Source organism: Bubalus kerabau, chromosome 10 (genome assembly GCF_029407905.1).
Source record: "Bubalus kerabau isolate K-KA32 ecotype Philippines breed swamp buffalo chromosome 10, PCC_UOA_SB_1v2, whole genome shotgun sequence".
Lineage (NCBI taxonomy): Eukaryota > Metazoa > Chordata > Mammalia > Artiodactyla > Bovidae > Bubalus > Bubalus kerabau.
The window spans coordinates 70,029,600-70,101,688 of NC_073633.1; the positions used below are offsets into that span (position 1 = coordinate 70,029,600).

The 72,089-nt window shown below is 41.2% G+C and overlaps 1 protein-coding gene and 1 long non-coding RNA gene across 3 annotated transcripts; one reads left to right on the plus strand and one right to left on the minus strand.

Moving 5' to 3' along the window:
* The first annotated feature begins 3,488 nt into the window (after nucleotides 1-3,488).
* On the plus strand, nucleotides 3,489-20,882 carry GATM (glycine amidinotransferase). 2 transcript variants are annotated; one of them, XM_055538068.1, is made up of 9 exons: nucleotides 3,489-3,653; nucleotides 5,085-5,303; nucleotides 10,771-10,966; nucleotides 12,235-12,425; nucleotides 13,543-13,680; nucleotides 13,817-13,981; nucleotides 15,190-15,253; nucleotides 15,706-15,822; nucleotides 20,571-20,882. In XM_055538068.1, exons 1-9 carry the CDS (start codon nucleotides 3,585-3,587, stop codon nucleotides 20,576-20,578), a joined length of 1,167 nt encoding a protein of 388 aa, XP_055394043.1. In that variant the 5' UTR covers nucleotides 3,489-3,584; the 3' UTR covers nucleotides 20,579-20,882. The 2 variants fall into 2 exon arrangements, with proteins under 2 accessions (XP_055394043.1, XP_055394042.1); XM_055538067.1 differs by lacking the exon at nucleotides 20,571-20,882 and adding an exon at nucleotides 18,352-19,402.
* On the minus strand, nucleotides 17,107-55,252 carry LOC129621524 (uncharacterized). Its single transcript, XR_008699419.1, has 3 exons — nucleotides 55,122-55,252; nucleotides 51,508-51,647; nucleotides 17,107-17,356 (listed from the first exon to the last, which is right to left on the minus strand). It is a non-coding gene; the product is annotated as an uncharacterized LOC129621524 (long non-coding RNA).
* Nucleotides 55,253-72,089: the final 16,837 nt, after the last annotated feature.

Below are 72,089 nucleotides of genomic sequence, written 5' to 3' on the forward strand. Positions count from 1 at the left end.
TATGAAGGTCAGGAAGCAACAGTTGGAACAACAGACTGATTACAAATAGGAAAAGGAGTACTTCAAGGCTGTGTATTGTCACCCTGCTTATTTAACTTATATGCAGAGTACATCATGAGAAATGCTGGGCTGGATGAAGCACAAGATGGAATCAAGATTGCCAGGAGAAATATCAATAACCTCCGATATCCACCCTTATGGCAGAAAGTGAAGAAGAACTAAAAAGCCTCCTGATGAAAGTGAAAGAGGAGAGTGCAAAAGCTGGCTTAAAACTCAACATTCAGAAAAGTAAGATCATGGCATCTGGTCCCATCACTTCATGGCAAATACATGGGGAAACAGTGGGGACAGTGACAGACTTTATTTTGGGGGGGCTCCAAAATCACTGCAGATGGTGATTGCAGCCATGAAATTAAAAGACGCTTGCTCCTTGGAAGAAAAGTTATGACCAACCTCGACAGCATATTAAAAAGCAGAGACATTACTTTGCCAACAAAGGTCCATTTAGTCAAAGCTATGGTTTTTCCAGTAGTCACGTATGGATGTGAGAGTTGGACTATAAAGAAAGCTGAATGCCAAAGAATTGATGCCTTTGAACTGTGGTGTTGGAGAAGACTCTTGATAGTCTCTTGGACTGTAAGGATATCCAACTAGTCTATCCTAAAGGAAATCATTCCTGAATATTCATTGGAAGGACTGATGCTGAAACTGAAACTCCAATACTTTGGCCATCAGTTCTGATGCGAAGAACTGACTCATTTTTGAAAAGACCCTGATGCTGGGAAAGATTGAAGGTGGAAGGAGAAGGGGACGACAGAGGATGAGACTGTTATACGGCATCACCAACTCAATGGACATGAGTCTGAGTAAACTCTGGGAGTCGCTGATGAATAGGGAAGCTTGGCCTGCTTCAGTCCATGGGGTTGCATGTCCATGGAGTCGGACACTACTGAGCGACTGAACTGATGCATAACCGTTAGCTACGAGACCACCAAGATTCTTGACATGTACTGGTTCAGTTAAAAGTTATTCGTGTCACATCAACCTATTACCAATGAGAGATAAAAAGGCAGAGTTCACAGTCTATGTCATTTCTATGGAAAAAGCAGCAACCAAAGACCAAGGCAATAGGTATTATACCACCATCAATACTGTGGAGAATTGGCTCAGTAGTACACAAACAAACCAGTTTGGAAGACTTGTGCTTCTAACTGATGAGGTCAATTTGAAAATTGCTACAGAAACTTTTTCAAAGCAAAATAATAATAATAAATTAATAAACAGGAAAGAAAGGGTGAGAAAGTGCTTTGTTTTTATAGCAGTACGACTAGTTTGGGGGACGCTATCCATACACCTTGTACAACTTTCTCTGGTTTCCAGGAGATAAGGGGATGTTCTATGACTATAATAAGAGGTTTTTTTTCTTTTTAATGCAAATCTTAAAACACCCTGGCCTTATTATATCCAGACATTCTCAGTTCTTACCTCTACAAAATTAAAATGGTGTCTTTAATGAGGGACATGTGGATGTCCTCAGATCTCAGACAAAAATGGAACTGAGTAATGTCCCTGGCGGCTCAGATGGTAAAGAATCTGCCTGCAATGCAGGAGACCATCCTGGGTCAGGAAGATCCCGAAGAGAAGGGCATGGCAACCCACTCCAGTATTATTGCCTGGAGAACTCCATGGACAGAGGAGCCTGACAGGCTACAGTCTATGGCGTTGCAAAAGAGTCAGACATGACTGAGCAACTCACACACATACAGTGTCACTATCACTTGTATAGACTTCCTGTCCCCTTACATCCCTTTGTTGAGGAGCAACAACACATCTCTGGTCACACTAAGTACACTGAGAGAATTAGACCTTAGACGTGGCAGCATTTGATCGTAGCGAGAAGGCATTTTGTAAACTTTGAGAAATGTTGAGATTTCCAAAAACCTTTACTAGAAAGGTGAAAGAATTTCATCCCAGGTCACAAAGCAAGTGAGTAGCAAACCTAAGACAGGAACCTAGGTTTACTGGCCCCTTTCACCCGATTCGGAGAAGGCAATGGCACCCCACTCCAGTACTCTTGCTTGAAAAACCCCATGGACGGAGGAGCCTGTTAGGCTGCAATCCATGGGGTCGCTAAGAGTCGGATACGACTGAGCGACTTCACTTTCACTTTTCACTTTCATGCATTGGAGAAGGAAATGGCAGCCCACTCCAGTGTTCTTGCCTGGAGAATCCCAGGGACGGGGGAGCCTGGTGGGCTGCCATCTATGGGGTCGCACAGAGTTGGAAACGACTGAAGTGACTTAGCATTCACCCAATTATCACATTCCGAGGCCTCCTTAGTGTTAGAGTTGCTGAAGTATTACCTCGCATTCATATAGCTCTTAGTGCTACATTAAATTCTATGTTACAGTCTCTCCTTTTGGCCCAGTTGTGTGCTGGAGACAATAAATGCAATTGTTCACCCTTTGAGGATAAGAAGATTGCAACTCAAGAAGACACAAAGTAGTCCATAACAGAGTCAAGACCAGAACCCAGTTTTCCCAACTCCCTCTCCCTGGCTGTTTCCACAATGCTATCCTGCTTGTCTTAGAGCCTTCTGTCAGTGAAGTGGAAAACAAGTGTGAGACACCAGAATTTAAAAGACAGCTCATTAAAAATAAACAATTACATTATTTTGTAGGTACAGACATGAAATACTCAAATCTCTGTGTCTCTCCTGTCCTTCTAGCAATTTAAACGTTAAAGCGAGTTCTCCAGTTCTACACAAATCCACAGCAATTAAAACCTCGCACTCTTAGGGTTGCTGCTTTCCTAACAAATGTACCCTTATCAAATTGAAACAAAAATTTAAATACATAAAATCGAAGGGAAAAGGAAAAAACTCTCTGCGGTCCTCCCTTGTTTCTGGCCCACATTTATCTCTGTTCTCCTGAGTTTCTCAAGCCAGGGGCACACGGCCAATGACTATTGGAAAGGCACGTATTCCAAAGAACACCCAACCGGCTAGTGGGTGGACAGCGCAGCACCTCGGGAGAGGATGACTGGAGTTCCAGACCTAGTCCCCTCTAATCTGCATCCCGGTGTTGTTCTAAGAAGCTCCCAAATCTTGAGGTTTCACTACAAAATGGGGGGACTTGGTCAGCCTGTGCACCGAGATGAACTTAAACTTGAGGCTGTACTCATTCTTTGCATATTTAAATCCATAAATGTGAATTTAAAATTATATATATATCAATATCATTACATAACCTCCTCAGAAGTAGCGTCTCCCTCTCCGTCGTTCGGGGGGCCCCGACAAGCCACTGCACAAGTCAGTGGGCGGATCAACACGCTAACAAAAGGTCAGTTCGAAGGTCTCGCCAACTCGCCCCCGCGCCCCCGCGGTCCGCGCAGTTCCTAACTCTGGCGGCCCCGCCACCTGCTCCCGGCAGCCAATGGGGCACACGGGGGGCGGCTGGGGCGGGGCGAGGCTACAAAAGGCCGTGCGACAGGACACCCCGCCGCGGGCGCGCTCTCGGAAGGTTCGGGCGGAGGCGACCGAGTTCCGGACACGGTCGGCGTGAGGACCAGACGGGCGCGGGGCGATGCTGCGGGTGCGGTGTCTGCGCGGCGGGAGCCGCGGTGCCGAAGCGCTGCACTACATCGGGTCTCGGGTGCGTGCGCCGCCGCCTCGTCGGGCGGCCGCGTGCTCTCCCCTTCTCCTTCCCTCGATGTCCCCCGCCAGCTTTGCCCGACCGTGTCCTTTCTGGGTCCCCTCGGAAGCTTCGCTTCAAGAGCCTCCGCCGCCTGCCGGGAGCTCGGCGGTGTCCCTGGGGAAGGGGGCGTGCGTTGGGGCCACACCCGGTGGACACAGCTGCTGTCTGAGCAGGGGGCGCCGCCCTCCCCGACCGGATGGGGGTGGGGTGAAAAGCAACACTTCTGAGTAAAAGGGTGGGCTCGGGGGTGGGGGTGCCCGGGGTAGGCAGAGAGCTGGGCAGGGGTGTAGAGCGGACGGACGGGAGAAGGGGCGGAGTGGGGCTAGGGGACAGAGGGGGAGCGAGCAGGCCCGTTCCAAGTCCTGCGACGCGAGAGGAGTCGGAGCGAGTTCGATCTTTACTCAGATTTCTGGCCGGTCCTGCCCTCTGCTTCCCTGGTATGCAGGCACGCGCCTGCAGACCCTCCCTAGCTCCTGGGGCTGGAATAGTCGCGCTGTTTGGCTTCCCCCTGCAACTGGCTTCAGAACAGCTGTCACTCCCTTTTGTTTTGGTCTCCAACCTGGCTCCCCTCCTGTCTCCTTCCTAAGACTTTTAACAAAGATTTGGGGGCGGAGGGAGGGCGAGGTTTGTCCTGCGTATAAGGGACTCTCCCTCCTCTAGAATTTATAGGCTCTACATTTTCAAAAGGCTTTTCTGAGGTTCTTAGATTTCCTTTCCAGTCGTTTAAATTTGTACCTGGGTTAGTTAATCCATATCTTGGCTAGGGTACTATGGACCATCTGCAAAATGCAGCCCGTGGCACCTGGTCGTTCTCTCATAACTGCAGTGCCAAAGAATGTGAAGTGTATGTCAGTGAGGAGAAAATTTATGGCTTGAAACTGATTATTCTAAAAGATAAAGTCCTTTACACATGTTTCTATATTTTCATTTGAGGAGGTGGGGAAACTGTAATGTTAGTAACCTTTGATCTGGAGGGGGAAGGAGACTCCCTCCCCCAGCTGGACTTGGCAGGGAGGTTGCTTTCCGTGGCTTTCTGGGAAGAAGGGTGACCCATCACCCACAGAATAAGTGCTTAAAGCTTGATTGCAGGAAACTATTCTGAGATATAAATTGGGGTGTATGGTCTTTAGAGACAAAATATTCTGAGGAGTTTTAAAGAGTTATTCCAACTAAAAAAAAATAGGTTTAAAGGTACATGTATAAATAAACAAGAAAGTACAATCTCCTGTAACCCCACTACCCACCTATAGGCTAACATCTCAGTTTACATTCTCTGCAAAGATTTTAAACGCCTGACTGTGTTAGCCTGGGTTTTCATCCCACTTCTGCTTCTCCCTCCCACAAGTACTGTACAGGACCACACAATAATCTCTTCTTTGTTCTTGGAAGCTTGGAAGAACTGTAACGGGATGGGTGCAGCGAACTTTCCAGAGCACCCAGGCAGCTACGGCTTCCTCCCGGAATTCCTGTGCAGCTGATGACAAGGCCACTGATCCTCTGCCCAAGGACTGCCCTGTCTCCTCTTTCAACGAATGGGACCCCTTAGAGGAAGTGATCGTGGGCAGAGCAGAAAATGCCTGTGTTCCACCATTCACTGTGGAGGTGAAGGTAAAGCAAGAGTTTCCCATGTCTGCGTGGGTTCACTGTCTGCCGTCTGGCTTCTGCCCCCACTCCTCTGGAAATGCATTCTCTCTAGCTTACTCAGGACCACCCAAATCCAATGAGTGTTGTTACCTTACTTGGCATCTCTGCAGTATTTGACATCATTTACTCCAGGGATTACTCCCTCCCTTCAGGTTCCATGAGACCTTTTCTGAGGGTGGGGGAGTGGATATTAGTTTTTTCACTGTTTCTCACATCACCTTCTTTTACTGTCTATAACGTTGGGGTTGAACCTAATTTCACTTATAGCTGTTCTCACAGTTTCATTCCACACCTTCACTCTGGTCCAGATCTCTGTCCTAAATTCTGTCCATATAAACACGCTAAATTTCTTACTGGATGTTGCCACCAGACCTCAAATGTGGCATATGTGAGTTCAGCTACCAGCCACTCTGCAAAACTGGGGCCTTCTTCATTCCTTTCTTTCAGCTTTTAGCATTCCTATTTATTCAAGCTAAACATCAAAGAATCATCTTTTAGTTCTCCTTCAGTCACATCCTGCACATCCATTCTCCAAGATCTAACAAGTCTTTTGTCAAAATGAACCTTAGCTCCATCTCTCTGCTACTACCTTAGGTCAGGATCTCATCTGCTGCCTGAACTGTTGCAGTTAACTCCTAACTGTATTGTGTGTGTGTGTTAGTCAGTCAGTCGTGTCCAACTCTTTGTGACCCCATGGATTGTAGCCCACCAGGCTCCTTTGTCCATGTCATTTTCCACAAGAATACTGGAGTGGGTTGCCATTTCCTTCTCCAGGGAATCTTCCCAATCCAGGGACCGAACCCAGGTCTCCCACATTGCAGGCAGATTCTTTACCATCTGAGCCACCAGGGAAGTTAACTCCTAATTGGTCTCCCTTACTTGCTGTACTATCTAAACCACCTCCAGCTTCTGTCAGAGTGATTTTTTAAAACCAGAATTCATTGTTGTTACTCGTCAGCTTCTGTCAGTCCTCCATTCTGCCAGCCTCTCGCCTCTTAATAATTTCCCCCAGTTTTCAGCAGACTTTCTAAGATAACCATATAAACAACCAAACTAGACTATTTACTGTTCCCCAAACAAGCCTCAGGCCTTTGCTTCCACATTGAACTCTCCCACATACCTTCCTGCACTCCTTTTGTCTGCAGTTTAAACCTCCTCCTCTTCCTTCCTAGTTCCATGGTACCTCCCACGAAGCCTTCCAAGATTTCCCTGGCAACAAGTAATATCTTCCCTTTTAAAAACTCATAGTGCTCTTTATTTGTAATATTTTTATGACCAGAGCCTCTGTGGGCTGGTGTTCTAGTTATATACGGCATAACAGTTCCATCCACACTGCAGGCACAGTCTAGGCTTCCATTAATAATAGGTTATGAATGTATCTTCGGTACACTTAAATTCCTCCTGAATGTTAACATATTATTTGTAATGTGGGTTGAGGAATTAAACAGAAATCATCATCATCGGATATGTTGCCTATCTTGTATCAGGGCTTCAGAGTTACTAGAACAAAAAAACTTCCTTTCCACCTGGAGAGAGAGGATATTTATGATGTTTATGTTTAGCAACTGAGATTGTTCCTCTGTATCTTATGGTAACTAACTGACAAGGCAGTTGAATTCAAGTGCCAGGAGAGGGAAGGGAAAAACCGTGACCAAGTGCTGGACAATTAGGAAGTCTTCCTAAAGGAAGAAAATAATTCTTGAGTTAGACCTTGAAGAGAAGGCTTCTGATTGTTCTGAAACTACCTTTGGTTCTGATATGTGAAATTTGATGAACAGATTAATTTATGTACCATCCACATGTTTTAAAAAGGCATGATCTTTTAAAAGTCTTTTCTTAGAAGGACTTCTCATCACCTAACCATTTTAATTGTGTTGGTCGCGCAATTGTGTCCGACTCTTTGCGACCCCATGGACTGTAGCCCGCCAGGCTCCTCTGTCCGTGGAATTCTCCAGGCAAGAATACTGAAGTTGACTGGATGAAATTAAATGTCAAATTCAGGTGTAGTTTATCCTTCTATTTGTCTTTAGAATGATTGACTTTTATATCATGTGATCTTATGGAATCGGACTTCTAAGACATTATTTTGAGTTCTTTGTTATTTGATTTATGACCTTATATTTTGGAATTTCATGGGCTTTTGGAAGGTGTGCTAGGCTAAAGTCAGGAGACCAGGACTGAATTAGTTATCTGATAAAAGCTTATTAGCTAATCTCAATTAATCAGCTGTTTGACCTTGTGATCTTGATTCCACAAATTTCTGGGCCTCACTAAAATGAAGATATTAAATGGTTTGCTATCCATCCAGTGAGATTAAATAAGAAGGTAAAGGGTTAGATGTGAATTATTTTTAAAGGAAAAAACTACAGCTCATTATAGTTGTATGGATGCAGTTTGCCAAGTCCATTGAGGATGTAATGATTGTAAATAGTAGTAGCATTAGCAGTACTGATTTCATTCATTTCTCTGGTTATTTCTGCTTTATGCCACATATGAAACTAGGTATTGAGAGAGAAGAAATTAAATCTAAGACTAGAAGGCAACATCTTACCTTCTAGTTGGAGGAAAATGACAGCTATATAAAGCAGTTTGGGACCAGTAAAATATAAAATAATGTAGTAAACTATAGGTAGTTATAGCATAAGATATGCTGGAAGGTATAAGTGCTAGAGAAATGTTATGGGAATGAGGAACATAGTCATCAGGAAGCACAAGTTTTGAAAGCTATATGGCTTTTTATTCTGCAAAACATAGTGAATACTTTCGATCAAATATGTGTTTTTTGCTTTTGCTTTTTTTTTAATAATGCCCTTGATGAAAGGACTAAATTTTAAAAATATAAAGTCGATCAAGGTTAATGTCATGTAAGTTTGCAAGCTGGATAACTAATAAGTTAATATTGAGATTTCCTAACCTTCCAAAGACAGTGTTTAAAATTTATTTGGCAAATACCTCTGAAGGATTTTAGGCTCTGAATGACTATCCAGTTTCTAGGAATACAGCCACATCTCTGCAACAGATTATTAAAAAATCACATGCTAAGCATTTATTATAGTTTTTTTTTTAATCTTGCAGACACTTGGTAAATGATTGCTAACTCATATATCAGGGTTCTAAAGGAAGTGTAAATAATTTCCAACTATCTCTTGGAAAATGTAGTCTGTCCTGATCATTTAGACTTTGTCCAACCTTTAGCCAGAGTTTGAGCTACACAAGAGAATTCACACTTGTTCAAATAACTTTTTTTCTCCCAGGAAAGTTTACTTTACTTTATCAAGCAAGCTCCATTCTGCACAAATAGTCACATGGGCTACTCTGGAATGTGTCCAGTGAGACAACACGGCCGCGCCTCTGCTGTTACCCAGTGTGAAACTTTCAAAGGCTTCTTGTCCCCTGGTGGACTGTAAGAGATGTGCCTGGCATGAGAAGGAGGAAGCAGTGAATGGATGAGTAGTACCAGGATGTGTCTGAGAGGAAAATAAAGAGCCATTATTATCCTCTCCTCTGCTTGCCACTGCAGGACTTCCTAGGAGTAGAAAACAGTAGAGTGCTCTTAATTTGTAAAGAGTGGATTGATCTTAAAAAGTACTCACATTTTTAATTTTTATAACATTGTTTATGGGCCAGAATTTGAGCTTATTGTTTGCCTATAGATCTTCAAAATGAAAGCAACTAAGTGATCCTTTAGATAGGGCTTGACAAGCTTTTTCTGTACAGGGCTAGATAGTTGTTTCAGGCTTTGTACACATAGGTCTCTGTCACACCACTCTCAACTCTGCCACTGCGGTGCAAACCCACCACAGACAATGTGGAAATGAATGTGTGTGTGTCTGTGCTCCATAAAACTTTATCGACAAAAAACAGGCAGCAGTCTGGGTTTGGCCCATGGGCTCTGCCAGCCCGTTTTTCAGATTTTTAGTCCATCTCCAGTAGGCTCAGTTCCAGCCTAATTGATGTGAACCTAGATGTTGAACTGACAAGAGGCAGGTCTGCTTCCATATGTTTGATATTTATCAGACTGAGATGAAAGTGGAAGTAGAGACATAAAATCTGGAAAAGATATGGTCTTTGACATTAAAGAGCTAGACATCTAGACAGTCTTATCTCATTACCCAATTTCCCCTTCTTTATGGCACTTAACCACTGTCTGAAATTGTCTGATTGGTGATAGAAATCTTATAGGACATGATTAGGACTCATAGTTGTCTGGTTAATCAGTAATACAAAGAAACATTTTAAAAACACCAGCTTACATTTTTTTTAAAACTTAAGACATACAAATGTACATTGATTTGCCAATCTTTTGATGAAGGTCCAAGGCTTTTTCTTAGCATTTGGATCTTCTGATTGGAATTCTGCTTTTTCTGTCTTGATAAATTATATCCATATGTATCCCCTACATTCCCCAACATATTTCTTTAATTTGACTGAGAAGTTGGCACAGGCAAAACAATCTGAATGCAAAAGCCTTCAGAATTTTATACTTTTGAAAACCAACATTTTACAGTTGTTACCTACCCTAATTCAATAGTAATTTTTGGCAATTGATTGAGCGTTTTTAAAACATTCAACTTCTTTCCATTCAGTTGTCTTTTAATATGCATATATAGCCCTTAGACACTTCCTAAATGTTAAGCTTTTTTTTTTTTCCAGCTACTTAAAAACTTGTGAATTTGCTTATCAGATCACTTCTTTTTATGGTGAAAAACCTGAAGCAATAGGAGAGCTTAGATGGATTGGGGAGAGAAGCACTGTGGTGGGGAGAGACATGTTGGCAGGGAAGGACAGGAAACACTAAAAGCAGACTTGTATCGCTGCACAGTTTTGCCAAGTGGTGATTCTGTTGAATGAGAAAATAATCACGAATGGATTTTTAAGAGAAACAAAGCATATTTGAGAGCATGTCCCTAACCTTTAAGGGAGCAGTGTCCTATTTTTCTACAAAGTGTCCTGAAGTGCTGTTTTTTAGACAAAATTCTGGGATGCATGGACAGCCCACGGTTTTATCTTCTATAAGTGTGCTTTTATTCTCTTTATCTATTCTGTTTGTTCTCTTACTTGACTTCATTGCAACTGTCCATTGGGAGCACCGTGTCCTGTTTTGTTTATGTAGCACGTGAACACTGGCCCAGGAGCATTCCAAGCCCCTGTGAGGGCAGACATGCTGTGCGTGGTAAGGCACGCGATCTCAGGCAGAAGGAAGAAAAGCTCTCAAAACATCAAGAGAATTTAGAGATCTTCGTTCAACAAATATTGATTATCTCTCTAGAGAGTCAATCAAGTGTGCTTGTTTCTGGGGATGAACACTAGACCAGATGTAGTCTCAGTCTTAGTTCTTTTAAGTTATACAAATTATTGTTCACAACCTATGAACCTATTTTGAGTTGTATTTTTTTCCTGTTAAGTTTCATTTACTTTCTCCTGGTTCTAGGCCAACACATATGACAAGCACTGGCCTTTTTACCAAAAGTATGGGGGCAGTTATTTTCCCAAAGATCATTTGCAAAAGGCTGTTGCTGAAATTGAAGAAATGTGCAATATTTTAAAAATGGAAGGAGTGATAGTGAGGAGGCCTGACCCCATTGACTGGTCACTGAAGTATAAAACTCCTGATTTTGAGTCTACGGGTAAGTTATGTTGAATATTTAAACTGCTAATGTTAAAAGTTTTTCATTTTTCTCAACATGTAAGGGGAAAGCTGTGATTATTTCTCAGAGATTCCTTTGTTTTAATAATCTTTCGAAACTTTAAAGATTATTTAGGGACAGTTTAATTCTTTTTGGTAAAATTGAGATGTACACATTCTCAACTCCATTGTAAATCTAGAGTCTCCTTAAAAGAAGCAGAAGTTTTTTCTAAACCTCCTGAGCATTTCCTTTCATAAGAACAGTGGATTCCATTTTAATTTTCCTCAAGAACAGAAATTAAAAGGGGAACAGAACATGGTGGGAATACATTCACTACAAATTAGGGATCCCCACACACCCCTAGTTTACTGCTTACCACTGCATGTACATCAGCAGCAGGAGACCAATCCTAGAAGTGCCTTGAATGCAAGAAAAAAAAAAATCGTGAGCAAAGAACATGAAAAACATGTGAATGAGTTTAAAATTAAAATGTAAAAATTTGTTTAAAGTGAGGGGGACAGAAACATTCCCATCTTATTTTTAACTGACATTCTTGCAAGATTGTTCTTGTCTGTAAGTTCAGTGTTCTAATTTACAGTTGTAAAAGTGATCCTTGGCCCAGTTTTCATCTTGCAGTACTGATATTCCCTGAAAAACACTGTTGGTGCTGCTACTGCTAAGTCGCTTCAGTCGTGTCCGACTCTGTGCGACCCCATAGACAGCAGCCCACCAGGCTCCCCCATCCCTGGGATTCTCCAGGCAAGAACACTAGAGTGGGTTGCCATTTCCTTCTCCAATGCAGGAAAGTGAAAAATGAAAGTGAAGTCTTTCAGTTGTGTCGGACTCTTAGCGACCTCGTGGACTGCAGCCTACCAGGCTCCTCTGTCCATGGAATTTTCCAGGCAAGAGTACTGGAGTGGGGTGCCATTGCCTTCTCTGAAAAACACTGTTAGGAGTTAACAAAAGGTGAAAACTTGGTGGTTTGATATCTCTTCAAACAAGAGGTGCTTTTTTTTTTTTTCCTTTTTTTCTCCCATTCTTCTTTTTTTAGCTTCATCATCCCCATACAGAATTCATGTTAACATTATCTAGCATGTATCATTTAATATTCTTTCATGTGCATGTAATTACGTATATTATACACATATAAGTTTTCTGTAATTTTTATTTATTTATTTTTTACCAAAGAAAAGGATCATATTATATAGACTCTTCTGTCTTGGAAATCAGCATCACTGAGGTTGCTCTGGAATTTTCTGGCTTAACAGGTTTATATGGTGCGATGCCTCGAGACATCCTGATAGTTGTGGGAAATGAGATTATCGAGGCTCCCATGGCCTGGCGCGCTCGCTTCTTTGAGTACCGTGCATACAGAACAATTATCAAAGACTACTTCCGCCGTGGGGCCAAGTGGACAACGGCTCCTAAGCCCACAATGGCTGATGAGCTTTATGACCAAGTAAGTCCTCAATTGTAGGAAAGCTTATTAGTAACTTTTCTAAATAATCCACAGAGACTGAGAGATTCTCTGTTACCTTGTATTTATTATGTATTTCAGAAACTGAGATCACCTACTTTTCAATAAATGATTGTCTTATGATGAAAATAAGAGTAAATGATATTGTGATAATAGCTAGCACTTACTGTTGTTTACCATGTGCCAGATCTTGAGCTAAGCACTTTATTTACCTCTTCAGTCCTGTTTATCTTTCACAACCCTATGAGGGAATATATTCATTCCATTACAGGGAAGAATACTTGCCTAAAGACACGTACCTATTTATTGGTGGAGACAGAAGAGTCACTAGGCTGAACTTCATCCTCTTCTAGAAAAAGAATTTGGTCTGTAGGCCATATTTACAGTAAAAGGAAGCATATATGTCCTTTATTAGATCACTTACTATTTGATCACTTATGCAAAGAATCAAAAAGTCAAAATTTCTTTAAACCTTCTATGAGTTTAAAGACAGAAGTAAGTGGGACTTGCCTTGTGGTCCAGTGGTTAAGACTCCATGCTTCCAATTCAGGGGGTGCAGGTTCATTCCCTAGTCAGAGAACTAAGATCCCACATGCTGCATGGAGTAGCCAAAAAAGTAAAAAAAAAAAAAAAAGAAGAAGTAAGTAATGAATGTGTTACCCAATATACACACCCAATCAGATTTAGTTGGGGATGCATGGCACTTCATTTTATGATAAGAGTTAGGCTCAGGGCCAAATTCCTTTTCTAAAAGAACAGAATGGCTTCATCCTGTTGATTTTCAATACTGTGGATAGCTTCATAAGTCAACGTATGGGTTATGGAATATTTTCATCTGTATTCCTCTGTATCACTTGCTTCCAAGTATTGAATATCAGAAACTTGTCTCGACTAGTTTTTAAATTTCTTTCTTGTTGGTTTTGTTTATTTTGGTTTGCTTAGCATAGGCCTACATCTTCCCAGGCATGTTTTAGTCTAGAACAGGGTAGTAATATTGGGGGAAATGGTGACATTGAACTGATTCCTTAATGATAAAGGCCCTATGAATCATTTCCTCATGAACCAATGCATTGTGTGTGTCCACTCTTGTTCCAATTAGGATTATCCCATCCATTCTGTAGAAGACAGACACAAATTGGCTGCTCAGGGAAAGTTTGTGACAACTGAGTTTGAGCCATGCTTTGATGCTGCTGATTTCATTCGAGCTGGAAGAGATATCTTCGTACAAAGAAGCCAGGTTGACAAAAGCTGCCTTGGAAATTTCTCGCTTTACTATTATATTTTAAATTTCCAAATTAAAATATTTTCACCATGTTTTTACTTATCTAAACACAGAACCAAGTTTTTACAGGCTTATGTCTCTCTGTTTTCAGGTTACAAACTACATGGGCATTGAATGGATGCGTAAGCATCTTGCTCCAGACTACAGAGTGCACACTGTTTCCTTTAAAGACCCCAATCCAATGCACATTGACGCCACCTTCAATATCATTGGGCCTGGTCTTGTGCTTTCCAACCCTGACCGACCATGTCACCAGGTAGGGGAGTTCTTAGGACTCTGGAAAACGAATAGAGTCTGGCAACTGAAGGAATTGCCACTTTTATTTTAAGCACTTCCATGATTCCTAATGGTTCTAAATGACAGAGTCAGCAATGCTCAATATTATTATGATCAAACACTGGATTGCTTATGTTACATTTACTACAGAATGTCCAACACAGAAATATACATTTGTAATTGTGATAATTAGACTTTAACTTTGGCTGCTTGCTGCTGTCGGAGCCTCAGTTTTGGCATTTGTGTGTGTTTTATTGAACAGAGTAGTATTAACTCATAACTTGCAGGTGAGGTTCCTCAGCAGCTGAATTGCAAACAGGATGATCTCTGCATGTCTGGGGTCATACCACTGGGTAGTGGGTGTCTTCTTCCCTCTACAGTGGGGACCCTTTCAGCCCCCCACCTCCACCCTGCAGGGAGAAATGGAGCCGCTGCTCCTGCAGCCTCCTACCTCTGCCCACTACCCTCTACTTCCAGTTGGGCGGTGAGTGATTTTGTGCTATTTCTGGGTTGCAGTACACCATTGTGAAATTAACTATTTTACCATATCACTGTTCATTTCCATTCCATGTGTTTAGACCCAATGACAACAATTACCTATTCATTTCATTTTATATAAATTATATACAGTAAATATTTTAAGACATAATTTATTGACATACTAAGTGGGTACGTGATCCTAGGCATGGTTGGGTTGTAATAGGTCACTAAGGACAGTTAGGGTTCTTTGGGAGTATACTCCTAACATCTGTTTTTATACCATGATCACAGATGCAAGGTGACAGACTGTGAAGTGGATGGACTATGGGTTTGACATAGTCATATTCTGTGTTCTTATAAATAGGAAATATTTTCATTTTAATGAGAATTTCTCAAAGAAAGTGTCTTTGGTTTTTTCAAATCTCTGAAACCTGTGAAAAGCACAAAAATATTTTTTAAAGCTTTTAACTTTTCTCTTACTTTTTTAACTTTAATCTGGCAATCTGAGGATTTTGTGTACATTTTAACTAAGATTCAGAAAAAATCATCCAAATGTTTTGAAATTTTAATTTTTTAATTTTGACATATGAGAAGACAGAGTCTCAAAAAGAACTGTTAATCATAAGGACTACTGAGGGTCAAGAATAAGAATAGTATCTATTAAAGATTTAAATCTCTGGGCTTGGGGGGTTTTTTTTGGTCTTGCAGATTGATCTTTTCAAGAAAGCAGGATGGACCATAGTTACTCCTCCAACACCAATCATCCCAGATGGTATGTTTACTTTTGTGTACTCATAGCCTACAATGATTACTTCAGTGGCCAAGCATCTTCCACCTATAGACAGCAGCCCACATATTAGCAATTTAGAATGTTTTCCCAGTAAGGAATAAATTGGTGCTTGGGGCTACAGGTACTAGAACAAAGCTAGATTTGTGTTCACAGCCTCTCCTTCCATAGAAAATGAAATTGAAAATACAGGAAAAATCAGTATAAAGCAACATCACAGAAAGCAAGAAACGACTTTTTAAAGACAACATTTGAAATCCAAATGTGTGTTGATTCTTAACTTTTACAGACAGCCTTAGAATTAAAATAAAACTTCACAGGGAAACTGAAATACTGGAAGAATTGAGCTGTCACTTGAATATTCTTCACTTTCGAACCTTCTTTGCTTTAACCAAGAATGGCAGCAGACATGATTTAACAGTTGTTGCTATTTTTAGATCACCCACTCTGGATGTCCTCCAAATGGCTTTCCATGAATGTCTTAATGCTAGACGAAAAGCGTGTTATGGTGGATGCCAACGAGGTCCCAATTCAGAAGATGTTTGAAAAGCTGGGTATGTACAATAAATGAAACACGTTGCCATGTTTGAAAATATTAAATGATAAGAAGTGACATGATAGGTCTGATGTGTGATTTAGTGAATTAAATTTCTATTCTTTTTAGAAGTACCATATTATTATTTCATAGATGGACATATATTTGTTTCCAACAGTCACAACCTCAGAAGGTTGGAAATGCATCCCGGGCTCCTTAGATACCCCTTGGCAATAATATATCAATCTTCTATGACTTATCTAACCTCCTGGTGCCCAAGGGTGGAGAATTACCCCTTTGCAGATGAGCACATAGATGGTTTGTCTCTTTCCCAAGTAAGAAATTGTTGGACTTTGCTCGTGGCTCAATGGTAAAGAATCCACCTGCCAGTGCAGGAGACATGGGTTCAATCCCTGATCCAGAAAGATCCCACTTGCCACGGAGCAACTAAGCCTGTGCAATACAAGCACTGAGCCTTGCTCTAGAGCCCGGGAGCTGCAACTACCGAGGCCAGCACACTCTAGGGCCCATGCTCTGCAACAGGAGGAAACCCCCCAGTGAGCAGCCTGAGCATCACAACTAGAGAGTAACCCCCATTTGCCACATCCATGGCAGCCAAAAAAATTATTTTAAAAAACAAATTGTTGGGATCCTTTAAAAGTAATTTAATTGTCATTACATATTTTAAAGGACATATAAGGATACAAATACAGAAGTAACTTAGATAAGCAATGTGAACAAACAAATGAAATAAAGAGTGTCAGTAAATCATTTCAGCTTTGAACTAAAAAAGCAGGACTAGTTATTACTTGGGTGGGCATTTGGTTTTCCTGGTATTCAAAATTTAGACCAGTTATTCTATACTGAGAAAGCGTTGAAAGAATTTTCATATGGCTGTTATCAGGGTGCAGAAGTGTGTGTGTTTATCACTCTGTATCATTCTATTTGACATATCACATATTTAACATTAACACATATTTGTTAAATAAAGCCAGGCAGTACACTTGTTGAAATCAAGTCATGTTTTATGTGTTATATTTCAGGTGTGCTACTCAGAAGAGATTGTTTGCCTCTTTGAAACATCTCTCTTTAAAGAAGTATCAGTCAAAAAGGATTAGCTTATTAGTTTTAGATTGAACCCAACCTAATTATTTCAACCCTAATGCTATGCCACTTTTCCCCTCTGGCTTTTAATTGCTTGGGTTACATTTCCTTATCCATTAAGATTTTATAGTTTTGCAACTTAAAATATTATAAAGCACCAAATATTTGATTTATAACTTTAAAAAATTTTATTATTTGTTTGACATGCTGGGTCTTTGTTGCTACACGGGCTTTTAGTTGCAGTGAGCAGGAGCTGTTCTCCAGTTGCAGTGCGCTGGCTTCTCATTGTGGTGGCTTGTCTCGTTGCAGAGCGCAGGCTGTAGGGCGCACGGGCTTCAGTAGTTGCGGCTCCTGGGCTCTAGAGCACCGGTTCAATGGTTGTGGCCCACAGGCTTAGTTGCTTCACGGCAAGTGGGATCTTCCCAGACCAGGGATCAAACCCATATCTCCTGCATTGGCAGGCAGATTCATTACCACCGAGCCATCAGGGAAGCCATATAGTTTTATTTTTAATAAAATCTTTTTTAACATAGGGAACTTTTTAAAGCAAATTGAATTCTCTCCAGTTTAGGGCTCATGCGACTAGCCATCTGACTGATAGGTATGTCTTTCTATCAGGAAACATATGCTTGTGGTTAAAAGCCCACTCCTTAATCCATGTCAAAACCCTATTTTTATTTTTCAAAGTCCTGCTCAGTCTAACTTTCTCAGAGAAGGCTTTCCGGATGACTCATGCTGCCTTTCTGACTATACCAATGGACCCTTTTTAGCAACTCTGTAGCTTAGCTTCCCTCTCAAAATAATGGGTTCCTGGAGAGAGAGGAGAATAGATTTTCTTTTTAAAATCCAGTTATGCCAAACACGAGAGATTCTTCCTAAATGCCATTGGTTGCTTGCACCATGTACATCATCACCATGTTAATACAGATAGTGTCAGATTAAACTAACTGGCTGAAATGCTTTGGCACCTGTATGGCCATACCACACAGATGAGCTCTGTTCCACTATTTCCTTGAGGTGGCCTGGTTGAGCTAATTGTGTCAGATAAATTCTGCTTATATGTGAGTAGGTAAAGTCAACTTTTGAAGGTGACTAAATTTTCCTTTTTTCTTAAATTGACATGGTAAAAATAGAAACAGTCTGACCCAGTAATTAAAGCATAATTCTAAAAGGACTTAACATTTTACTACTTGGATTGTTTTTGACCATTTGTCAGATATGTCTGCTTATGAAACCTGTTGACTTTCTGGTGAAGGTTTTATATTAGCAGTGGAATAGATTAGATGAAATATAATTGGTGAAAATAAAAATCAAAGACTATCCTAGGTTGGGGTAGATTTAAGGGTTAGAACAGCAGGATTCCTATCCATTTTTAGGCTCACTTCTGTAGGAGAATCTTCACACGAGTCCATCTAACTGGCCACGTCTCTCTCTTTCCATGCAGGTATCAGTACCATTAAGGTTAGCATTCGTAATGCCAATTCCCTGGGAGGAGGCTTCCACTGCTGGACCTGCGATGTCCGTCGCCGGGGCACCCTACAGTCCTACTTTGACTGACCAGGCCTGCTGGGGCTTGGGGCTTTGCCTCAGATGAACCTAGGAAGCTTAGGGACAAGGTTCATTCTCCTGCTTTAAAAAGTGCATCAACTGTAGTGCTTTAAACAATCATATTTTTAACAGGGGTCTTAAGCCTGGGTTCTTTTTATTACTTTTCTCTGATAAAAGGAAAATAATTTGTGTTAGGTCTTACTCTCTACTCCTAAATTTTTTACTGTTTGGCTTCAAGCATAAAAATTTGGTGAATGTCTACCAAAACAAAAATTAGTCATTTGAGTAACGTGGCCACTAATACATTTAACCGTCTACCTCCATTTTTAATTTTCTTTTCCATAGGGCAGCTTGAAATGTTGGTCCTAATCTTCACTTTTGTTTTTCCTTTTTGCTAAACTTGTGAATGGTTTGTATCACTTCTTTTTTCTAAATGAAAGACTCAGAATGTATACAGATCTTAAGTAGAACCAGATAATTGTCTTCTTTTTCTAATAAGGAATTCTGTTCATTTTTAATTTTTCATTTTAAAAAGTAACCTAGACTATGCAAACATTTAAGTGAATTTTCCATGAATATTTTTAATCTTCTCATCTCAACATTGGTGATATTTGCTACTAAAAACCTTTTCATACAACTTACCTCATTTCAAGTGATTTATTCTTATCTCTTTTTTTTCTTCTCTGTTCAAAATTTTACAGAAATATTTAGTGCAATAGGATATAACGATAAGTTACAGTTCCTAAATTTTCATGTTCAGTATCTAATGGATACTTTGGTAATCTAAGATTTGTTTACAGATGTGCACATTATTTAAAGCACAGACTTTAAAAGCATTAAAAAAAAAAACTAATGGAGGTAAAACCTACATGTCATGTGAAATAATTTTAATGTTGGATACTGTACATGTATTTTTATTCTAATAAACTTTTGTGTTACAGAATGGATTTTATCAGTCTAATTATTTTAAGCATAACTAAGTTATGGGAATTAGCTCTTGGAACAGAATTCTAATGCATTGGATTAATCAATACATTCATCCCCAGTAGATAAAAATTTAAACCTAACACTTGTATTTAGAAATGTTTAGCAGTCAGATTTCATTTATTGATTAATCCAATCATTCAACAATATCTGAACGTCTTCTGAATATAAGGGACTAGGCCCTGGAAGAGGATAAAGTCTCCATTCTCAAGATGCTCAATATTTTGACCTATGAAAATTCTGTGGAGGTGGGGGCATGGGGAAGTATACTTTGAAAGGGCTTCCATCATGCCCTCGATTCCTGGTGTCTTTTTCCACACACCACAGAAATACCTGCCCATTCTACACTTGGACTGAATCCTGCTTTAGAAACCATACAATCTTATGGATTGGTGCACATTTAGGGTATATAGTCCCAGGTCTAAATACTACTCAGCAATTCTATTAGACACCCCTCCACATTCTCCTCAGTGGCTATTCCAAACTTTCACTTTATTCTCTCATCTGATCACATTGTTTCATCTTTCACAGAGGAAACAGAGGCCGTTGGCTTTTCTGCTGCAAGCCTCTATAGGTTTACCTGCGTTTGCATTCCCTGGTGAAATTCTTTTTTCTCCTTACCTGTACTAACTAAGCTTCTAAAGAGAAAAGTCGTGTCTTCCTCTCATCACTCAGCTTTACCTCTCAGCCCTCTACATAGAGACACTTCTCTCACTGCTGCAGAAAAAGAGGTGAGCCTTCTGACCAGGTCTAATCCACACAACTGTCCTTAGATTAGAACCTTTCTCTCTTTTAGGAACTTGCTACATCAATTATCATCATCTTATAACTCCAGGCTCTCTGCATGTGCTTGCGTGTGTATGTTTTCTTGGTGAATAGTCATGTTCAAAATAATGTTCAAAACAAAAACTATTTCTCTGGCAACTATCAATGTTGTTTGGAGCTCAGCTTTCAGAAAGAATGATCTATTATTCTTTCCACTTTTTCACCTTTTATGTCCTCAATCTCTTGCTATCTGATTTCCACCTAATTACTTCAATGTACTTCTGAGATCCCTGACCTCAGTGTCATTTCCAGGCAACACCATTCAGGCCTTACTGACCATTCCTTTCAATGTCTCTCCTCTTCCAGGTTACTGAGACGCCAATTTCTCCCATCTCTTCTTGTTGACATTTGAGCACCTCACCGGATTGTCTTCTTCCTCTGTTAAGGGTGGATGTTCACAGGGTGCTTGCCTGGGGCCTGTTCCTTTCTCCTGGGTCCTCTAGGTTATCTCACCTGTGCACAGGCCTTCCCCTCCATGTATCCATCAATAACTCCCAGGGGCTACGAGGGAGGGGAGACCCTAGGCCTGGACCTTCTAATCTAGGCCTGGTCCTGAGACCCAGGTACTGTTCCAACTGTCTGCAGACATTATCTGGAGGCACAAAGGTATCGCAGTCTCAACACAATATAACAGACTCAGTTGGCCAAGCCATCCTGGACTCTTCTCTTCCTCATCTTGTCTCTTCCAATGGCCTTTTGCATGGTTATTAAAGAAGACAATTATTTCAACAAAGATCAATGGAATGATTTAATAAAGTCAATTTAAAGTTCTTGAGCACTGCTTCTGCGTGTGCTCTCTTGCCGGAGTTGTGGAGGGGAACAGAAGCAGCCTGGTTTCCACCACACAGTTGCTCTCGGGCCTCTTTCCACCATCCACCACTCCTGCAACCCCGTGGCTTCTCTGGGCTCCGTAGCAGGCAGCAGCCCCACAACGCGCTGCCGTAGATCCCTGGTTTTCAGATCACATGTCGGCAACTGTGGGTTACCATTCTTCCTGGGGAACACCAAGCCTTGTGTGACTCACTGTCTCAGGGAAACAGCTAACTAAATTTAAATAAAAATACCTAATGTCGCCAGGGCAGGTCTAGTTCCTAGTAAAAAGCAAGGTATTCCTTTCAGGAATAGCCTTTTAAAAATAAAGTTCATGGATCTGACCACTATAGTGTGTTAACTGGTAACTACATAGGTATGCATGCATGCTTAGTTGCATCCAACTCTTGGTGACCCCATGGCCTGTAGCCTGTCAGGCTCCTCTGTCCATGGAATTCTCCAGGCAAGAATACTGGAGTGGGTTGCCATGCCCTCCTCCAGAGGATCTTCCCAACCCTGGGATCGAACCCAAGTCTCCTACATGGCAGGCTGATTCTTTACTGCTGATCCACTGGGGAAGTCCTCTGATGATACTGTTTTCTCAAAAATTGAGGAGCAAGCTAAAGAGACCTTACTAAGGTCATAAAGGGCTTCCCCAGTGGCTCAGTGGTAAAGAATCCACCTGCCGTTCAAGAGCCACAGGAGACGTGGGTTTGATCCCTGGGTTGGGAAGACCCCCTGGAGGAGGGCATGGCAACCCACTCCAGTATTCCTGCCTGGAAAATCCCATGGACAGAGAAGCCTTGTGAACTACAGTCTGTGGGGTCACAAAAAGTTGGACATGACAGCAACTGAGCATGCATAATATCATCAATATAATGTATTAGATGGAGAAGGCAATGGCACCCCACTCCAGTACTTTTGCCTGGAAAATCCAATGGATGGAGGAGCCTGGTAGGCTGTAGTCCATGGGGTCGCTAAGAGTCGGACACAACTGAGCGACTTCCCTTTCACATTTCACTTTCATGCATTGGAGAAGGAAATGGCAACCCACTCCAGTGTTCTTGCCTGGAGAATCCCAGGGATGGGGGAACCTGGTGGGCTTCCATCAATGGGGTCGCACAGTCGGACACGACTGAAGCGACTTAGCAGCAATGTATTAGAATGTTGTCCAGTTGTATTAGATCAGGGGTCCACCTGACCAGACTTTGGCAATACATGTGAGAGTTCAAGTATCCTTGAGGTAGTACAGTAAGTGCATATTATGGACAATAAAACATGAATGCAAGTTGTTGTTGCCCCCAATGCCTGGCGACTGATAATGGGAACAACACATATTCTGTGGGATTCTGTGGTGAACTGACTCACATTGGCCTCTGCTTCCTGTACCATGCTGTCTGGATTAGCCATCACTCCTCCATCAGCTGTCCTGACTCCCCAGAAATTTAGGGCAGCTGTCATCCACTGTCCTCTCTTTTTCCCTTCTCTTAGCCCTTTTGGGTTTTTACCTTGTTATTACATTACTATCATTTTAGGGCAGTTTCAGGGGAAAGTGAAGAAAAGTATTTGTTTAGTCCACTTTAGTACCTAATCATGTGCAGCCTTTAGACAGCTAATTCTAAATAGCATGATGAAGAAATTGAGGGAATTTCACCAAATCACACTATCTGGTTGCACACCAGGAATTAAAGTGGAAGTGAACCAATCCTTGCACTGTCTACAGCTCAGCTTCAAATCATCTGAGTAGCCCAGAAAATCTCTAGCTTGGAATTAGGTTAAAGTGATTACTTGATTGCAGGCACTCCCAGGTACTTGGAAAAAAGCAATCAAAATTCTTCTTTGAGGCAACATAGTATTTATCTAGGCTTCAAATTGTTTCTAAAAATAAAATTTCATATACAAAATACCACACACAACCAAAGACAGACAGATGCATGAGTAGACCCCGTCAGCAAAATATTCAACAGAAACATATCCACAGAGACTCCAGATACCCGATTATCAAACAGGAAATGGTTAAGTACCCCACCACTAGGAAGCTGCATACTCATTAGCAGTCATTCTCCATTTCTCTTCTAAGCCCTAGGCCACTATACTAATCTACTTTCTATCTCTATACTGCTAAGTCACTTCAGTCATGTCCGACTCTGTGTGACCCCATAGACGGCAGCCCACCAGACTCCCCTGTCCCTGGGATTCTCCAGGCAAGAACACTGGAGTGGGTTGCCATTTCTCTATAGGTTTGTTTATTCTACCAATTTAATAAATGGAACCATACGAAATGTGGTCTTTTGTGATGGAAATCTTTCACTTAGCATTAGCAAAATGTTTTCAAGTTTCATCTACTTTGTGGCTCATGTCAGCACTTCATTCTTCTTTATGGCTCAACAAAATTCTGTCAGGCAGTTATTTCCCATTTTATTCATCATTTGGTGAATATGTATGTTATTTCCACTTTGGGGAAATTATGAATAATGCTGCTATGAACATTTGTGTACAAATCTTCCTGTGGACCCAGAGTGAAATTGCTGGGTCATATGGTAACTCCATGTATGACGTACAGGACACACACACACACAAAGTTACATTAAAAAAAACTAGTAAGAATAAAAATAAACTCACTAATACACCAAATCAGTGTATGATTTGTATGATTCATTTGTATAAGGGCTGGTATCACTGTATTATGGTTTTAAAAGATTATGAAAAAGATCTAAAGGGAAAGTGGCTCCCACATGGAGACAGACTAAATTGATTAAGCACAGACTAGAAGGAAAGCTGAGAGAGTTACAAAATCAAAATTACTGAAGTTATGAAATCTTGACCAACTGGTAAACTTCCAATTTATTTAACAATTTCCAAAACACCTCAGTAGGAGTACAGTCTTGATTTTAAATAAGATAGTTTAGGAATCTAATAGAAAAGTAATGTACGAAGCATGAACTCTGTTGGTTTTTTATCAAAAAATAATGAACATATATGAATATTAATATCAGTTATTGAGAACCTACCATAAGCTAGGCATCAGTCTGGGTACAGAATATACTTTATCTCATCTGACCTTCCTAATGAACTTTAAGAAAGGTATTAGTTTCCTTATTAAAAAAGAAAGAGGAAATAAAGGTTAAGTGGTCATGTTCAAACTTCAAATGTTGTTATTTTAACAACAATAACAGCAAAATTTTCTCTTAAATTACATCATCCCCCAGCTACCTCTCATTTCCTTGTCCCCTTTCAGAGGGAAATTTCATGAAAGGATTGCTTATATTTTTCATAGTCACTTTCTTACCATCCACTTATATCTGAAGTTTGCCCCCACATTGTCAGAAACTGCTTTCTCTGGGTTCAACACAGAACTGAGAGTTCCAGTGCCATTTGCTAGGTTTTCTCTTAAAAAACTCTTCCCTTTGCTCATCCTCTAGAGCAGGATTCAGCAAATTATGGCATGCAGGCCAAATCTGGGCTGCCACCTGTTATTAACATCCTGGGAGCTAAAAATGGCTTTGACATTCTTCAGTAGTTGAAAAATATCAAAAGAAGAAGAATATTTCACAACATGTGAAGGACTGCATGAAATTATCACTTCAGTCTCCATAAATAACATTTTATGGAATCCAGACATGCATGTTCCCCTCTGCGTTGTCGTGGTTGCTCGTGTGCTCACAGTGGCAGAGTTGAGTAAGTTGGGACAGAGACTTTCCATGGCGCTATCATCACTGCTTCACAGCGCCACTCAAGAGTGATGACTCACACTGACACAGTTAGAACTTGACAGTGTTTCAAGTGCCTTATGTATCACCCTATCTGTGACATTTCTTTTCTCACTACCAGTGCATACCCATCATGTCAAAACAAGCAGAGTAGATTTCAAATGCCTCCAAGGCACAATGGAACGTGCATTATTTTGATCAAATGAGATGGCAAAGCCTTGTGCTTATTATACAATGACATTATGGCTGTGCTGACATTACCAGTCTAAATATTAGTCACAATATTCCCAACTGATTGGTGAGGAACAATCAGAAAAATTGGAAAATTTTAAAGGGAATATCTCATCACAGAAAAGTTTCTTCACCAAAAAAAAAAAAAAAAAATGGAAAAAAGGCTGCAATGAAAGCAAGTTTCCTACTGGCTCATTTGTTAGCCAAGCAAGGAAAGCCACTTACTCCTGGCAAGTTCACTTTTGGCGCAAAACGTTGCTACAGGAGTTGAAGACATTGGGAGCAACATCAATAATCAATTAAACATAAAGGCAAATGATTTCGAGTGGTTTTCCTTGGCTCTTGATGGGTTACTGTTATGGCTACAGATGTTACCGATACTGTTCAGTTGTTCATTATTGGAGGGGTCAATACAGAGTTTTAAATGACTGAAGAATTGTATGACTATCCTGACTTGCCCTCGCATGAAGTGGCTCAATGATTTAGCAATGATAAAGTTTCTAACACAATTTTTTGAGCCCAGGTTGAGACTGAAAATTTTTGTGAAAGAGAATTGCCCTCACTTACTATCATTGGCACCGAAGAATTGATGCTTTTGAACTGTGGTGTTGGAGAAGACTCTTGAGAGTCCCTTGGACTGCAAGGAGATGCAACCAGTCCATCCTAAAGGAGATCAGTCCTGGATGTTCATTGGAAGGACTGATGTTGAAGCTGAAACTCCAATACTTTGGCCACCTCACGTGAAGAGTTAACTCATTAGAAAAGACCCTAATGCTGGGAAGGATTGGGGGCAGGAGGAGAAGGGGACGACAGAAGATGAGATGGCTAGATGGCATCATCGACTCAATGGACATGGGTTTGGGTGGACTCTGGGAGTTGGTGATGGACAGGGAGGCCTGGCGTGCTGTTATTCATGCGGTCGCAAACAGTCGGACACTACTGAATGACTGAACTGAACTATTATTGAATACAAAGTAGCTTTGGAAATGAGTTTTTGCTGCAGACTTGATTGTGTTTCTTAATAAAGTCAACCTAAAGTTACAAGGTAAAATAGTGCTAGGTGCAAAACTCATAGCATGGTAAAGTGGTTTTGATGATAACCAATTCTGTTTCAATCATAAGTCATATCAAGTTGCTTTATAAACAGACAAATTTTCTGAGCTCAAATTACATTTCCAGCAGTTTTTCAAACCTAAAGGCAAGTACAAAGGAAAATATCCGTATTTCAAATTCACCCAACTGTGTAATTTAGGACTTTCTACCTAATCTTCAATTGAAAGTGATTTATCTGCTACATAATGACTATATTATGAGAATACATCATGAGAAACACTGGGCTGGAAGAAGCACAAGCTGGAATCAAGATTGCTGGCAGAAATATCAATAACCTCAGATATGCAGACGACACCACCCTTATAGCAGAAAGTGAAGAGAAACTAAAAAGCCCCTTGATGAAAGTGAAAGTGGAGAGTGAAAAAGTTGGCTTAAAGCTCAACATTCAGAAAACGAAGATCATGGCATCTCGTCCCATCTCTTCATGGCAAATAGATGGGGAAACAGTGGAAACAGTGTCAGACTTTATTTTTCTGGGCTCCAAAATCACTGCAGATGGTGACTGCAGCCATGAAATTAGAAGACGCTTACTCCTTGGAAGGAAAGTTATGACCAACCTAGATAGCATATTGAAAAGCAGAGACATTACTTTGCCAACAAAGGTCTGTCTAGTCAAGGCTATGGTTTTTCCAGTGGTCATGTATGGATGTGAGAGTTGGACTGTGAAGAAGGCTGAGCACCGAAGAATTGATGCTTTTGAACTGTGGTGTTGGAGAAGACTCTTGAGAGTCCCTTGGCCTGAAAGGAGATCCAACCAGTCCATTCTAAAGGAGATCAGTCCTGGGTGTTCTTTGGAAGGAATGATGCTAAAGCTGAAACTCCAGTACTTTGGCCACCTCATGCGAAGAGTTGACTCATTGGAAAAGACTCTGATGCTGGGAGGGATTGGGGGCAGGAGGAGAAGGGGATGACAGAGGATGAGATGGCTGGATGGCCTCACCAACTCGATGGACGTGAGTTTGAGTGAACTCCGGGAGATGGTGATGGACAGGGAGGCCTGGCATGCTGCAATTCATGGAGTCGCAAAGAGTCGGACATGACTGAGCAACTGAACTGAACTGAATTGAACTAATGACATTCTTAACATCAGCTATCAAGAGAAGAGTCTAATAATACTTTCTTCTAGGAACCCTCCTACACTGCTGATGGAAATGTAAATTGGTACAGTCACTATGGAGAACAGTATGGACATTGCTTAAAAACAGAGCTACCATATGACCCGGCAATCCCACTCCTGGGCATATATCCAGAGAAAAACATGACTTGAAAGGATACATGCACCCCGTATATACCTGCATACATGTTCACTACAGCACTGTTTACAATAGCCAAGATGTGGAAGCAACTTAAATGACCATTGACAGAGAAATGGATAAAGATATGAGATATATATCTATATATGTACACATATATGTATATATGTGTACATATATATGTGATGGAATATTACTCAACTATTAAAAAGAATGAAATAATACCATTTACAGCAACATGGATGGACCTAGAAAGTGTCATACTGAGTGAAGTAAGTCAGAGAGGAAGAAATATCCTATGACATCCCTTATATGTGGAATCTAAAAAGATTCATATCCACATGAACTTATTACAAAACAGAAAGAGACCCACAGACTTAGAAAATGAACTTATGGTTGTCAGGGAGAAGGGATAGTTAGGGAGTTTGGAAGGTCATGTACACACTGCTATATTCAAAATGGATAACCAACAAGGACCTATTGTATAGCACATGGAACTCTGTTCAATATTATGTGCCAGCCTGGATGACAGGAGGGTTTGGAGGAAAATGGATACATGTTAATGTATGGCTGAGTCTCTTCAGTGTTTACCTGAAACTACCACATAGTTAATCAGCTATACCCCAACACAAAATAAAAAGTTTAAAATTTGGGGAAAAAAAAACTTTCTTCTTGGTCATTTATTCATTACTGGAAAAAGTCATAACATTTTCTTCATTTTCTTTCCTTTGTCTTTTTTTTTTTTTTTTCTGATTCCCTTTTCTTATTTATTTATTTTTTAGCTGCACTGGGTCCTCTTTTCTGCATGCTAGCTTTCTCTAGTTTAAGCAAGCCAGGGATACTCTTCGTTGCTGTGTGTGGGCTTCTCATCGTGGTGGCTTCTCCTGGTGCAGAGCACAGGTTCTAGGCGAGCAGACTTCAGTAGTTGTGGCGCATGAGCTCAGTAGTTGTAACTCAACTCCCAGGCTCCAGAGTTCATGCTCAGTAGTTGTGGCACCTGGGTTTAGTTGCCCCTAGGGGTTCAAACCTGTGTCCCTTGCATTGACGGGCGATTTCTCATCCACAGCCACCAGGGAAGTGAAGAGAAGTGAAGTGGCTCAGTCGTGTCCAACTCTTTGCAACCCCATGGACTGTAGCCTACCAAGTTCCTCTGTCCATGGAATTTTCCAGGCAAGAATACTGGAGTGGGTTGCCATTTCCTTCTCTAGGGGATCTTCCCAACCCAGGGATCAAACCCCGGTCTCGTGCATTGCTGGCAGACGCTTTACCATCTGAGCCACCAGGGAAGCCCTCTGATTCTTTTTATGCTGAAATTGATCCCTTTCTCATATTCTCCCAGAAAAAAAAACGTTAAGACATATAAAATGCTTTAATGTGTATGAGACTCACCTTGGAAGGCTTGCTAAAATGCAGATTCTCCTGTGTAGCAACCAGAGATTTTGATTTAGGAGGTGGTCTCAGACCATTTTAAAAGAAGTACCAACATAGAACATGCCACACTTCAATTTGTATTATAGTTTTTATGTACAGACAAACTTTTATCTTCTTGGTAAATTTCTCAAGGTCAGGGACCATTTTTAAAAATTAATTTCTGATTCCTCCTAGCTGCCTCACACTCAGGTACTTTACAGGTGTATAATAGTTACTGAATGAATGAACACTGATTAATGTCATGTCATTTTTATATAAATAATAGCATTGCCAGGAATAAAGTTTCATGAGACAGGATTGGCATGCTTTTTTTTCATAATAACTGCTGATAATTACACTTTGACCAGCACCCACAAAATGAATAAAACTATCAATAACTATTCAAGAGCAGGGACAGAGACCCTCTAAGGGGAGGAAAAAAAAACTGAAAGGGTTCCTTTCTTCACAAACTTCCCCTTCCCTCTGCTCCAGTGCATAAAATTGTGGGGAAAGATAGGAAAAGGGTGATGAGTTCAGTGGCTGGTTCAAAGAATGAGGAATAAAAGAGAGCAAGAGGTGGGAAGGAAAAGAAAATAATTACCTATTGCACTCTCCTCCAAACCAAGAAATTACTCCCCTAATACCTTCTAACGTGGAGAGGGAGCAGCTTGAAGTCTTGCACACATCAGGCCCCTAGAGCATTTTTCACATTTCCTCCTCTAGCCAGTAAATACACACACATCACAAAGGCTTCAGATTCGTTCTACTCTTGAGCAGGGACATACTCGTTCTTGGAGGATTTTAACTGCAGTTCTCAAAGCTCTAGGATAACTATGGTACATTTTCAGACAGTGTCAGTTTTATTTCAGGATGTGGAAAAAAATGTTTAAAACGTTTGCCTCTTATAAGGGTTTTGTGACACATGTGCAAGTAAAATTAGCAAAATTCTGCTTTCCCATGTCAGTCAAACTTGTGTTTTTCTTGAATGCATAATGTACAGTAGAAAATTTTTATGTGTAAAGAGTGACTGAAAACTCTGGCATTCTTTGTTGTAATCAAGGAACCCATTGATATTAGCTCTGGAGCCTTTTTTTAAAAGTGAATATGCAGGTTGCTACACAGGCAGAAACAAGTTTCGTGGATATCTGTGACCCACATGGCTTATACTTTGACCCGAGTGGACAAACAAACATGTGACTTCTCAGTGAGTCCAGAAAGGCTGAAATATCTATTATACAATTGATACTTATTTACCTTCTAAGTTTCTCACCTCATAAATCACTGTTACTACTTGAGTTATACACAAAACTATTGGCCCTTGTAAACCAACCCAATTTCCTGACATAATTGCCCTTAATCAAACGTTTTGGTATACTGAAATATTTATGATAAAATCATATGATAGTTAAGAGTTGGTTCAAAATAATACAGGATGGGGGAAGTACACTGGGTTAAAGTTTCAAACTCAAGGCTGACTTGCTTTTTGTTAGGCAAAAAAGATGTGTGATGACCAAAGACAAAACCCTGGATTGCTTGACTAATTTGTTCATTTTGATGATCAAGTCTCACTCAGTTGTCTTACTAAATATCTTCTAGTTTGTTTGTTTTCAGTCTAAATAATTTCCGATAACAATTGCAAAGGTGTTAAGGTAATTTTTCCATATATCAGTAAAACTGCTATAATAAAAATAAAGACTAGGGACTACTTCTTTGAGATTCTTGGTTCATTTAAACACAGAGGAAGTTTTGGCTCTAGTGAAACAGAAAACATTATTAGGACTTCCCTGGTGGTCTAATTGTTAAGAATCCACCTGCCAATGCTGCAGAAGGAAATGGCAACCCACTCCACTACTCTTGCCTAGAAAATCCCATGGACGGAGGAGCCTGGTAGGCTGCAGTCCATGGGGTCGTGAAGAGTCAGACACGACTGAGCAACTTCACTTTCACTTTTAACTTTCATGCATTGGAGAAGGAAATGGCAACCCACTCCAGTATTCTTGCCTGGAGAATCCCAGGGACAGAGGAGCCTGGTGGGCTGCCGTTTCTGGGGTCACACAGAGTCGGACACGACTGAAGCGACTTAGCAGCAGCAGCAGCCAATGCAGAGAACATGGGTTTGATCCCTGGTCCGGGAAGATTCTACATGCCGCAGGGCAGCTAAGCCTTTGCCCACAACTACTGAAACCATGCTCTAGAGCCTGTGCTCTTCAACAAGAGAAGCCAGAAAAGTGAAAAGCCCATGCACTGCAACTAGAGAGGCGCCCCAGCTCACTGCAACCAGAGAAAACCAGAGAGCAGCAACAAAGATTCAGCACAGCTAGTGGGGGGGTAGTGGTGGAGGGGGGGGAAGTGTTCCTTTAAAAAAAGAAAACATCATTAGTCATCTTCTTCAACATAAAAGGGCTCTGACAAGAATTCTGTGGAAACAGTAAAAAAGAAAAAAAAAAAAGGCTGACTGGGTCACAGAGCAGATCATATGACACGGGTTACTTGGCCTGTGAGTGGGATGTCGCAACTGCTAGAATTGTTTATCACAGGAACCTGAAAACTGCACCGTAATTCTCTCTCCAGCAGCATTCTAACAATATTTCCTCAGCATTTTCCCTTTTATAGCCCATAAAGCAGTGAAAAAAATATTTGTCTTTTTGCTGGGGTGTGGGTGTGGGTTCTAGAGACACTGAGACTCCAAAATAGAGGACAGAATTGCCAAGATGGTGAATCTGGTACTGGTGTCAGCTGCCTTCGGTGCAGCCCAGTTTTCTGACGTGGACAGAATCCATGAAAAGCAGCCTCTTCACTCAACCAATGGGACAAGTGGAATATTTCTTTCCTTTCAAATTATCATTTAAAACATTTGAATATACTTTTAAAAGTATGATGTTATTATAGTGTAAAGTGAAATATTCATTTGGATGTTAATATTTTAAAAAGAGATTTCAAAGAAATATAATGATTTTATTGGCTACTTTGACCATAACCATGTATTCTTCAGAGTACGATTTGCTCTCCTCTGCTAGGAACAGTAACAGGTGGAATACTGAAAAGTCCTAATTGAACTGGTTTTCTTTTTTTTTTTTTAAGTAAAGCTTGCGGCTGCTGCTGCTAAGTCACTTCAGTCGTGTCCGATTCTGCGCAACCCCATAGACAGCAGCCCACCAGGCTTCCCTGAACTTGGGATTCTCCAGGCAAGAACACTGGAGTGGGTTGTCATTTCCTTCTCCAATGCATGAAAGTGAAAAGTGAAAGTGAAGTCGCTCAGTCGTGTCCGACTCTAGCGACCCCATGGACTGCAGCCTACCAGGCTCCTCCGTCCATGGGATTTTCTAGGCAAAAGTACTGGAGTGGGGTGCCATTGCCTTCTTCGAAGTAAAGCTTAGGAAGATATCAATTATTTAAAACTTCTCTAAAGCATATGTATAGGGGGAAGTTTTTCTCAGTTATTTAAAAATCAGGTTAACAAAATATTTTTATATAAACAGTAGTTTCAATATTTTCTAACACTCTAGTGTGTTCAAAGTAGGTTAAGAAAGCATTGCCTAGTAAAGAATCTCAGTGAAATGTGGGAAGAAATGAACTGATTTGATATAAGAAAACTTGGGCTCAGATCAGATCAGATCAGTCACTCAGTCATGTCCAACTCTTTGCGACCCCAGGAATCGCAGTACACCAGGCCTCCCTGTCCATCACCAGCTCCCAGAGTTCACCCAGACTCATGTCCATCAAGTCAGTGATGCCATCCAGCCATTTCATCCTCTGTCGTCCCCTTCTCCTCTTGCCCCCAATCCCTCCCAGCATCAGAGTCTTTTCCAATGAGTCAACTCTTTGCATGAGGTGGCCAAAGTACTGGAGTTTCAGCCTTAGCATCATTCCTTCCAAAGAAATCCCAGGGCTGATCTCCTTCAGAATGGACTGGTTGGATCTCCTTGCAGTCCAAGGGACTCTCAAGAGTCTTCTCCAACACCACAGTTCAAAAGCATCAATTCTTTGGCGCTCAGCCTTCTTCACAGTCCAACTCTCACATCCATACATGACCACAGGAAAAACCATAGCCTAATAAATCAATTCCTAAATTGAAATTTATTATTTGCAGGTACATTGAAGACAATGCCTGAAACCTTTTTTAAAACTAAGTACTTCAGGTTGGTACAAAGTAATTGCAGTTTTGGACTGTGATTTTAAATCATTGTAACTAGGCTCAAACACACCTCTATTAATCAAAATAGGAACCATTACAATCAACACATTTTTGCCAATGAGAAATAAGTTTGTTTATCCCTATAGCATAAAAATTCATGCTTCAGGATTTGATGAACTTCTGGAAAGCATTTTCTGGCTCCTGCTGGTTGTGGAAGCATTTTCCCTACAAAAAGTTGTGAAGACACTTGAAGAAGTGGTAGTTGGTTGGCAGGAGGTCAGGTGAATATGGGGGATGAGGCAAAACCCTGTAGCCCAAATCATTCAACTTTTGAAGCTTTGGTTGTGGGACGTGTGGTCAGGCAATGACTTGGAGAAGAATTGGGTCCATTCTGTTGACCAATACCAGCTGCAGGCATTGAAGCTTTTGGTGCATCTAATCAATTTTCTGAACATACTTTTCCAATGTAATGGTTTCACTGGGATTCAGAAAGCTATAGAGGATTAGACGGGCAACAGACCACCAAACAGTGACCATGACATTTTCTTGGTGCAAGTTTGGCTTTGAGAAGTGCTTTGGAGAGTCTTCTCGGCCCAACTATTAAGCTGGTCATCGCTGGTTGTTGTATAAAATCTACTTTTCATTGCACTTTTGAAGACGACACTTCAAAATGACAATTTTTTTGATTTGAGGTCACCTCACGAGGCACCCAGGTCTTCTCTTGTGACTCAGCTGATAAAGAATCCGCCTGCAGTGCGGGAGATTTGGGTTCAATCCCTGGATTGGGAAGATCCCCTGGAGAAGGGAAAGGCTACTCACTCCAGTGTTCTGGCCTGGAGAATTCCATGGACTGTATAGTCCATGGAGTCACAAAGAGTCAGACATGACTGAGCAACTTTCACATGAGGCACCCACTTATGGAGCTTTTTCACGTTTACAATTTGCTTCAAATGCCGAATGACTGTAGAATGGTCAACACTGAGTTCTTCAGCAACTTCTCATCTAGTTATAAGAGGATCAGCTTCAGTGATTCTCTCAGTTGGTCACTGTCAACTTCTAATGGCCACCACTACGTTCCTCATCTTCAAGGGCCTGGTCTCCTTTGCAAAACTTCTTGACCCACCACTGCTCTGTATGTTTGTTAGCAGTTCCTGGGCCAAATGCATTGTTCATATTGCAAGTTGTCTCTGCTGTTTTATGACCCATTTTGAACTAAAAAAAAATCACTCAATTGATGCCTTGCAAATAGGTTCATCAGTACCATCGTTCTAGATTTCATATATATGTGTTAATATATGATACTTGTTTTTCTCTTTCTGACTTACTTTACTCTATCATAGGCTCTAGGTTCATCCACCTCATTAGAACTCACTCAAATGTGGTCCTTTTTACGGCTGAGTAATATTCCATCATATATATGTACAACAGTCATAGAGAACAGACTTATGGATAAGGGTTGGGGAGGAGGAAGGAGAGGGTGAGATGAATGAAGAGAGGAGCATGGAAACATATACATTGCCATACGTACAACAGACAGCCAATGGGAATTTGCTGTATGACCCAGAGAGCTCAAACCGGTGCTCTGTGACAACCTAGAAGGCTGGGATGGGACGGGAGGTGGGAGGAAGGGTCAAGAAAGAGGGAACATATGTATGCCTATGGCTGAGTCATGTTGATGTATGGCAGAAACCAACACAATTTGTAAAGCAATTATCCTTCGATTAAAAATAAATTTTTAAAAAATCGCTCAAATTTGCTTTTTGTCTAACATCATTTCTATAGTCTAAAATAAATATAAAATAAACAGCAAGTAATAAGTCATTAGCAAAAAAAAAAACATACTACAAGACATGTGCATTAAAATGATATATAATGTAACCACATTTAAGAATGCATTCCAATATCAAACAGCAAAGTTCAACAATGCAAAACCTCAATTACTTTTGCACCAGACTAATAAAATTTCCCATGAATTTGAGGAAACTCAAGACATAGTGGAGGACAGAAGAGCCTGGCATCCTACAGTCCATGGGGGTTTCAAAGAGTTGGATGTGACTTAGTGACTGAACAACAACAAAATTTCCAGTATAATTCTGCAGACAGCTTTTTCTTTGGAAACACTTATTTCTAAGGTAAAGGGAAACTTTGATTTTTGTACCTTCAACTTATCACAAATGAAACAGTCAAATCTGTTTTATGGAGGTTTTCTTATGACCTTTCATTGCACAAAAAGGATGCATGGGTGGTATTTGTGTGGATGCCTAGAAAACAAACGCATCCTCCCATCAAAGCTGAGACAACGAGGTCAGCATTTTCACCCACATGCCCTGTCCTTGGGCTCCAGGATACAGAGACTGTGGCTTTCAAATGAGTGCTACAAGCCTTTCCACTTGTCTCTACAGAAGCTATTTCCTTGACCAGAATTGCCGGCACTTGTTGTGCAAAAAGTAAGAACAAACTTTGGCACAAAGTTAGAAAGTGTTGAGTATTCTGAGAATTGCTTTAGCAATTTAACATTTTTTTTTCCTATTAGACATTTCCATTGGGCTTTCCTGGTGGCTCAGTGATAAAGAATCCACCTGCCAATGCAGGAGACATGGTTTGATCCCTGAGTCAAGAAGATCCCCCGAAGAAGGAAATAGCAACCCACTCCAGTATTCTTGCCTGAGAAATCCCATGGACAGAGGAGCCTGGCAGGCTACCTCCATGGGGTTGAAAAAGAGTCAGACACAACTCAGTGCTAAATAACAACCAAAAGACATTTCCATTAGTATACAAATATGGTATTATTTCTTTTACTTAAAAAAAAATTCCACTCCTCACCTCACTTCCCCTTCTAGCTTACTACTCTTTCTGTTCCCTCTGCAGAAAAACTCCTCAATATAACCTACCCTTCTTGTCTGAAATTTCTCTTCCCTTCTCTTCTGAGCCCACTCACTCAGACCTCTCCCCCCACCTCTCCTCATAAATTGCCCTTGTTATGGCTACTAACATCTCCCACGTAGTAAAATCCAAGGCACATCTTCTTTATCCTTACTTGCCCTACCAGCAGTGTCTTCAACAAATGATCACTTTATTTTTCTTCCTTTGGTTTTCAGGACTCCCTCCTCTCCTCAATGGCTGCTACTCAGTCTCCTTTCTGGTTCCTCCCATCTTTCTGTTCTGAAACACAGGACAGCTCCAGGGCTCAGTCTAGGCTCTCTGTCTTAAGACTACAGTTTCTCCTGGGGCATCTCAGTCTCATATATGTGGATGACGTCCAAATGCACATTCCAGCCCTGATCTGTCCACATGCACATATTCTGCTGCCTGTTCAGCATTTCTATTTGCATGTCTGGTAGATGTCTCACCTTTCACATGTCCCAAAGTGAACTTCTCCCTGAGTCTGCCTCTGCTTATTTAGTTAAAGTAATTCCATCCTTCTGGTGGCTCAGGCTCAAGACTCGTCCTTCACTCCTGTCTCTTGAATAAAGTGCTGAATGAAAAAGTTGAAGTCTGTGTAATATGACACTTAAAGACAAAGGGCCAGAATTCTCACCACTGCCTAACATCTGCGAAACAGCTGCTGCCACCTCTTTCTCTCTAGAAATGGCAAGTTTTCAATCATCAGCTATATTCACCCTTTGGACAGAACAGAGCGCTTCTATTCAGACTTGCAACTTCTACTAACTGATAACAATTGCTCAAACTGGTCCCAGGAAAGAAGGAAAAACACAAAGCTAGACATCACATTCCCTTTACACACACCACTTAAATATGCCAAATATTTTCACATACGTTTCCTTTATTCTCAAGTGGTCAACTCTCCCACTAAGTGCTAAGGGGGAGCTCTGTGGCCCTGGAGACGCCAACTTCTGCAGAAGTCCTGTGGAGAGCACATAGGTGGCACAGTTGCTGCTGAGCACTTGTACTGGAGAAACAGAGCTGGCCTCGCCTCCTCTGGGGACCTACAATAGGGTTCTTGAGTAAAGGGGGAAAATGCTCCCACAGGTAGAATGTAGATTTTAAAGCCCACTGGGAGTTGTTAAATAGTAAAGAGTATCTTCTGCTTTTGAGGATCAGTCTATTTCTTTGAAAATAAACTGTGTTTCCTACTTTTTTTTCCCTTTTGAACCACTCTCAAGAGCCTGAGTGAGGCGCTTTGCATTTGATGGGTACTCAAAAAAATGTTGCTGATTGTTTGGAACTTTATCCTCCCCTTTGAGTGGGTTCCTTTATTCTTTAAGGACTAAATCATATTCCTAGGTGTTTCTATCTCCCTGCCCAAAGAAACACCTACATGCCACACAAGCCCCAGCATGTGTATGTGCACGAAGAAGGCATTCTTGCAGTCTTGGAAAGCTGCCCTTCTGGTGGGACATCACTGAGGCTTTAGACAAAGCGAAGATGAGGAAAAAGGAACTTAAGGTAGTCACATGTTCTATATGCTACCAGTTTAGTAGGAGAAATTCCCATAGGATTCTTAGTTTATCACTACTAACAGCTCCACCTTCTCCTTTACAAATTGCATTTGTATTCTGTCATTTTTACTATCAGTTTTGTAGTCTTTGATGTCTTAAATTCATGTAAATACCTTTTCTTTAAATACCTTTAAATTTATTAAATACCTTTTCTGATTTTAAAAAGAGATTGTTGTTGTTTAGTCACTCAGTGATGTCCGACTCTTTGCAACCCCGTGAACTATAGTCTGCCGTGGGATTCTCCAGGCAAGAATACTGGAGTGGGTTTCTATTTCCTCCTCCAGGGGATCTTCCAACCCGGGAATCAAAACCACATCTCCTGCATTGGCAGGTGATTTACCACTGAGCCACCAGGGGAGCCTGGATAAATCATGTACCAGGCCATGAAACAAGTCTCAGTAAAATGTAAAAGGACTGAAATCATACAAACCATGTTCTCTGATCATAATGGACTCTACTTAAAAATCAACAATGGAAGGAAACTTCTGAAATTCACAAATAAATGGAAATTAATCAACACTCTCCAAAATATCCAAAAGATCAAAGAAGAAATCACAAGAAAAGATAAAAAATAGTTTGAGATACATGAAAATGAAAACACAACATATCAAATTTATGGGATGGAGCTAACACAATATAGGGACATTTAAAAGCTGCAGGCTTCAGCAATACGTGAACTGTGAACTTCCAGATGTTCAAGCTGGTTTTAGAAAAGGCAGAGGAACCAGAGATCAAATTGCCAACATCCGCTGGATCATTGAAAAAGCAAGACAGATCCAGAAAAACATCTATTTCTGCTTTATTGACTATGCCAAAACCTTTGACTGTGTGGATCACAATAAACTGTGGAAAATTCTGAAAGAGATGGGAATACCAGACCACCTGACCTGCCTCTTGAGAAACCTATATGCAGGTCAGGAAGCAACAGTTAGGACTGGACATGGAACAACAGACTGGTTCCAAATAGGAAAAGGAGTACGTCAAGGCTGTATATTGTCACCCTGCTTATTTAACTTGTATGCAGAGTACATCATGAGAAACGCTGGGCTGGATGAAGCACAAGCTGGAATCAAGATTGCCGGGAGAAATATCAAGAACCTCAGATATGCAGATGACACCACCCTTATGGCAGAAAGTGAAGAGGAACTAAAGAGCCTCTTGATAAAAGTGAAAGAGGAGAGTGAAAAAGTTGGCTTAAAGCTCAACATTCAGAAAATGAAGATCATGGCATCTAGTCCCATCCCTACATGGGAAATAGATGGGGAAACAGTAGAAACAGTGTCAGACTTTATTTTTCTGGGCTCCAAAATCACTGCAGATGGTGATTGCAGCCATGAAATTAAAAGACGCTTACTCCTTTGAAGGAAAGTTATGACCAACCTAGATAGCATATTCAAAAGCAGAGACATTACTTTGCCAACAAAGGATTGTCTAGTCAAGGCTATGGTTTTTCCTGTGGTCATGTATGGATGTGAGAGTTGGACTGTGAAGAAGCCTGAGCACCGAAGAATTGATGCTTTTGAACTGTGGTGTTGAAGAAGACTCTTAAGAGTCCCTTGGACTTCAGGGAGAACCAACCAGTCCATTCTGAAGGAGATCAGCCCTGGGTGTTCTTTGGAAGGAATGATGCTAAAGCTGAAACTCCAGTACCTTGGCCACCTCATGCAAAGAGTTGACTCATTGGAAAAGACTCTGATGCTGGGAGGGATTGGGGGCAGGAGGAAAAGGGGACGACAGAGGATGAGATGGCTAGATGGCCTCACCGACTCAATGGACTTGAGTTTGAGTGAACTCCGGGAGATGTTGATGGACAGGGAGGCCTGGCGTGCTGCAATTCATGGAGTCGCAAAGAGTTGGACACAACTGAGCAACTGAACTGAACTGAAGTGAACTGAAAGTTGTAAATGGTTACCTTAAAAAAGAAAGATCTCGGGAAGGAGGCTCAAGAGGGAGAGGATATATATATAATTATGACTGATTAGTGTTGATGTACAGCAGAGACCACCACAACATTATAAAGCAACTATCTTCCAATTTAAAAAAAATCTTAAATCAACAACCTAATCCTCTACCTAAGAAACCAGAAAAAGAGCAAAATAAAACCCATGGCAAGCAGGAGAGACACAAAAGATTAGATTGGAAATAAGTGAGGTAGAAAACAAACAAAAAAAATTAGAGAAAATGAAACCAAAAGTTGACTTTGACAAGGTCAAGAAAACTGACAAAAACCAAGGAGAAACAATGAATAAAATAGTCAGGAATAAATAAATAAATAAATAAAATAGTCACACTTCTTAACTCAGAGTGGTAAACATGACACAGAAGAGCTAAACCACTTAATAGATCAGATTAATAAATATGTCACATCCCAGAAGACTCTTTCATATGCCTTGATGAGCCCCAGTCACAATCCTAGAGCATTTCACCCGCAACGACTTTACTAGGCAGGTTCTCCCGTCATTCTTATTTTATGGATGAGGACACTGAGGAGAGAACAAGTAGCTTGTCCAGTCCCACTGCTGTTCTAAGTGGAAAAGTCAGAATTCCAAACGGGCTCCAGACTCGAAGCACTCATGAAACCAAATACGCCACCAGAAATACTTAATAACTTTCCAGAAATGTTTTACTTAAAATATGAAATAAATGAAACTCTCATCTCAGGGAGTAAAGGGGAAAAAAAAGAGACGGACATTATCTAATAGATATCCTCAAAGACTTGAAATACTTTTAAGAGCTTCAGCTGAAAAAATTGGGACAAAGGAGTATGAAGAAATCACTTTGTATTTATGTTTTAACTGTACTTTCTACTAAATGTAATTTTGAAATTTTTTTCTCTGGAAAAGATATATGAATAATAAGGTTTTTTTAAATAAGAAAAAAAAAGAAGCTGCACAATAGAAATCTGTTAGAGCTATTACTAAGGAAACCCATGAACCCATGAAGAAATGCTTGAAAATAAACGCAAGTAATTGAAGCAGATTAGAAGTTTAACTCTGGTTTCAAAGAAAAAAATGCTAAAAGCAAAAACAGAGGAATAACTTTCTTTTTTCCCAAGTTATTGAGGTGTAATTGATGTATGCTGCTGCTGCTGCTGCTAAGTCGCTTCAGTCAGGTCCGACTCTGTGCGACCCCATAGACGGCAGCCCACCAGGCTCCCCCATCCCTGGGATTCTCCAGGCAAGAACGCTGGAGTGAGTTGCCATTTCCTTCTCCAATGCATGAAAGTGAAAAGTGAAAGGGAAGTCGCTCAGTCGTGTCCGACCCTCAGCAACCCCATGGACTGGAGCCCACCAGGCTCTTCCATCCATGGGATTTTCCAGGCAAGAGCACTGGAGTGGGGTGCCATTGCCTTCTCCAAGAACATCTTTATTTTTTTCTAAAATGTTTATTATTTATTTGACTGTGCCAGGTCTTAGCTGTGGCACATGGAACCTTCAAATTTTGTTGTGGCATGCATCTTTGGTTGTGGCATGCAAACTCTTAGTGAGATCTAGTTCCCCTACCAGGGATAGAACCCAGGCCCCCTGCATTGGGAGTGCACAGTCTTAGCCACTGAACCACCAAGGTAAGAAGCCAGAACTTACTTCTTATAACTGAAAATTTGTACCTTTGACCCCTTCATCCATCCCCATCATCAGCTTCCTCTTGGCAACCACCAACCACCAGCATTTTCTCTGTTTCTATGAGTCCATTTTTTTTAGATTCCAAATATGTAATATCCTTTGCTATTCATCTTTCTCTGACTTATTTCACTAGAAATAACTTTAAAAAGGTTGTACTTAGTCAGGGTTCTGCAGAGAAACAAAACCAATAGGAGAAAGAGAGGGGGAGACTTATTTTAAGGAATTGGCACATGCAATTTTAGAGGGTGGAGGGTCTAAAGTCTTTAGGGCAGGCACACAGAGTTTCTATGCTGCAATCCTGAGGAGAATTCCTCTTCCTTTGGGAAACCTCAGTATTTGATTTTAAGGCCTTCAACTGATGAGATGAGCTCTACTTAGATTATAGAAGGTAAACGGCTTTATTCAAAGTCTACTGATTTAAATGTTAATCATATCTAAAAAAACAACTTCACAGCAACAGCTAGACTGGTGTTGGGCCAAACAAGTGGGCCAGGCTGGCACACAGTTAACCATCACAAAGTAGTCTAGGAGGTGTGGTCTCCCTCTAGTTCTTCTTTGGCTGAGGAAGGGAAGAGCTCTGAGTACTCAGGGATATTGTGCACTGGGCACACTGGGCAGAGCCACCTAAGCTTGTTCAAGACCAGCAGACACCAGTCTAAAGCTGCTAAAGCCTCCACGGAAGAAGAAAGAAGTTTCGGTGGCTGACAGAGCTGCTGAAAGTCCCAGAAATGTGGTGAAGGCCCTTGGAGGACCAAATTCAAGAAGAGTTTGGGGTAAATTTGAAAACTTTTTTCTTCTTAAGGCTTGGATAAAATGAAGTAAGAAAGATAAAACTAGAATAAGCAATGATTGATAACACTGAAATAAGTATAGGATAAAATTAATTACACACCTACGCATTTTTTTGAAAATGTTTCCAATTGTGTATAATTCTTTACACTTAAGGATAATTCTAGGAATTGTTTGTGCCTAGCTCCTTTATAAGAATATTATTTCTTCTTAAAAAAATCAAAAGCATGTCAATCTTTGACCCTCAAAACCACTATCTTTGGGAATGGCACCTAGTGATAGCTTAATTAATACCTAGGTAGAAATAAAACAACTTCTGGAATGCTAGCTTTGCAAATCTAAGCCAAAACCTATCCCATGAGAGCAAAAGTCCAAACTGGTGCTTTAAAATACTCTTAAACATCTATCTCTTGACTCTTCTCTTATTTCTTTTCTTTGAATTTCAACAAAGAACAAAGGAAAGTTTGTTTATTTCCTATTCCAAAGTTTCTTAACTATTTATTCTTAAGAAACACAGTTTTGTTTTGCCTTCCATTACTGATACTCTGTTCATCTACTTATCAAGGGCATAGGTAACTGACACCATTTCTATTCTCCTGGTTCCTGATCATTTAAATAAATTCAGCATTCATGTTCTGCATTGTATAGCAACAAACGTTCCATTAGGGCCTTCACTGTGACCCTAACGAAATATTCCCATTTCTAAGATTGTAATCTTCCAAATGGTTAACAGGAGGAAAAGGAAGTGGGGAGTTCCTATTGCGCTCACTCGAGTTTTCTCACATGATCCCAGCTGGGGCCAAGATTGGTAAATTAACAAAGAACAGCCCTTTCGTAAGAAAGAGAAAGTAGATGTGAGAAGTTCTGTTCCTCCTGCCAAAGGTCTTTCCATCATTTCAATTATATGGGGAAAAAAATTAAGAATAATGCAGATTAAGGGGTGGGAGACAAGAAGAGTGATTCTATCATTTATTGACAGGCTGGGGAGGCAGGTCTTCTTTACACTATGGTCTTGAAAATAATTCTGTGATGTTGCTGGGACCAGTGATGTCGCTGATTCTCTGGGAGTAGGGTGGATTAACTAGGAAAGGAATCTATTATCAGTCCTAGAGGGCTGGCTATTAAGTCTGTGGCTCTTCCATTTTTTTCTTTCTCTTTGACCACTAGTTACAGAAATTTTAGTGTTCATTAGCACCTTCAGCCTGGGGCTGAAATATAGAAAAGAGTTAAAATTCAGATGATAGTTTTCCATAGCTTCATTTTCATTTCTAGGCACCAACTCTGGGTTGGTTTCCATACTACACTGAAGGGGATTCTATTGTTCTCCTCCACATTTTATTGTTAACACAATAAAGCTGGCATGGATGTGACTTGTGCTTCTGCGAGCTGGCTATGTACAGAAACGTATTGTTACTCATTTCCTGCCCATTCTTCTCTTCCAGAGAGATATTTATTCTTATACTGGGACAACTACTAATAAGTTATAAATTTATTCAGAGAAATTTAATCCCCAGAATTTCAGCTGCTATGGGATAGGATTATGCTCCATTGGCAGCAGTTGCCCAGAGGTTCTGAGCCCCACTATTGTAAATGTTAGAAATTATCTTTATGGCACATTTTCTGAAAACTGTTAAGACTTATGGGTCTGAGAACAACTCAGCTAGAGAAAACTGCTATACACTATACAGGCAAATTTGGGGGGAGGGGGGGGAAGTAACAGAATTCAGGGCCAAGTGTCTGTCCATGGTGTCTGACAAGAAAGAAGATTATTCTAGAAGTAACGAGAGAGTATACTCTACCCAAAGATGAATATGGTAAAATGTCAAGAAAGAATATTTTTATTATAATGGGATATCAGTGTGAAATGGAATGTAGAAGCTACTCTACATTCTTCCTCTACCACCGTCCACTTCCTCTACCACTTTTTATCCTGGATTAAGACTCTTCCACTGTCAGGCAGATCAGTTTCAATACAGCAAAGGCTGCAGGTGCAGCCATCACTGAGGCAGCCAGCAAAAGATGAGGAGTCAATGTGCAACATCAGTATAACAGAGGCTGCTTTCTTATCCTGAAATTCTTGGCTGATGAGAATGATCTGCTACCCACCACTATGTCTCAAATACTGATTCTTTCAAGGAACTCAGTTTAGAGAAATAGTGATCACCCTGTCTTTCCTTCACTCTCTAGCAGGCCAGCTGTAGACTGATAATTTCCTATCACAGTTGTAGAGCAGAGAGGCTTGGCTTTCATTATAATAAGGGAATATAGGGAGTTTGGGAAGAACATGTACACATTGCTATATTTAAAATGCATAATCAGTAAGGTCTTACTGTATAGCACAGGGAACCCTCCTCAATGTTATATGGCAGCCTGGATTGGAGGGGAATTGGGGAGAGAATGGATACATACATATGTATGGCTGAGTCCCTTCACTGTTCACTTGAAACTATCACAACATTGTTAATCAGTTGTACTCCAATACAAAATTTTTTAAAATTTAAATAATATAATAGAGGAATAAAAATACTAATTCAGGAAAAAACCTAATTCAGCTATGGCGGCTGGATCAAAAGTCTATATGATGAGATAGTTAAGTTCATAAATGACCTCAGCGTGGTAATCTGCAAATAGAAAACTGAGTCAACTTTATGTGTTCCTAGCGATAAAGCCGGAGAAGGCAATGGCAACTCACTCCAGTACTCTTGCCTGGAAAACCCCATGGACGGAGGAGCCTGGTAGGCTGCAGGCCATGGGGTCGCTAGGAGTCAGACACGACTGAGCGACTTCACTTTCACTTTTCACTTGCACGCATTGGAGGAGGAAATGGCAACCCACTCCAGTGTTCTTGCCTGGAGAATCCCAGGGACGGGGGAGCCTGGTGGGCTGCCGTATATGGGGTCGCACAGAGTTGGACACAACTGAAGTGACTTAGCAGTAGCAGCAGCAGCGATAAAGCAGTTTTCCCTGTGCTGATTGAAATAGCCATCCCTGCACTGGGGAACCTTAGGAAGGACCTGGAAAGTATATTCCATACAAAGTAAATTCCAGGGACACTGATTGAGGCCAAAACAAAACTAGTGTTCAGGCCAGAAAACTCACCCACATTATAGCAGTACACAGTTCTGGGGATTAAGTGAAAGGAACATACGTTTTTATTGTTTATTTTGCCATCTTGCTGGAGGATGGCCAGGTTAATGTAGGTTACATTGGGCACAGCAGCTGCAGAAACTCTGAGTTCAGTAAGAAACATTCTTCTGAGTATGGTAAGTAGCATATACCTTTTTCATTAAGTAATCTCAGATAGTGCAACTCATCTCAGAGTTCCCAGAGCTCTGCTGGATACAGAGGTTTTTCAATAGCTTTCTTGCAGGGACTTTCCTCAATGACAGAAACTTGTCCCCAGTGTTCAGTTAACCTGAGGTTTTCCTGATGGTTGACTACTTAATTCTCCAAATTCAGGTTCTCATAGTAAAATAACCTGCTCTTTCTACTTCTGGGGTTGTTCCATGAGCAGAGTAGCTTGTTCAGTCTCTAAATTGTGTCTGACTCTTTGTGACTCCATGAACTGAAGCATGCCAGGCTTCCCTGTCCTTTGCTATCTCCCAGAGTTTGCTCAAACTCATGTCCATTGAGTTAGTGATGCCACCCAACTATCTCATCCAACTATTCTCCTCCTGCCTGCAATCTTTCCCAGGATCAGGGTTTTTTTTCCAATGAGCTGTCTCTTAGCATAAGTGGCCAAAGTATTGGAGCTTCAGCATCAGTCCTTCCAATGAATATTCAGAGTTCATTTCCTTTAGGATTCACTGATTTGATCTCCCTGCTGACCCAGGGACTTTCAAGAGTCTTCTCCAGCACCGCAATTCAAAGGCATTAATTCTTCAGCACTCAGCCTTCTTTATGGTCCAACTCTCACATCTGTACATAACTACTGGAAAAACCATAGCTTTGACTATACAGACCTTTGTCAGCAAAGTGATGTCTCTCCTTTTTAATATGCTATCTAGGCCTGTCATAGCTTTTCTTCCAAGGAGCAAATGTCTTTTAATTTCATGCCTGAACTCACCATCCGCAGTGATTTTGGAGCCCAAGAAAGTAACATCTGTCACCATTTCCACTTTTTCTCTATTTGCCATGAAGTGCTGAGACCATATGCCATGATCTTAGTTTTTTGAATATTGAAGAGTAGCTGGTGTTCTTTAATCTGGGGCTGCCCATATCCAGCCCTGATTATCATTCTTGTTGGCATACAGAGGAACTTTTAACTTGTCTGTGCATTCAGGTTGTTGCTCTCTGAAATCTGTGCCTTGATGACTGGTGACTTTGCTACCACTGCAAGGAGTGTGATGTATGTCTACATGACTTTTGTTAAGCTTCTGACAAAAGCCAGAGCAGCCCAGACACTGATCCACTGAGGAATGTAAACTCCAAATATAGCAATTAAAAAAATTCTGCTCAGTTGTGTCCAACTCTTTGCAACCCCACAGAACGTAGCCTACTAGGCTCATCTGTCCATGGAATTCTCCAAGCAAGAATACTGGAGTGGGTAGCCATTCTCTTCTCCAGGGGATCTTCCCAACCCAAGGATTGAACCTGAGTCTCCTGCATTGCAGGTAGATTCTTTACTGTCTGAACCACCAGGGAAGCCCCCTAATATAACATATTGGTCATGTAATATGGTTATTTACCTGCCTCTTCCATTTTCTTACTTTTAACAAGTGCTTTGGGTTCTTTAGGGTTTCCTTGGGCTTCCCTGGTGGTTCAGATGGTAAAGAATCTGCCTGCAAAGTGGGAAATCTGGGTTCAATACCTGGGTTGGGGAGATCCCCTGAAGGAGGGCACGGCAACCTACTCCAGCATTCTTGCCTGGAGAATCCAGATGGACAGAGGAGCCTGGCGGGCTATAGTCCATGGGGGTGGCAAAGAGTCAGACACAACTGAATGACTAAGCACAGTTAGTCCCTTAGGGAAGACAAAATGTGAATCCCAGGGGAATTTCCACTGAATTCCTAGAACACAGGTACCCTAAATGTGGTGCTCTTTTTGGTCCAATCTATTTGATCCTTAGGAACATTGTCTGAATATCAGTAACTATTTTCAAGGTAGCCTACCTTTCTCATATAGTGTCTTCCAGAAGCCACTATCATAAGGAATCCCTTCAGCATACTTATTCTGCATTCAGTCATGTCTTTGCCAGGAAACTGGGGATATCTAGTTTGTCCACAGTCTGTAGGGTGGCTAAGGGATCTCTCACCTTCAGGGTGGACCCACAAGATAAGCTTTTGGGGAGAAGGTTTTGTTGGGGAGGAGTCTTGTGTTAGCTATTAAGGAGAATTCCAAAGTGAAAGCTTTGCTCTTGGTCATCTGAGCATTTCTTTCTCATTGAAGAACTTCAGGGCATTCCAGTTTGGCTCAGAATGTTTGTTGGTTGGTCACTAAGTCATGTTTGACTATTTTGCAACCCCATGGACTATAGCCCGCCAGTCTCCTCTGTCCATGGAATTCTCTAGGCAAGAACACTGGAATGGGTAGCTTTTCCCTTCTCCAGAGGATCTTCCCAACCCAAGGATGAAACCTGTGTCCCCTGCACTGGCAGGTGGACTCTTAACCACGGAGCCAGCTGGGAAGCCCTTCGTCCAGAATATGCAGTGCTTATTTGAAGTAAAAGCAGGTCTTTCTTGGAGTAGCTGTGAGCTATAATAGTTTCACACCATCCCCACATCAGGAATGATATGACAGGATTTTGTGTTGTAAGAAATACTTCCAGAAAATATACTGAGATAGTTTTTATGAATTTCTTTCTCCTCTAGTATTTATTGAGCTCAATCCCAATTTATTCTCAGACGTTCTGATTTAATTACCTAGGATGGGGACCAGGGCTCCTGATGATCTGAATATGAAGCCTGCAACGGCAGCCACCAACTACCCACACCCTTCATTCCACACATGAGGAAATCAGGGGATTAATTAAAATGGTACCAATATAGCATATTTAAGTAAAAAATTTTTCATAAGTAAGTAGTTAATAATTTTTAAAACATGAACCTTCTTGACCAAGGGAGGCTTAACTGTTTGGACAACTGTTTACCATTTCCACTTGTTTTTTTCTAGGAACTAAAGGTCTTCCTTATCCCTGATATTAACTCTGTGAACACAGATTAACCTTTCTAACCTTTTTTTTTTTTTAAAAAGAACTACCAGCCAAATATTTACCCACAGGTGCTGACACAAACAAGTTTAAAAAGAAAAAAGAATAAAACTTAAAATAACATAGTTGACTATCACTTTCAACGTTCTCTAACAGAACTTTAGTATAAAAAGAGTTAGAAGAGCTATTTTAAGTAGCTTACAAAATTAAAAACCAAACAAGGATTAAAATATGAGAGGCTAGGCTTCCCTGGTGGTCCAGTGGTTAAGAATCCACCTACCAATGCAGGGGACACAGGTTCAATCCTTGGTCCGGGAAGACCCCACAGGGCAACTAAGCCTGTGTGCCACAACTGCTGAGCCCACGCTCTAGAGCCTATGCTCTGCAACACGAGAAACCACTGCAATGAGAAGCCTGCATGCCTCAAATAAGAGTGGCCCTCACTTGCTTCAACAAGAGAAACCATGCACAGCAACAAAGACTCAGCCAAAAATAAATAAATAAATTATCTTTTAAAAATCCAAGAGGTAAGCAGGTGCCATGGTGATTTTTTAAATGGCTGAACCTTCTTTGACACACCTCCCTCCAAGAGCAGGGTCTATTCCCTCCCCTTGACACAGAAAGGTTGGTGATTGGTTTAACCAATAAAGCAGGACTCAACAAACCTTTTCTTTAAAGGACCAGATAGTAAATATTTTAGGCTTTGCAGACCATATGGTCTCTGTTGCAACTACTAAACTCTGCATCAGAGCATGAAAGCAGCCATAGAAGGTATGTAAACAAATGGACATGGCTGTGTTCCAATGATACCTTTTTTATAGAGACAGGGCAGGATGGATTTAGCATCAAGCCATAATTTGCTGATCCCTGCCATCAATAGAGTATGGAAGAAGTGATGCTCTGTGACTGCTGAAAGTGACAGTGTTAGCTGCTCAGTCATGTCCGACTCTTTTCCAACCCCATGGACTACAGCCCCCCAGGCTCCTCTGTCCATGGGATTCTCCAGGCAAGAATGCTACCTTGAGTTTGCCATTCCCTTCTCCAGGGGGTCTTCCTGACCCAGGGATTAAATCCAAGTCACCTGCATTGCAGGCTGATTCTTTACCACTGAGCCACAAGGGAAGCTCTGATTGCTGAGGTGAAGTCATAAAAGGCCACAGAGATTCTACCTGTGTTTTCTGGAACACTCAGCTTCCTCTTGGAACTTGGCCACTATCCTGGGAGAAGTCCGCATCAGAAAGAGAGGACCCACCCAGGTGCTTCATGTCATCCAGGTGCCAGTATGAGTGTGAGGAAGCCTCCACATGATTCCAGTTTCTAGCCTTTCAAATCCCCCCTCAGCCTTTGAGTCTTCTCTGCAGAGGTTTTGGACATCGTGGAGCAGAGATATAACATCCCTGCCATACCATCTGAATTCCGTAAGGATAATAAAACTGTTGCTGTTTTTATGTGACTGGGTTCGAAGGCAGTTTGTTGTGCACCAATAAATAATGAGGATAGATATTAACTGATAAAGTGTAAGAGCCCACGTGGAAGGCTAAGAATCAGTGCTTGACACTGTTGTGGTTTCAGATACTTTGTTGTTGTTCAGTTGCTCAGTCATGTCCAAATTTTTGTGACCCCATGGATGGCAGCACACCAGGCTTCCCTGTCCTTCTCTATCTCCGGGACTTTGCTCAAACTCACCATTGAGTCAGTGATGCCGTCCAAACATCTCATCCTCTGTCGTCCCCTTCTCCTTCTGCCTTCAATCTTTCCCAACATCAGGGTCTTTTCCAATGAGTCAGCTCTTCTGATCAGGTGGCCAAAGTATTGAAGCTTCTGCATCAGTCCTTCCAATCAATATGTAGGATTGATTCCCTTTAGGACTTACTGATTAGATCTCCTTGAAGTCCAAGGGACTCTCAAGAGTCTTCTCCAACACCACAATTCAAAAGCATCAATTCTTCAATGTTCAGCCTTCTTTATGGTCCATCTTTCACATCCGTATATAACTAGTGGAAAAACCATAGCTTTGACTATACGGACCTTTGTTGGCAAAGTGATGTCTGTTTTTTAATATGCTGTCTAGGTTTTCATAGCTTTTCTTCCAAGAAGCAAGCGTTTTTTTAATTTCATGGCTGCAATCACTGTCCACAGTGATTCTGGAGCCCAAGAAAATAAAATCTGCCACTGTTTTCACTTTTTTCCTAGATTCTTTGTAAGTAATACTTAAAATTTATGATGCTAGTCTATACTAGAAAAGCTTTCTAACATTAAGCAGTATGAACTATGCTAGTAGTCACATTTAAATTACAATGAATTGACTTCATCACAGCAAACAAGGGAGAATGCCAACATAACCAAGTCAGTCTTTTGTAAGCTAATCTTGGAAGTGACATCCATTACTTTTGCCATGTTCTATTTATCAGAAGCAAACTATTAGGTCCACCCCACACACAGAGGCAAAATTATTGAGGGGCAGTTTAGAAGCATGCCTACCTCAGGATGTAAGAGAGGTTAAGTTTTAGGAGGAATGTTTGCATACCTAAAAATAGTCTTTTTCTACTCTCACATTTAATTGATAGTTTGGGCATGGAATTCGAGTTAGGCTGACTCTCCCCCCACCCCACTTACTCCTCAGGCTGCCCTGAGGAGACAGAAAGGGAGAAGCCAGACATGCAAGGTGAGGATACCGAGCTCTTTAATGGCCCCCGCTGCATGAGGAAAAGTCAGTAATGGTCTTCTTCATATTCCCTGGAGGACCTGGCCAGATGCAGAGCAGGTGAAAAAGTGTAGGAGAGCAGACCTAAGAAGATAAAACTTAGAAGATAAAGCATCAAAAGCATCGGTTATGTGCCAAACACTTGGAGACCTCTATGCTTTGAAGAAATAGTCATTACAGTGTATCTTTATCTCACCAGTCATCTGAACAATCTGCCTAACAGAAAACAGAAGAATTGAGTGAAGATGAAATCGGGACTCTGAAACATCAAAACAAAATAGACAACAAAAAAGCCAAAACCAAGATCAGTAAAACTTCTGAACGGGAACAAAAATATAAGGACACAAACAGCAATGCTCAGACCCAGCACAAAGCAAGGAGATGAACTAGATGAAGACATTTTATCTTTAACTGTTGACGAGAATGGAAACACTTAAAAACCTTTGACATTTCTTTAAAAGAAATTTTTTTTAAAGTTGAAATGTAGTTGATTTTGAGGGCTTCCCTGGTAGCTCAGATGGTAAAGAATCCACCTGTGATGCAGGAGATCTGGATTTGAACCCTGGGTGAGGAAGATCCCCTGGAGAAGGGAATAGTAACTTAGAGAATTTCAATAGACAGAGGAGCCTGGTGGGCTACAGAGTCAGACACAACTGAGCAACATCACCACATTACCATTGTTGATTTACAATATTAGTTTCAGGTGTAAAACATTTTCAATATTTTTATAGGGTAGATTCCATTTAAACTTATTACAACATAATGGCTATATTCCCCTATGCTGTACAATATACCTTTATTTTAAACATAATAGCTTGCACTGAAATTTCAATTCTTATATACAAAACAAAACCTACCTCTAGATGGACATGAGGCTGACGAACTCCTATAAATTCTCTTTGCTTTTGATGAATCTCAAACATTGCTGAAGTGCAAGACAAATCCTGGTGAGAAGGCAGTGAGAAGGTCCTAAGAAGGTGACACCAGTTAACATGTTCTGTGGAGAAACAGCAGAGTCAGCTGCTAAAAAGAAACCCTTGGGGAAATAAGAGACTCATAATCATGACGATGTGTGAACACATCAGGGGAAGAACACCATGCTGGTGAGCTATGCTGATAAATTTCATACCGGAGAGAAGAACCTGTAGGCTTCCTTCCTCATGAAACTGACACAGGAATGCCAGCTGTATAATTTCACACTGGAATAACTAAGAAGTAGGACTAAATATGGAGTACAGTCATGGCCAGTCAGACGTTGTGTCCAGTAGATTTTCTTCAAAAATGAACACTGTTGCCTCAAGACTTGTAGGGAAGTATTTTGGAGCTTCCCTTGTAGCTTAGTCAGTAAAGAATCTGCCTGCAATGCAGAAGACCTGCGTTCGATTCCTGGGTTGGGAAGATCCCCTGGAGAAGGAAATGGCAACCCACTCCAGTATTTTTGCCTGGAGAATCCCCGTGGACAGGGGAGCCTGGCAGGCTACAGTCCATGGGGTCACAAGAGTCAGACATGACTTAGCAACTAAACCACCACCACCATCCCTAAGCTATCTGCACAAAACAAGTGCCTTATGCACTTGGTTGGCAAGATCAGTGTCTGTTATGGGCATACCTGTTGCACTGAAAACAACTGAGGAAGTTTGTTCTTTTATCCATCAATTACTATAACTATTTCAGAATTTGACAATGTAATTTCTGTCTCTTCTCAGAATAATGAGAAGGGTAATGACCTGAAGGAAATTTATCATTTTCTCAGTGGACAGATAAGCATGATGCTTTTGAAATTTTAATAGATCTCCTGCAAGCACTTGTTTTATGTTTAGATGGTATCCATGGTGATACAAATTTGAGATGAAATAACAGTCTAGCTGGCCGAGCATTTGTCCTTGCAGTATATCAACAGATTTTCATTTCATATTATCATGGTTGTCCTTTGAAGTGTCGTATCTTAACCTTTTTTAAAAAGTCCTATCATTTTCAAGAGTCTTTGGAGAAAATCTCCAGAGGGCAAATCTTTGATGTTTTCTTTGCAGTTAGCAGGATGACTGCAGCATTGCATTCACTAATGAGGTGATGGAAAATGTTAAAACTCAGCATGGATTTTGGTTTGAGGAAGCCATAAATTTGATAACCAAACTTAGCACTTGGATGAAACTTCTTGGAAATTCCACAGACCTCAGATGGTACAGTGGTAAAGAATCTGCCTTCCAATGCAGGCGACTCAGAAGACCTAGGTTTGATCCCTGGGTTGGGAAGATTCCCTGGAGTAGGAAATGGCAACACACTCCAGTATTCTTGTCTGGAGAATTCCATGACCAAGAAAGCCTGGCAGGCTATAGTCCATGGGGTTGCAAAGAGTTAGAAGTGACTTAGTGACTAAACAACAACAACAGTACATGGAAAAACTACTTTACACATTTTATTATTTAGACTGAGCTGTAAGCATAAGTATGATATTTCCAGACTGTTAGTCGCTCAGTCGTGCCCAACTCTTTGGGACCCCATGGACTGCAGCCCACCAGGCTCCTGTGCCCATGAGATTTTCCAGGCAAGGATACTGGAGTGGGTTGCCATTTCCTTCTCCAGGGGATCTTCCCAACCCAGGGATCGAACCTGGGTCTCCTACACTGCAGACAGATTCTTTACTGATATTTCCAGACTACCGTCCCCAAATGCTTTGAATGAAAACTTACTCTACAAAAAGCATCCCAGAATTTCACTTTGTTTAAATATCCTGTATCTGCGTTGCTTTAAAAGAACTTACAACACAGTCTGCCTTCTAGACATAGCATCACTTTTCCCTTACTGATCACCTCAGGCAGACGTTTAAGGGGGTTTTTTCACAGGACTTTAGACATGTCACTGTCATTTCCCCCAAAAGTTTATTACATAGAAAGCTTTGGATCAGGAAAACAAGAATCACACAAGTAAAGAGAAATAAGGACAGACTCCTGAAAATCCAGAATACAGGCCACACCACAGAAACAACATAATCTAATGGGTGGGAGAGAACGAAAGACCAGGAGCAAGAGACTCAGCTTTCAGGGGAATGCTACTCCTCTCCCAGCAGTGGCTCCTGCTCTTTAACAACAGTTGTGAACAAATCTTTAGGCAGTGGGAGTGTCAGATTTTTTAGCTGGTAGACACTTATGGGTAGCAACCTGGCCTGAAGGGAAGCTAAACAATTTGTCTAAGGGAAGCCAAGCCCTCTGGGTAGTTATCACACTGTTTTTAACTTCAAATGCAAGTTGCTGCTGCTGTTGCTGTGCTAAGTCGCTTCAGTCGTGTCCGACTCTGTGTGACCCTATAGACGGCAGCCCACCAGGCTCCCCCGTCCCTGGGATTCTCCAGGCAAGAACACTGGAGTGGGTTGCCATTGCCTTCTCCAATGCATGAAAGTGAAAAGTGAAAGTGAAGTCGCTCAGTCGTGTCTGACTCTTAGCGACCCCATGGACTGCAGCCTACCAGGCTCCTCTGTCCATGGGATTTTCCAGGCAAGAGTACTGGAGTGGGGTGCCACTGCCTTCTCCGTGAATGCAAGTTACATAACAATAAAAACAACATGTGTTTTCTGAGGATGACCTTATGTATAATTTATAAACTTTTTTTGTTTTTACATATGAATTATGATTCTGGAGAGGGTTGTAGGTTTTCTGCAAATTGGTGAGGGGAGCTAAAGCTGTCCTAGGCTGTTCCTTCACGTTCACAAGTCTAAAAAGCACTGTTCTAAACTGTATGAAAGCACGCAACTTCCCTGGTGGCCCAGTGGTTAAGAATCCACCTTGCAACGCAAGGGACATGATTCGAACCCTGGTCAAGGAACTAAGATCTCCCGTGCAAGAGGGCAACTAAGCCTTTGAGCCACACCTACTGAGCCCGCACGCCACAATGAAGAGCCCTTGTGCCAAAACTAAGACCTAATGCAGCCACAAATACATAAATAAATACTAAAAACAAAACAAAAAACAAAGGTGCAAAGAGTGAATCAGAGAAGGTAACTGAGGTAACCTCTGACTCTGGACACAGTACAGAACTACTCAACCTCCAGGTTACAAATGAAAACACTGATGGTCAGGGCTAAGTTGATTTTAAAATTCTGTCTTAACACTGCATTGATGATGGCAAAATATTCCCATGGAGGGAGGTTATAGGAACAAGGAAGGAGATATGTCTTTTCCTAACACCTGGTGATGTGGTCCTAAGCCATAATGAGTCTGGAGAGGCACCTCCTCCCATGTAATAGCTTTTTGGGAAACAAATAATCTGAGCTATTTCAAGTCCTGTGGCGAGTTCAACTAGGGTTCAGAGGCTCAGGAAAAAATCCAGATGGAGTGGCTTCAATTCAACACGTATTTACTGAGTACATATGTATCAGGCACTATGCTGGGGACAAATAAGACAAAGGTCTCTATCCTCAGAGTCAAAGGAAGAATTTTTCACCTCTAAAATCCCAGAATCACACTCGGGAACTTACCTGTACGTACTAGCTCAAGGACCCAGCAAAACAGCTTGCCTTGCATTTTCTAAATGCTGGTTGTCTTTGAGATTGCACACCATTTCTGAACAAAGTACAAAAAGTAAAATCTAAAAGATGCTCTGGCCTGTTCTCTTTTAACGCAAATGCCTAACTCATGGAGGGGGGGGGGGTGGAAACCACTGCAAATTTCAGCTGATTTTGCTCTTGCTCCATGGGGGACTGAGTTAGAGCAATTCTTAACTTAATGCATGCCAACTGTGAGCAAATATGCCAGACCAAGCCATTCTATTGGGCAGGAATCAGAGCAAAGCCCATCCTAGCCTAGATCAGGGACATCCACCAGAACCTGAATGCCTGAGGAGAACGACTAATTTAACAAATATTCCTCAATGAATTCTTGATTCTAACCACCATCCCCTCCTCCAAAACCTCTTTCTCTCCACGCTTTCTCCACCTGAGAAAATGGCAACCCATCCACCCAGCCAAGCCACACGTTGACACGTGGCCAAGTCCAGACCATGACCAAGTCCTGTCAACTCTACCCTCCAATATATCTTAAACTCATTTACTTTTCTGTCTCCTACCATCACCACAACCCAAGTGACCGGTATCTCCCACCCAGACAACTGCAATAGCTTCCTAGCTGCTGTGCTTACTTATACCCTGACCTCTGTCAAATCCCTCAGATACATATATGATTTAACTTGAATTGTTTATTGGGTATTTCTCCCCTCAGAACGTAAGCTCTATGAAGACAAAGACCCGATCTGTTTTGTTTTGTTTTTAAAAACTGTAGTATTCCTGGTGCCTACCTCAGTGCCTGGCATAGAGTAGGCATCAATAAAACTTGAGAATAAATGAATGCTTTATAATCCCTGCATAGACAGAAGTCTCCCGTCCACACAGACAAGTAAGGCTTGGAATCCATTCTCTTAAGGGCCTTTTTTCCCCTTCAGAGCCACATGAGCCATTCCTCAATGAGAATTGAGATTTTTTTCTTCCTTCAGGCTGATTGTATGGTAACCTTATAGCAGAGTCTTTTAGGAAGAAATCACAGTTCTGAAAGACTCCAAACTAAGCCTACCTCTTTCTAATGCTGTGGAAAGAGATGATAGTTTATGAAGGAAAAAAAATAAATAAAACACTTAAACCTTTAGAGACACTACTGCCATCTGGTGGCAATAGTATTAATCTGCAAGCAAGCAACTACCCCACCTTCATTTTCTGATCGTCTCCTTCTTTTCTGAAATTTAACAATGGTTCTAACTTTGGAATAAAATTCCTTTGATCCATCATACCTTCTATTCTGGAAATGTACATGCTTCATTTCTAGGGCATTTTCTTGAATTATTTCTTTGCTATTTTTCTCCCCATCATTTTCTCTTTTAAGATTTCTCATAATTTGGATGTTGGATCTCTTGAACTGGCTTTTAACTTTCTTATCCTTTTCATCCCATTTCCATCTTTTCTCTTTTTTCTTTTGTACTAGCTTTTTTTAGGGGTGATGTGTTTGGCTCTAGCAAAATATCCCCCAAAACCACCTTTGACAAAGCTGAGTTTATCCTTACTGAAGGAAGGGAGAGCACAAACTTGATGGAGTCTTAGCCCCCTGAGGTATTCCTGAGATTTTGCAATCTGGTTTAAGGCAGGTCCATCGATGCCAGGGCTTGATTAGGATTGGACAAGGGTTAACAGTTTAGGGTTGGGCGTCCCAGCTAGGAAGGGTTTTGAGATGCAGGTTTCAAAGAGTCTAGAGGAGTGAACTGTTGCTTGATGCTATCTATAGGTAAGCTCAGCATTTACATGGGTTTGCGGAGAGGAAACTCCTGGAATAAACAATATTATTTATATTTTTCATTGCCTCCTGAAAAAGTTCCCTGTAATTATAAAGTTATACTTGTAATGAGTAGAATGAAACCAAAAATAAATACTTACTGTAAACAGTAAGCTGTGTGGGTACAGATGGTTTCAGTTATCAGGGGTCTCTATCTTATTTTCCTTCCTTTCTGTTGAATTTTTCACTTCTACCACAGTAATTTCAATTTATAAGAGTCTTTCTTCTTCTGAAAGCTCTTTTTAAAAGTCTTTTTTCTTTGAGGGGACAAGATATCTGCAAGGACAGATAATAGAATTTTTTAAAACAAGTTTTCCTGTGAACTTCATGGCCTTAACGCCTTCTGGGTTTCTTTTGGTGTCTGTCATTCACACTGGGGCTTTCCTTGACTGAGGGTGAGCCTGGGCTGTATATGAGGAGCAAGGAGACCAGGAGCGGGGCAAGGCAGGGTAGGAGGCTGGGCTCTTCAGTGTAGGCTGATCATATAGGATTGCAGGGTTTTGCCCCTCTTGGGCTCAAAAGTTTTCCCACTGAGGAATTATCCAGTCGCCTGTGGGTCAAGGAGAGTGTGGAGCAGGCCTGGTTGCCAGCGTTCTCAGAGTTGCATTGCAGAAGGGGGCTGAGACATCACCATCTAACACTGACATTAACTTAGTTCCCATTTTCAGTACAGTATTCCTGTACTAGCTATGTTTTTTGCTTGTTTCACTCACACTCTCTCTTTCAGGGACATCTGGTACTGCCACCACCTAATCTTTCCTAGGGGTTCTAAAAATTGGCTTGTGAAACTTCCCTGGTTGTAAGAGTCCACCTACCAATGAGAGGACACAGGTTCAACCCCTGGTCTGGGAAGATTCCACGTGCCGCGGAGCAGCAAAGCATGTGCCACAACTACTGAGCCCGTGCTCTAGAGCCTGCGATCCGCAATGAACAGTAGCCCCCACTCTCCACACCTAGAGAAAACCCGAGTGCAAGAATGAAGACCCAGCACAACCAAAACTTTTACATCTTAAATCTAAATAATGAAAATAATTAATTAGAAAATTGGTTTACTATGGCTTCCTCCACTAATAGCTTAGGGGATCATTACTCTGCTAAGTCAGTTTCCACAAAATGTGGTTGCTGTCATCTGCTTACCCAGGTTCTTTGTCTTGTGGGTTTATACGTTTTTAACTTACTGTGCTTTTAGAAGACTTGAGATAGGCACCAGAGATAAATGAATAGCGTTCATTCAACTCCATTTAACTAGGAATCTGCATTATATTCCTAAGGTCCCCTCCAACTCTAAATTCTATGATTTTTAGTACATTTTCATTAAAGCAAGAGTGAACATATGTGGGAATAATTCTGAAGGAAGAACAACTTAGGATTCTCATGTCCAAATGTATTAGGAGAAGAGAGGGAAAAAATAAAAGAGAGGGAATTTTTTTTTCCTCCCAATAATCAATTTGGGAAGGCTTCATGGAAGAGGCAAAATTTATGGAATTATTTATATGATAAGAAATACACATTTTGACATGGAATAGATGAAAAAACTTTTAATAACTAAACCTGAAAACTTACTTAATTACACATTTTAAGAACAGCAGAAGTGAAATAAAAAAGAAGGTGGGTGAGCCTACAGCAATCTTATTTTTTATCCAGAGTGCAACAAAATGAGGGAGGAAAAGAAAAAAAAAAAAACCAACAACAGAAATTGTTTAAAGAAATGGAAAAGCCAATCTTCTAAAATTCATAGGGAAATGCAAGGAGCCTTGATCAGCCAAAACAATATTGAGAAAGAAGGACAAAGTTGGAGGTCTCACTCCCAATTTCCAAACTTACTATATGGCTATGTCCTAAGTTACTTCAATCATATCTGATTCTGTGCGACCCCATGGACTGTAGCCTGCCAGGCTCCTCTGTCCATGGGATTCTCCAGGCAAGAATCCTGGAGTGGGTTGCCATTTCCTTCTCCAGGGGATCTTCCTGACCTAGGGATCCAACCTGCATCTCTATCTCCTGCACTGGCAGGTGGGGTCTTTACCACTAGCGCCACCTAACCTAAAACAGTGTGGTCCTGGCATAAGGATAGATAAATAGACCAACAATATAACTGAGAGTCCAGAAATAAACCCATACATCTATGGCCAAAAGATTTTCAACAAGATGCCAAGATGATTCAACAAGGAAAGAATAATTTCTTTCATAAATAATGCTGGGACCACTGGATATACCCACACTCCTACTTCGTAAAATATCTCAAAAATTAATTCAAAATAGATCAACAGCCTAAATAAAAGAGCTAAAACTACGCTTCATGACTATCTCATACACATAAACACATGCACAAATTTCACATTGACCTCTACTCTAGCAATATCAAATACAAACACTTCATATTCTCTCATGATTCAGTACCATCTTGTATATTCCCTGCCCCACCCCTGGAATCAGCCATTTTCTCAAGGACTCCTGGTATGTTAGAGAAGGATGGTATTTGGAAAGCAAGATCTGGCTACTAGATGTGCTTATTGCTGCTACTAGGGCATCACTGCTTCCAGATTTTTTTCAGAGGACAGAGCTGCAAAGTCTATGAATGTAAGTAGGTGTGTTTCTATGAATTCATACCAACACTTCCAACACCAATACAACACCTCAGGGTTCTTTTGAACCTTGCCTCTTTCCATGTTTCCTTCTCCAATGGTGAGAAATCTGGCTCTCATAATCCCAAATATATTATTTGCTCAATCGGCTTTCTTATTTGCTTGATGTAAACAGCCTCCCAGCCTGTTATTTGCCTCCTCACCTTGCTCTTGGACACCAGTAGGCACAACACCAAAGGGCTCTGCACAGTGCCTTCCTCTCCCTTTTGGTGTGTGTGTCCCAGGGTGCAGGACAGCTGCCCCGTTGCCTCCATGCCACTCACCCCCACCATGCCTCCACCTCACTGCCTCCATGCTGGGGAGGAAAGCAAACGAAATGAAAGAGAAGATTGAGGGTTGGGGATTGAAAGAGAATGGCAGATGTTCTCTCATTAAAAAAAAAAAAAAAATATATATATATATATATATATCTAGCTCAGGACCTCCCTGGTGGCCCAGTGGCTAAGACTCCAAGTTCCCAATGCAGGGGGCCCAGGTTCAATTCCTAGTCAGGAAACTAGGTCCCACATGCCCCAACTAAGAGTGCATATGATGCAACTAAAGATCCCACATGCCTCAACTAAAACCTGGTGCAGCCACCAATGTATTTCTTTTGAAGAAAAGCTATGACAAACTAGACAGCATACTGAAAAACAGAGACATTACTTTCCTGACAAAGGTCTGTATAGTCAAAACTATGGTTTTTCTAGTAGTCATGTATGGATGTGAGAGTTGGACCACTAAGAAGGCTGACAGCCGAAGAATTGATGTTTTTGAACTTGAGAGTCCCTTGGACGGCAAGAAGATCAAACCAGTCATTCCTAAAGGAAATCAATCCTGACTATTCATTGGAAGGACTGATGCTGAAGCTGAAACTCCAATACTCTGGCCACCTGATGTGAAGAACTGACTCGTTGGAAAAGGCCCTGATGCGGAGAAAGATTGAAGGCAGGAGGAGAAGGGGACGACAGAGAATGAGATGGTCGGATGACATCACGGACTCAATGGACATGAGTTTGAGCAAGCTCCCGGAGTTGGTGATGAACAGGGAAGTCTGGCATGCTGCAGTCCATGGGGTTGCAGAGTCAGACACCATTGAGTGACTGAACTGAACTGATTTCTTTTAAATTTCAGCTAAACAGCAAAAAAAAGTCTTATTAGTATAAATACATCCCCAATATTGCATGTACTTTAACCCCTCATATTGATTGTTCACCTAAAAACTGGGCACCTTGTATTTTTATTTGCTCAATCAGGCAACCATATGACCATATTGTGAAAGGTTTTAATAAATATAAGAATTCAGACTTCATTCCATAGATAACAAGGATCCCTGAAGACTGTAGCACAAAGAAGTGGCCATAGTAAAATGGTATTTGAGACCAGCCAGAAGACAACATGATGGACATGAAGTTTTAGCAAGCTCCGGGAGTTGACGATGGACATGAATTTGAGCAAGCTCCGGGAGTTGGTGATGGACAGGGAAGCCTGGCATGCTGCAGTCCATGGAGTCGCAAAGAGTTGGACATGACTGAGCAACTGAACTGAACTGAACTAAGAAGACAACAGCAACTGTCCTGGTAGGAAATTCTGAGATCTAAGACAAGGATGGTAGAAGGAAAGAAAAAGGGTACGATCTTGTGACTGGTTACAAATAGGCAGATGAAGAATGAGGAGAAATCCAGTACGACAGATGTTTAGTCTGAATGTCTGGAAGAATGACAGAGCTACTGATGGAAAGAGACAGGTCTGGAGGAGGAACTGCTTTGGGAAGAAACAAAACTAGGCTTTGAGATGATGCTTGTATATCTAAGTGAATGTTAAAACAGGAAAGAATAAGTTACCTCTTCTTCAGCACCTTTTCCCAGGCACTACAAAGATGGGATGTTACTCCTTATCCTCACAGCCACCTTGCGGGGGAGGTATTATCACCACAATTTTCTTATAGACAAAACCAATGTCACCGGCAGATGGCAGAGTTAGGATTTAAAGTCCCGGGTCACCTAACTAAAGTCTGGGTTTATTTCCTCTACTCCACACTGCCTGGGATTTAAAGATATAGAAGCAGAACTCCAGAGTAGTCAAGTTCTCTTGCTCCATCAACAACGCCTTCTTTAGACCCTTGGCTATCACTTCCCCTCCCAGTATCCTCTGTGAAAATGTCCTTCCAATGATGCAGTCATTATTGATGGTGATCACTTAGACTTCTGATGGTGGTCTTTGGGGTCCAAAGACCACACAGAGGCAGAGAAGAAAGGGACAGAAAGAGTAACCTGTTCTTCAGCTCTACAGCTACATTTCCCCCTCAGTTCTGGAATATAGTCTCTTAAAGTTTTTCACGAATATGGAACTTTCTTTTCTAAAACCACACCTTTCTAAAGAAGCTCAAAACTTGATCATCGGTTCTAGCTGATGTATAAGCTTGTTGTTACCTCATTTTTCTCTTGCTCCCCATCCCTGACACCTTGGCCCCAAACTCCTCCCCAAACAGTGGAAGTCCTCGTGCATGTCATTTCACGTGTGAGGCTTACCAAAGTCATCCTGTTCCCACTGATTCTCTAAGTGCCACTGGACTTCTCTGGCAGGGCAGTGGTTAAGACTCCCTGCTCCCAACGCAGGGGGCACAGGTTTGATCCCTGGTCGGGAACTAAGATCCCATGTGCCATGTGGTGTGACCAAATGATTTCTAAAAATAAACAAAACAGTTCTAGTATCAGTGCTTTTTAACATAGAGTCCTAAGAAAACAAAGCTTGAAGCAGAAGATTATGTACTGAAGCTTTGTTGATGGGTGGAATTCTAAGGAAGAAAGTGTAAGAGAAAAAAGAAGTGAGCTGGGGGAAAAAGCAAAAACAACATAAAGGATGTGTTACCAAGATGGCCATAGCTTCACTGAAAAGCTGGCTGCTTGACCATGGCATCGTGTCTCCAGGGAGCGAGCACTTATGAAGCCATTATTTCTCAGAACAGCCCATCACACAGGAGAAGGAGTGAGCAATGCTGACTCCGTTCATCTCCTGTCTCTCATGGGCTACGTTTTATCCACCCCCAGACAGAACTCCCCTACACTTCTGGATTGTATTACTCAACCCCCACCCCAACCCCTCTCAGGTAGCTTCTTGGGAAGCCAGAGCCTCTGCAGTCCATTCTAGCCAAATTCTTTAGTTCTTTAGTTCTTCCTCCCAGTCAGTACTACCTGTGGGGAACGCTCAGTTTGAGAGGGCTAGACGGGAGCAGGGGCTGTTGCTTTATGACTGTAGGATAACTGATAGGGTTTCTGTGAGAACTCAGTCAAGTAATACCCAGTGCCTGGCATTCAGTATGCACTCAGCAAATATTAGCTACTCTTATTAATACTAATTAAGTGAAACTTTTGTGTATGATTGTCTTGTGATCCGTACACTGTTATGAACATCTTCCTCCAGTCCTTCCCCCTGCTCTAAGCCTTTGTTAGGCACCACGGGACTCAGTCATCACTCTGATACAGACACATCTGAGTGGTTCAACAATGCCATGGGCAGTGGTCCACAGCAGCGGGGGATAATCAAGGAGCCAAATGGATTTGCAACACATTAACAACAGTGGCGCCACTGGCCAGGCAACACACAGCTATGCGACGGAGCTGAGCATCTTACCTGTACAAAATACATGACTAGCAATAATGCCTGTCATTGTTTTGCCTCCTTAAAAAATTATTTTAAACATTTAATTTGTCTCTGAAATCCACTAAGGAAATAAACTGTTATTTTGTTGTTGTTGTTTATAAATCATAGCCATGTAGCTGAAGGATAATTTGCCCATTCGTGGAGTCATAAATTTGCTTCTGAAACCATGAATACAGGAGACCTCAAATGTCAAATGAATATCTGAAGGATAATACTTTCTTTGGGAAATTTGCTACATGATCCTCTAAGTTTGGTTAATCATAAATAAATATCCTTCACTTAATGATTAATTTAAATCTTAGTCTTGTCGCTGTGGAAAAGAGGGCTCCCTTCTCTATGTTTTCTTTATGAGACAGTCAGTGCCATGGACATAATGCTTGTTTCCCTCAATGGAACAACAGCTCTTGACAAATGGAAATATGATTTCAGGAAAGAAATTGCTGTTCTATGTGTTAAAAATGGCTTCAATATTCTGTTTTGATTCCTGCTTAAAATATATGGAAAGGATTTTTATAGTCAAGGTAAATCTATGTGATGAATGTGATACACATGAGCCTTGAAACAGTCAAAATTGAATTTGGGGCTTTCATAAAATATGCCTTTTACTGTTCTGGATATAAGAGTTGAACTTTTAAAGATAAAAACTGATAGAAGTTATGATCTAATAAAAAATATAAGTTGTAACATGGATGGTTTCTAGTGAATTTCCTAAATCATGCTTTCCTTAGTGATGATAACAAGTGTTTATCATGAGTGTCTGGAACTTGTTTGAAACCTTTTGATGGTCTAGTTGCCCCTGTTCCTGGATCTACATCACCTCCATTACCTGAAAACAGTTTTGGCTCCATCATTTCTGATCTTTGGTCTTGTACCTTTTATGTGGTACCCTTGGGCGACCCTCAGCAACTACCAGCCAAAACTAACCCAGTCCTTTGCCCTATCCTTCTGAGACTACCTTTGGCCTCAGGAGAGGAGTTGGGGCATGCACAGGACATGAAGCCAGGTACCACTGAAGTTGCAAAGAGATATAAGAAATATGTGGTAGAGTTATGCAGAAAGTACTGAACTTAAAGTTGAAAGACAGGAAAGAGAAATAAAGTCAGGGAATCAGGAGAGAACATTTCTTAAACATCTGTGTTTCGATGCCTTAAAGTTAGGAAATTTAATCCCCACAGCAATCCTTTAATGAAGTCATTAATCTTCATAGTATGACTGTGAGATCAGTGGCTCTGAGAGGTTAGGTACCTCTTTCAAAGTCACTGAGCTGTAGATTTCTTAGGGAAAGCCTATCGATCTCTGTGGTCACTGTGTACATGGATGAGTGGCATGAGACAGTGGTAAGAAGGAGACTGGATGAATTCCTACTCAGCTATTTAAAAAAAAAAATGAAATTTTGCCATTTGCAACAACATGGATGGACCTGGAGGGTATCATGCTTAGTGAAATAAGTCTGACAGAGAAAGACAAATACTGAATGTTATCATCTACATGTGGACTCTAAAAACTAAAACAAACTAGTGAATATAACAAAAAGGACTCAAAGATATAGAGAATAAACTAGTAGGGGGAGGGATAGGATAGGGATCGGCCATTAAGAGGTACAAACTACTATGTATAAAGTGAATAAGCTACAAGGATATATTGTATACAAGGAATATAGCCAATATTTACTTGTTATTTATTGATTTTTTATTTTTGGCTGTGCTGGGTCTTTATTGCTACTCACGGTCTTTCTCTAGTTGTGCCAAGCAAGGGTTTCCTCTCTAGTTGCAGTACCCAGGCTTCTTCTTATGGCGGCTCACTTATCTTGCTGTGGAGCACCGGCTTTAGGGAGTGCAGGCCCAGTACTCGCGAGACGTGGACTCAGTTGTCCTGCAGTATGTGGGATCTTAATTCCCAGACCAGAGACCAAACCCACGTCCCCTGCATTGGCAGGCAGATTCTTAACCACTGGACCACAAGGGAAGTCCCAGCCAATATTTTCTATTAACCATAAATGGAGTATAAAGTATAAAAATTTTGAATCACTATGTTATACACCTAAAACACCTAAAATATAATATTGTAAATCAACTGTATCTCAATTTTTTTTAAAGACAGGAAAAAAAGAGATTGGAAAGTTAAATTTCACCCATATAGTGAAGAGCCTTATTACACTATATCTTTTCACTAAACGATGCTGGCTTAGGTACTTTCTAGCTCTGTAACCAAGGGCAAGTGTACTTAACCTCTCTGTGCCTGAGTTTCCTTGTTTTAAAATAGATGGGAGAAGAGTGATGCCATCATACATACCACAAAAAGTTTTGTTAGTCTCAATGAACTCATGTTAAAAAAAAAATTCATAAGCAGAAAAATGCCATACAAACTCAACTCAGTTCTCCTCTCTAGATGCAAAATTTCACAGTCCAGCTGTGAAACTTCACAGTCCAGGAAGATATAACATATACACAACTTACAGAGAATAACCACAGCAACTCAAGATTTAACTGTCTTGGTATCTCGAAAGTCCTCCAGCCTACTGGAGAATACCCCAATTGCCACTGTTTAATGGAAATGGTCTTGAACTCCCATCCTATATAAAATGAGAAAACCCAGCATTGTTTTCAATGTTTCTGAGCTTCCTTGGACTTTTTCTCTCCTTATAATTTTTAGCTCTGTTTTACTCCTGATGATTGCTCTCTCTCTGCTGACTCAAATGCTTATACCACACCATCTGTACTAGATACCATCTGGATTTTTGAAGTGATTAAAATACCACTGGCACCAGATCATATATAGAGCAGACTTTTACTACAGATTTGGGGGCAAAGTTTGTGGGGTTAAATATTAAGTATCCCTGTTCCTAAATGACCTTTGAACTTTTCTTCCTGTAAATTCCTCACTGGACATCTATTCACAAACTAACCAGCATCATTCTGCTCCATTTTTATTTTATTTTGATTTCATTTTCTACCTGCTACTCATAACCTTGCCAAACCTATTATACATATGTAGCAATAATAACAACACTGTACCAGGCAGCATAAGTGCTTTATGTATGTCCTTTCATATAACAGACAACTTTCTTTCCCTGTGTTTGGCCCCTAGGTATCCAGGCCAAAACCCTTGGAACTTCATCTTTTTTGTCTCAGTTCAGTTCAGTTCAGTTGCTCAGTCGTGTCTGACTCTCTGAGACCCCATGAATTGCAGCACACCAGGCCTCCCTGTCTATCACCAACTCCCAGAGTTCACTCAAACTCATGTCCATCGTGTCGGTGATGCCATCCAGCCATCTCATCCTCTGTCATCCCCTTTCCTCCTGCCTGCAATCCCTCCAGCATCAGAGTCTTTTCCAGTGAGTCAACTCTTCACATGAGGTGGCCAAAGTATTGGAGTTTCAGCTTTAGTATCATTCCTTCCAAAGAACACCCAGGCCTGATCTCCTCCAGAATGGACTGGTTGGATCTCCTTGCAGGCCAAGGGACTCTCAAGAGTCTTCTCCAACACCACAGTTCAAAAGCATCAATTCTTCGGCACTCAGCTTTCTTCACAGTCCAACTCTCACATCCATATATGACTACTGGAAAAACCATAGCCTTGACTGGACGGACCTTTGTTGGCAAAGTAATGTCTCTGCTTTTCAATATGCTATCTAGGTTGGTCATAACTTTCCTTCCAAGGAGTAAGCGTCTTTTAATTTCATGGCTGCAGTCACCATCTGCAGTGATTTTGGAGCCCAAAAAATAAAGTCTGACACTGTTTCCACTGTTTCCCCATCTATTTCCCATGAAGTGATGGGACCAGATGCCATGATCTTCGTTTTCTGAATGTTGAGCTTTAAGCCAACTTTTTCACTCTCCTCTTTCACTTTCATCAAGAGGCTTTTTAGTGCCTCTTCACTTTCTGCCATAAGGGTGGTGTCATCTGCATATCTGAGGTTATTGATATTTCTCCCGACAATCTTGATTCCAGCTTGTGCTTCTTCCAGTCCAGCGTTTCTCATGATGTACTCTGCATACAAGTTAAATAAGCAGGGTGACAATATACAGCCTTGACGTACTCCTTTTCCTATTTGGAACCAGTCTGTTGTTCCATGTCCAGTTCTAACTGTTGCTTCCTGACCTGCATACAGGTTTCTCAAGAGGCAGGTCAGGTGGTCTGGGATTCCCATCTCTTTCAGAATTTTCCACAGTTTATCGTGATCCACACAGTCAAAGGATTTGGCATAGTCAATAAAGCAGAAATAGATGTTTTTCTGAAACTCTCTTGCTTTTTCAATGATCCAGCGGATGTTGGCAATTTGATCTCTGGTTCCTCTGCCTTTTCTAAAACCATCTTATTAAATGCATTTTTTGCTTGCTTGTTTGTTTCATTTTGCTAGAACAGTGCTAGCTCCTAGAGCTTTGGTAACAAATAAAACAGACTTAGTCTCTGACATCATGGAAGTCCATATTCAAAGAGATAATAAAAGTAAAGACAATTCTGTTTTGAGAGACTTGTCAAAAACCTTGAGGTTTTTATAATAATCATTTTTATACTTGCTGCAATAGATGACAACAAAAAAGACAAATAGCAAAATAAGACAAAAATACAAAGGATGGCATACAGCAGGACATGATTGGCACATAAGTCTTTCATAAGTAATAAATATTAATACTTTAGAAGCTCCTGAGATCATCTGGATTAAACTGGTGGACCCTGACACACTAGATTAGAGAGGTAAGGAAGGTAGGGAGGGCTGGGATAGAATGAAAATAGACAGTGTTTGAGACCCTGGGATCAAATCATGATTCTTTCACTTACTATGTGACTCTAGGGAGCAACTCAATCTCTCTAAGTGTATATTTCCTCCTTTGGAAAACTGTGATAAAACTGTGATAATAACTTTCTTAAAGGATTGTTTTAGGAGTTAAATGGGGGTGGGGAGCAGGGGGAGGGTTCAGGGGAGGGTACACGCTAATCTCATTAAGCAATGCCAGAAGCCTGATAAATGCCAAGCAAATGTTCATGAATAAAGGAGCAAATGCTCTGCATTTAAGATCCTTACACTTTCACTTATGTAGTTTTTTTCATATACATTATTATTTCAAAATTTCTAGCAATTTATAAAGTGGATATGATTACCATCATCTTCATTAAGCAGAATTGGAAGTTGAGCTTTTCAGATATTAAGAACTTGAATAGGGCTTGAAAGGGACTCAGCCCAGGCCTCTGAATCTAGATCTTCCAGCTCCTAATCTTTTCATTCCTGTCTTAAAAGTCAGTTATTCCCACAGAATATGGGAATATTTAAGTGTTTAAATGTTTGACAAGCAATACCTTAGGCAAAGACTCTCACCAAGAGTAGGTCAGGCATGCAAAGGAGAGTCAGAAGTGGGAGTCAAACACAAACTGTCTACCTCAGCTGTTGTTGCTGTTCGGTCACTAAGTCATGGTCCTACTCAGTTAGGCCTTTAGAAATAATCAGTCAAATATAAGTCAACCTGGTGAAGGTGAAAGTCACTCAGTCGTGTCCGACTCTTTGTGACCCCATGGACTCTACAGTCCATGGGATTCTCCAGGCCAGAATACTGGAGTGGGTAGCCTTTCCCTTCTCCAGGGGATCTTCCCAACCCAGAGATTAAACCCAGGTCTCCCACATTGCAGGCGGATTCTTTACCAGCTGAGCCACCAAGTCAACCTAAATGTCCACAAATGGAGTACCTCCTTACATGGTATACCAGGTAGCCAAGAAAATGAATGAGGTAGATCTATGTATACTGATCTAGAAAGATGTACACACACAAAAACAAAAATGGCAGGTGGTGGAACGATATACACGAAAGAGGCTTTACAGTGCAGTGTTTGAGAGAACAGATTCTACTCATTGGGTGACCCAGTCCGCCACTCTCCTTTCCTCATTTTTGCCCGGGTCCAGCCCCAGCAGGATCCAGGGGTACCCTCAGGATGATGGCTTAGGCGATAAGGATAGCAAAGCGGAGAGCAGGGCTTGATCTTCCTTGATTTACACAGAAAGACAATAAAGCTCCTGTGTTCCAAGGAGTCATCCGGAAAGAAGAACAGAGAGGGAAAAGGAGGGAAAAGGAAAAAAAGAATGACATGGGGAGACCAAGCTTCGGTGAGCGAGGCCCATAACTTTATTTTCAAGAGGAACTTTTATACCTTGACTTGTACATAGAGGGAAATGAAAGATGCAAAGTCATACAGAGTCAGCCCAAACATCACATCTGTTTTGTCTTCATCAAAACCAGGATTTTTTCTGCATACCTTTCCCATAAACAATGTTGAGTACAATATCTTCTGGCCTTGGAGGCCTGTGGACATTTTATGACCCTTTTTTGATAAAGGCTGCTCAGCCAGAAAACTTGTTTTCCCTTAAAGTGTTTCTTCTTTTTTTCTCCCAGCCTCAGAAAGTACTAAACAGAGTTACATTCTCACAGAGCAGAGGTGCAGTGGGTCACAACAAAGAAAGAACCAATTAGCTCAAAGGTCTGATGTGGTTAATTTCAAGGCTACTACTTGTTTTTCTTACATTCCAACTATGTTAACCAATGCACTCCCAGGTGCACAACGGATAAGGGATATGGGAACTTGGCAGCAAGTATTGGCTCAATAATGAAGCCCTTTACCAGTACTATCTATTCTAATAATTTTTCATCCCTTAAAGGACTCTATGCTCATTGGGACTTTTAGAATGCTTTGGCTTCCCATGCCTTTCAAGGTTGGGGAGTTGTGAACAATCATGTGTGTTAATTGCAAGAGTATGGATAAACCTGTCAGGCAAGCTAGAATGCCAACAGAGGGGTTAAAATAGAAATATTCCTTTTATGTCCAAGAGACTTATTAACTAAAGCCCTAAGTTGATTTTTTTCCAGAGAAAGGTGGTTGGGGATAGCCCCCTGTTAATGTCATAAGAGTTGGTGAAAGGCACAAAATAGTAAGACAGACAGATTCTGGTTTGGGGGTAGATGCTCGAGCAGATTCAGGGGGTCCCTCGAGGCCTGATCCGCCTTTGCCTGTCAGGCCTCCTCCACATGACCTTTGTCATGGGTGGGATCTCCCATGGTGGCTCCCGGCACATTTCCACACCCTAACCAGCCCCTTCCATAACCTCCACTTCTCCTGGTCCTCCCGATCTTTTCTCTTGCCCACCCTTCCTCAGCCTCCTCTCTCCTCTCTGCCTGGGGCTCCTTAACTGGGGATGGAAACTGGGAGACAGTTGTGAAAGTTGTCAAGCGCGTGCTCCGTGGCGTCTCCCAGAACACCAAGTAGGCATGTTTGCACCCCTCCCCTCTCTCCCTTCCCAAGACAGAGCCCGAGAGCAACTGGTCCCTGCCTTGCGCCTCGAGGTTGACCAGCACTTCACACACATCCTGGGCCCGCCCAACCTGCTTCCACCCTCATCAGTTCAGTTCAGTCACTCAGTCATGTCCGACTCTTTGTGAGCCCTGGTCACTGCTGTGCTAGTGTGTGAGTGCCTCTCGGCCCAAGGAGGCGGTGTTGCATTTGTCCCAATCCCATTCAGTCCTCACTTTTTGTTCTTCCTGCTTATGAGACTCTCCTGCGGATGGTGTTCTCACACTAACTGCTGTTACAGCGCGGCCCTCTTATGTGTCAGTGTCGATCAGATTCACTTCAAACAGGAGACAGAATGAGAATGCCAGCCCTTACCCCTGAGAGAAGATAAGGAGAGCCCTCCATCCCATACCCTTCCTTGTGTGAACTAAATTTGGCACAGAACGCAGTAAATCCCTGGTTGTAAATTCAGTTCCTTAAATGGTAATGATAGTAGCCATGATCTTCGTTTTTTGAATGGTGAGTTTTAAGCCAGATTTTTCACTCTCCTCTTTCACCCTCATCAAGAAGCTCTTTAGTTCCTCTTCACTTTCTGCCATTAGTGGTATCATCTGTATATCTGAGGTTGTTGATATTTCTGCCAGCAACCTTGATCCCAGCTTGCGCTTCATCCAGCCCAGCATTTCGCATGATGTACTCTGCATAGAAGCTAAATAAGCAGAGTAACAATATACAGCTTTGTCATACTCCTCTCCCAATTTTGAACCAGTCCATTGTTCTATGTCCAGTTCTAACTGATGCTTCTTAACTCTCATACAGGTTTCTCAGGAGACAGGTAAGGCGGTCTGGTACTTACCAAAAATAAGGAAGAGAAGATAGGAAAGGAGACAAGAAGGAAGGCCAAGAGGTTCTGAGCTCAGATAATTGTGAAGTGGAAGAAGGCAGATTTGCTAAGGGGACATACAAATGGTATTAATATATATATAAACATATATATAATTTATTGAGGGGAAATTCACATAACATAAAATTATACATTTGAAAGTGAACAAACCAGTGACATTTAGTACATTCACAATGTTGTGTAACCACAATTTCTATCTAGTTCCAAAACATTTCCATCATTCCACAGTAAAACCGCGTACTCATTAAGCAGTAACTCCCTACTCCTCCTCCCCACCACCTCCCCTTGCCAACCACCAATCTGTGTTCTGTCTCCATGGATCTATCTATGCTGAATGTTTCGTATAAAGGGAATCATACAAAATAGAATCATATAATAATAAGCCTTTGTGTCTGGCTTCTTTGTCTTAGCATAATGTTTTCTAGGTTCGTCCATGCAAGATATATCAGTACTTCATGATTTTTATGACTGAATAAAATTCCATTGTATGTATGTAACACTATTCGTTTATCCATTCAGCTACTGATAGACATTTGGACTGTTTCCACCTTCTGACTACTGTGAATAGTGCAACTGTGAGCGTGCATGTGCACGTACTTGTTTCAACACCCGTGCTCAGTTCTTTTGGGTATACCAAGGAATAGAATTGTGGGGCCATATGGTTA

Excerpts from the sequence above, each read along its gene's own strand:
- GATM (XM_055538067.1), top strand. The coding sequence starts at position 3,585 with ATGCTGCGGGTGCGGTGTCTGCGCGGCGGGAGCCGCGGTGCCGAAGCG. Across the intron at positions 13,681-13,816 it reads TCTTCGTACAAAGAAGCCAG|GTTACAAACTACATGGGCAT; the intron begins GTTGACAAAAGC and ends CTCTGTTTTCAG. Across the intron at positions 15,823-18,351 it reads GAAGATGTTTGAAAAGCTGG|GTATCAGTACCATTAAGGTT; the intron begins GTATGTACAATA and ends CTTTCCATGCAG.